The 72,089-nt window shown below is 40.9% G+C and overlaps 1 protein-coding gene across 1 annotated transcript; it reads left to right on the plus strand.

The window, feature by feature from the left end:
* The first annotated feature begins 10,032 nt into the window (after positions 1-10,032).
* Positions 10,033-55,246, plus strand: GPR37 (G protein-coupled receptor 37). Its single transcript, XM_044276933.1, has 2 exons — positions 10,033-11,727; positions 54,058-55,246. The coding sequence occupies exons 1-2, from the start codon at positions 10,735-10,737 to the stop codon at positions 54,874-54,876; spliced, it is 1,812 nt and encodes a 603-aa protein (XP_044132868.1). The 5' UTR covers positions 10,033-10,734; the 3' UTR covers positions 54,877-55,246.
* The last annotated feature ends 16,843 nt before the right edge of the window (positions 55,247-72,089 follow it).

The following is a 72,089-nucleotide window of genomic DNA, read 5'->3' on the forward strand; positions in this document are numbered from 1 at the left end:
CAGCGCATTCAACCTTATCCGCATTCGAAAGGGCGATGAGTGGAAGACTGCTTTCAACACTCGTGATGGACACTACGAGTATCTTGTCATGCCCTTCAGTCTGTGCAATGCTCCCCGTGGTATTCCAGGAGTTAGTAAATGATATCTTCCGGGACCTGGTCTATGTCATGCGTGATAGTGTAGCTGGATAATATACTGATCTATTTTCCTGTCACCACCAGATCTTTGAGAAGTTCTGTTAGACGTTCTTTAGTACCTTCTGCATGATCTTCTTTTGTTTTGCTTTCATTTTGACATCTTTCCTCCCTCTCCCAGCTGTCATATATTAGCAGTGATTGCCTCCCTATATATCTCCTCCCCATACTGCCTTACCTTGCGGTTTATACAACTTTCTGGAGTGTGCTGATGCTAGAAGCTGTTACTGCTGCATCCACAAGATAAGTCTGTTTCTTTATTCCTGTGGGCTTGATCCTAGGTGACCCTGACTCACTCCGTATTAGGTGTAGGGAGCCGGTGGTCGTGTCCCCTCACTATTATAGGGTGTTCAGGTGTCATACAGTCGAGGAACAAGGGTATGCAGTTTTCTACCATTGAGATTTTTGCATAGGCTGAGCAGTAAGGGAGAGATCTAGGGCTGTTACAGGGCTTACCCTTTTGTTCCTTAGTTTTGGATCAAGTCAGTCGGATCTTCATTTGTGTCTTCTAGTTTTCTGTAACACCATCCGTGACATTTCCAGATTTGACCACTCACCGGAAGCATGTACGTTTAGTTTTACAGCAGTTGAGAGAGAATCGACTTTATGCCAAACTCAAGAAATGCATCTTTAAAAAATCTACCGTACTGTTCCTGGGATACATAATCTCGGATGCCGGGTTGCAGAAGGATCCTGAAGAATTGAAAGCAGTATTGGACTGGCCTCTTCCACAGGGTCTACGTGCTATACAGTGCTTCCTTGGATTTGCTCATTTCTATCTTCAGTTCATCCCAAATTTTTCATCTCTTACATCTCTGATCTGCGCTCTTACTAAGAAAGGGGTGAATGCCAGAGTCTGGACTCCTGAGGAGGAAGCCGTCTTCGTCCAATTAAAGAGGTTCTTTGCTTCTGCACCTGTTCTGTGTCATCCTGATGTCTTCTGACAACTTCTTTTAGAAGTGGACTCCTCCTCCATAGGAGCCGGTGCTGTTTTACTACAGAAAGGTTCCAAGGGCAAGATGTTTACATGTGGATTTTTTTCCAAGTTCTTCTTCCCTGCTGAGAGGAATTTACTGTATAGGAGACAGAGAGCTTCTGGCCACAAAACTTGCCTTGGAGGAGTGGCTTTATCTATTGGACGGGGCCCAGCACCCAGTGATAATCTTCTCCGACCACAAGAACCTTATATATCTGCAGACCACCCAGCGTCTGAACCCTCGCCAAGCCAGATAAGCACTCTTCTTCTCCCGTTTTGATTTTGAGCTACACTTTTGCCCAGCCAAGAAGAACATCAAGGCGGGTGCTCTGTCTCGGTCATTTGACTTCTCCGACCAGCAGGAGGAGCCCTAGTACATTGTAGATCCTGCTTGCTTGATCACAGTGTCTCCTGTCGTGGTAAAAGACACTCCTCCCGAGAAGACATTCGTGCTGTCTGCCAAAAGAAAACGTATTCTAGCTTGGGGGCATAACTCTCAACTGGCTGGTCACCCAGGGATCCGCAAGACCACAGAACTTGTCTCACCACTACTGGTGGTCCACACTGTCTAAGGATGTGTGTGATTATGTGTCTGCCTGCACCGTCTGTGCTCAGAATAATGTCTCCAGGACCAAACCACAAGCCTGTTGTTACCTCTTCCTGTTGCTGAAACCCATGGCAACACATTGCCATGAACTTTGTTACAGATCTGCCCTCTTCTGACAGATGTACAGCTATCTTTGTGGTTGTGGACCGGTTCGCCAAGATGGCGCACTTCGTTCCCTTGTCTGGACTGCCATCGGCTGCTGAACTTGCTAAACTGTGAGACACATATTCCGCTTGCATGGTCTACCTTGGCATATTGTTTCCAAACGCGGAGTCCCGTTTACCTCTAAGCTCTGGAGAGCTCTTTGCCGGCTGCTCGAAATTGAGCTGGACTTCACTTCCGGTTATCATCCCCAGACCAACAAGCAAGTAGAGCGGGTCAATCAAATATTAGATAACTATCTCCGGCATTTTGTTTCATCCCAACACGACAACTGGGTACGATTGCTACCATGGGCTGAATTCTTCTATAACAACCACTAGTGAGTCTACTGGATCCTCTCCATTCTTTGTTGTTTATGAACAACACCCTCGTACTCCTCTCCCTGTTCCTACATCTTCTGGGGTACCAGCTGCGGATTTCTCTTTTAGAAAAAAAATTTAGATTTTGTGTGACACCAAGGACTGCATCAATAGAGCGGTGACTCACATGAAAATGAATGCAGACAAGAGAAGAAGAAAACTGCCTCAGTTCTCATCTGGAGAAAAGGTATGGCTCTCCTCTAAATACATCCCCTTAAGGGTTCCTGGTTTCAAGTTTGCTCCTAGGTTCCTTGGACCATTTGAAGTATTGAGGAGGATCATCGAAGTGACATATAAGTTACGTCTGCATTACTCTCTGCATATTTCTAATGCCTTCCATGTGTCCTTGCTAAAACCAGTAGTTCTTAATCGCTTCTCAATGGCTCCTTCTACTCCAACTCTGGTATCTGAAGATTCTGACGAGATATTTGAGGTCAAAGACATCCTGGACACCAAGATGCGTGGCAAGAAGACCTACTAATCTTGTGAACTGGAAGGGCTTTGGTCCTGAGGAGAGGTCTTGGGAACCAGAAGAGAACATTCATGCTCCAAACTTGATAAAAAGGTTTCTCTCTCGTTGTGTACTCAAAAAGAGGGGGCGTAAGGGGGGGGGGGATACTTTAACAGCGGCTGCTGTGCGCCGCTGTTCCCCTGCTCATTGCCTCTTTCCCGGGCGCTGTGTTCAGCGATGATCTGCTGCCAGTGCTTCCCATTCACTGCTGCAGTCCTGGGCTCTGTCTGTGTAGGTACTGTTGTTCTAGGATCCGCTCCACAGTTTCCTCTTAGCCCTGGCCACAGCATGCTTGCTGCTTGTTTCCTGCAGCACTTCCTTAACCCCTTAAGGACACATGACGTATCGGTACGGCATGTTTCCCGAGTCCTTAAGGACACATGACGTACCGGTACGTCATGGCTTTAAATAGCGATGCCGGCGCCGCGGGGGTTAATCGGAACGGGATGCCGGCTGAAATCATTCAGCCGGCATCCTGTAACAATGCAGGGGGGGGTCATTTGACCCCCCCGCATCGACGATCGCAGAAAACCGCAGGTCAATTCAGACCTGCGGTTTTCTGCGTTTCCGGTGCATTCGAGTGTCCTGTGACCCGATGAACCGGAAAAAGACTGCGATCGGTGGCGTAATTTTACACCACCAATCGCAGTCCGAGGATTTGCAGAGGCGGAGCTGGCCCTGGTGCTGAACACCGCTGTCCAGGGTGCTGATTGGTGCAGGGGAGAGAGGCGCGAGATTCAAACTTCCTGCGCTCCTCTCTCCCCTCCTCTTCCTGTCCAGCACCCTGACCGTGCAGCATCGTCCAGCACCAGCTCCTGTGTCCCCCTAATCGGCATCCATCACCCTCCTGCACCCATCGCCACCCAGGTGGGCTAGGGTCAGTGAGGGAGAGGCACCTTTAGGCAGGGATAGAAGGGAAAAGTTAGAAAAAAAAAAAAAAAAAAAAGCACATTTATTCCAAACTTTTTTTTTTCAGCTATCAGACCCCAGACCCCCCTGCCACTTGCCCCCCCCGCATGCCCCCCACCACCAGCCCCCCCCCCCCTCACCACCAGCCCCCCCCCCCCACCAGACCCTTCCCCCACCACTAGACCCTTCCCCCACCACCACTTTTTTTTTTTTCTGGGTGCGCTGACTGGCCGGCACTTTTTAGCGTCCGTCCACTGTTAGCGCATCGCCCGCCCCACCACCCCACCGACCGCTGATCAGCGTTGAACCGCTGATCAGCAAGTTTGAAACTTTTTTTATTTTTTTTTTCTAACACTTGCCCATTTTTTTTGCCTGGACTTTTTAGTACGTGAACACCCGTGCCCCCACACACACGCACATAGAATAAAGGTTTACACGCACGCACATACACACGCACACACACACACCCATGGCCCGCCGGGTGTTCTCGGCCGAGGAGGCATATGCCCAGATTGCCTCCGACTCTGAGAGCCCCAGTGAGGATGAGGATGACCCCACGTTCCTTTTGTCATCCGCATCCTCCTCATCATCATCGGATGACGATGAGCCACCAAGGCAGCGGAGACGCCGCCAGGCGGAGCCAGGGGCCACACATGCTAGGGATCCTGTGGCCCACCCTAGTACGAGCCGCCCTGGGGTTCGTACTGGTTTCCCGGGCCACCAAATAAGTTCACCGGAGCCCCCTGCCGATGAACTTAGCTGGTGTCCCCCAGTGGACTTTGAGCCTGAGATTCCGGATTTCGCTGGCAATCCTGGAATCCAGATTCCCACAGTGGGGTTTACTGAAATAGACTTTTTTAGTTTTTTTTTCAGTAACCCACTGGTGAATCTGATGGTGGAGCAGACGAATCTGTACGCCCAACAGTTCGTCGCTCAAAACCCGGGCTCATTTTTGGCTAGACCCGGTGGCTGGACGCCGGTCAGTGCAGCCGAGATGAGGACATTTTGGGGCCTCGTGCTGCATATGGGTCTAGTGCAAAAACCCAGTGTCAGGCTGTACTGGAGTGGGGACGTCCTATACCAGACCCCACTGTACAGTACGGCCATGACACGCTCCCGGTTTGAGGCCATCCGGAAATGTCTGCATTATTCCGATAATGCAGCATGTCCCCCCCCGAAGTGATCCTGCCTATGACCGGCTGTACAAGATACGGCCGGTCATCGATCACTTTGGGGCCACATTTCAGCAGGCCTACGTACCTGGAAGGGAGGTCGCGGTTGATGAGTCTCTCGTTGCGTTCAAGGGGAGACTCAGTTTCCGCCAATACATTCCCACAAAGCGGGCGAGGTATGGCGTGAAGCTATACAAAATTTGTGAGAGTACCTCAGGGTACACTTACAAATTTCGTGTGTACGAGGGGCGAGATTCCCGGATTCAACCACCAGAATGTCCCCCCACTCTGGGTGTTACCGGGAAACTCGTGTGGGACCTTATGTACCCACTGCTGGATAAGGGTTACCACTTGTACGTGGACAACTTTTATACCAGCATTCCCTTGTTCAGGTCCCTTGCCGCCAGATCCACGTTCGCTTGTGGGACCGTGCGGAAAAATCAACGCGGCCTCCCTGCCCACCCCCTCCAGGTACCTATCCCCAGGGGTGAGACCCGTGCCCTTACCAGTGGAAGCCTGTTGCTGGTCAGGTATAAGGACAAGAGGGATGTCCTTATGCTGTCCACAATCCACGGTAACAGCACCACCCCAGTCTCTGTGCGAGGTACCACGGCAACGGTCCTCAAGCCCGATTGTATCGTCGCCTACAATCGGTATATGGGAGGAGTTGATCTCTCTGATCAAGTCCTCAAGCCATATAATGCCATGCGCAAAACCCGGGCATGGTACAAAAAAGTTGCGGTCTACATGGTGCAGGTTGCCATGTACAACTCTTTTGTACTATCCCGAAGCGCTGGCAGCACAGGGACATTCCTCCAATTCTATGAGGCAGTCCTCAAAGACCTGATCTTTTCGGACCGGGAAAGAGCAGGCCGGAGTACCTCGGGAACTGGAGGTGCCCGGATCGTCCCTGGCCAACACTTTCCAGGTGTGGTCCCCCATACTGGAAAGAAGGGACGAACCCAAAAAAGATGCAGAGTGTGTCACAAGAGGGGGATACGGAAGGACACCACTACTCAGTGTGACACTTGCCCCGATCATCCGGGCCTCTGCGTTATCGATTGCTTCAGGGAGTATCACACTTCCATGGAGTACTAAATTTTTATAATCTCCAACAGTCCCCTAGAGAACATAAAACACTATGTCTCTCAGACTTTGGAGACACAGAAACAATTTTTTTTCCCAAAAAAATATTAGTTTTAGTGCAGGCATCCTCAAACTGCGGCCCTCCAGATGTTGTAAAACTATAACTCCCAGCATGCCCAGACAACCTACAGCCATCAGCAGGGCATGGTGGGAATTGTAGTTTTACAACATCTGGAGGGCCGCAGTTTTAGGATGCCTGCTTAGTGTCTCCAAAGTCTGAGAGCCATACATATTGGGCATCGTCGCGTGCGTAAAAGTCGTCGCTATAAAAATAACATTTGACCAAACCCCTCGGATGAACGGTGTTAAAAATATAAAATAAAAACGGTGCCAAAACACCCATTTTTGGGCAAAATTTCCATTTGAATCCTTTTTTTCCAGTAATAAAGCAAGGGTTAACAGCCAAAAAAAACTCAATATTTATGGCCCTGATTCTGTAGTTTGCAGAAACACCCCATATGTGGTCGTAAATGGCTATATAGCCGCACGGCAGGGCATAGAACGAAGGGAACTCCATATGGTTTCTGGAAGGCAGATTTTGATGGACAGTTTTTTTTTTTGACACCATGTCCCATTAGAAGCCCCCCCTGATGTAGCCTAGACTAGAAACTCCAAAAAAGTGACCCCATCTAAGAAACTACACCCCTCAAGGTATTCAAAAGTGTTACCTTGCCTCAAAAAAGTGTAATATAGAGCAACCAAAAATCATATTTACCCCTAAAATAGTACCAAAACAACAACCACCTTATCCCATAGTTTCCTAGATGGGGTCACTACTCTAGGGGTGCATCAGGGGGCTTGAAAGGGTACATGGTGTAAATAAACCAGTCCAGCAAAATCTGCCTTCCAAAACCCATATGGTGTTCCCCTCCTTCTATGTCCTCCCGTTCGGCCAAACAGTAGTTTACGACCACATATGGGGTGTTTTTGCAAACTACAGAATCAGGGCAACCCATTTTGAGTTTTGTTTGGCAGTTAACCCTTGTTTTACTCCTGGAAAAAATTGATTATATTGGAAAATTTTCCAAAAAATAGAAATTTCTAAATTGTTTCTCCATCTGCCAATAACTCTTGTGGAACACCTAAAGGGTTAACAAAGTTTGTAAACCCAGTTTTGAATACCTTGAGGGGTGTACTTTCTTAGATGGAGTCACTTTTTTGAAATTTCTATTCTAGGGGTGCAACAGGGGGCTTCAAATGGGACATGGTATAAACAAAACCAGTCCTGCAAAATCTGCCTTCCAAAACCCATATGGCGTTCCCCTCTTTCTACGTGCTCCCGTTTGGCCAAACAGTAGTTTACGACCACATATGGGGTGTTTCTGCAAACTACAGAATCAGGGCAACCCATTTTGAGTTTTGTTTGGCAGTTAACCCTTGTTTTTTTCCAGGAAAAAATTGATTATATTGGAAAATTTTCCAAAAAATCTAAATTCTAAAAATGTATGTCCATTTGCCATGAAGTGTTGTGGAAGACCTAAAGGGTTAACAAAGTTTGTAAAAACAGTTTTGAATACCTTGAGGGGTGTAGTTTCTAGAATGGGTGGTTTCTATTATGTAAGTCTCACAAAGTGACTTCAAACCTGAACTGGTCCATAAAAAGTGGGATTTTGAAGATTTCAGAAAATTTCAAAATTTGCTTCTAAACTTCTAAGCCTTGTAACATCCCCAAAAAATAAAATGTCATTCCCAAAATGCTACAAACATGAAGTAGACATATGGGGAATGTAAAGTCATCACAATTTTTGGGGGTATTACTATGTATTACAGAAGTAGAGAAACTGAAACTTTGAAATTTGCAAATTTTTCAAAATTTTTGGTAAATATGGTATTTTTTTTATGCAAAAAAATTAACTTTTTTGACCCAATTTTAGCAGTGTCATGAAGTACAATATGCGACGAAAAAACAATCTCAGAACGGCCTGGGTAAGTCAAAGCGTTTTAAAGTTATCAGCACTTAAAGTGACAGTGGTCAGATTTGCAAAAAATGGCCTGGTCCTTAAGGTGAAATAGGGCTGTGTCCTTAAGGGGTTAAGGGCCGGTGTGCGTCACTTCCTGTGCTTTATGGGTTAGGTCATGTGACCGCACTGACCTTGTGTCCTGCTAAGGATCCTGATATCTGCTTGTGTTCCTAATTCGTACTTGTATTCCTGGACTCCGCTACCTGTTTGATCCCTGCCTGAGGTCCGTGGCTGCTGCTCTTTAACTTTTTATTTTACCCATCCTGAGTATAAGTCATCAATATAAAAATCCTGGAAAACTCCTTTAAAGTTTGTCTTATGGGACCTAGTAGAATAGAATTCATGAATAAATTAATAAAAGATAGATACCCCAGGTACAGTTGCCAAAAAGCTAATATGAAATAGAATGTAACTTCAATCAATGCACTTGGTAACAATATATGAAAATGATTAATTTCCCATTTTCATCTTTTTGTTTCCTATTCTGTGAGTCTCCGTCTGTTATGACAGATGTTTTTAAGATCTTTGAGTAGACATTAAGATTAGTATTCAATTTTTGGTTATTGAATAGTATAATCTTCAAATATTCCATTCTATATGACAAGAGATATGCATATTATCTTTTATACCGGAGCAGTGAGGTAGGATGAAGGTCTGGGAGTTGGGTTATGTTTGAATATTCATGATTTAAATCTTAATAAATATCAGATTTAAAAAAATATTCTGTACAAGTATGGACATTCAGGAATTTCCTTGCAGAGTTACATGCGGACTACCTGGACATATGTAGCCAATGGGTGGTCCAAAAGTGGTTAAATTATTACATACGTTAGTTCCCCACAAATCTCAGTTTACATCAGCCATGCCATACAGACCTGAGGATGCAGTGTGTACGGCACATCATTGCTATAGCAATGTAAACTCGTAACGGCAGAGGAGCATGGGACTCTGGCTCTGGATTAGAGGAGGATCTAAAGTGGAGTATTGGCCTATTTGTTCTGACAAATATGATGGATTTTGTTGATGAGTCTGTTATGACTAGACTACCCAAATACCCCACCCCCTTCTGATTGACTGAAGATGGGTTCAGCAAGTTTCCATGGTATTACATTTCAGCCATTCTGTTAAAACACAAAGCATAGCCTAGCCTTCTGAGATTCTGTCTGTACAATATATTGTAATCTCTTTCTTTCTTTCTTTCTCTCTCCCTCTCTCTCTCTCTCTCTCTCTCTCTCTATATATATATTTCACTTGATTGCATGGCTGATTTTTTTTTTCCAGCTTAGTTTTTGACATTACACAGTGTATTTGACCTCCTTAGACTTGAGAAAGAAATGAATGTGTTTGTCCCCAGGCAATGTGAAGTTTGGATTTTAGCTCCTCCTGTAGTTATTGCTGTTGTTTTTCCATCTTGCGCTCGATAATGCTCTCCAGGAGCTAGATTTGTACAGAAACATTTTGGTTTTATTACAATTTTGCTAGTTGATATTTTATATTAACACACATGTCAAGGATGCAATATCCTCCATCCCAACTTACAATGCATATATGGAACAAATAAACAATTGTGAATGTGTGACGAGACGACCATAGTTTTACGTCATTAAAGGTATCACCATTTTGGCTTTTACTGCAGAATTCAGCCAGCTGCTTCTAGATCTTACTTGCAGCATTAACAGCTTCTGTTCATTCCCCCACTCCCCCTCCTGCGTTGCCTTTGTGTCAGCTTCAGAGCTAGGAGAACTAGCTATGCCCAGACAGAGAATGGCACCGCTGCCGCAAGTACTACTACAATGTACTGAGGTAAAGGATTATCTTTTCTTTGTTTGGAAAATCTAATCGGGCATGTGATACTGCCTCAAAATGCCATTCTTGCTTTTAGGCAGCCTCCCGTCTGATTTGAGATGCAAGCAGATACATGCGAGGGCACACAGCAAGGTGTGATAATTGTGTAGAGTGACATTAGATGGAGAGATAGCGTACAGAAGGGAGGAGAGAGGCTGTCTCGTTTAGAGCCACACACAGGCGCAGAGAATAGGCTTGTAAACCCTGCAGGCGGGGCTCTCGTCAGTGACAGCAGCAGAACAACCAGGGACAAGCTTTCAGAAACAGAGGTCCTTCTTCTGCACCTTGGCAACCAAGAGTGCTTCTTCACCTCATCTTCACCTACACTGCCCAGAAGTCAGACAAAGGAAAATTCAAGAAAATTGCCAAGTCTGGTCTCTCTTTCCGTCTGTGGAAGCCTGTTGTCTGTCTTTCTATGTCCAGCCTTTAATCTGATCTGATGACATCTCTGCAACCTGTTTACTCTGAGCCTGGGAGGGATTATTTTCATTTGTGATCATTAAGAGGAGTAAAAGCTGCCCCTCGATGTCTTTGCAATGAAGCACTGAAAGAAAATTTAAATGAGCAGCCAAGGGAAAGCGAACAGTTCGTACAAAGACAGTGGCACAAAAAGGGTGGAGCCCTGGTATTTGTATGAATGTACAGCATTGCCAACCTGAACTTTTTCTACTAACAGCTTGTGCAGTGATGCTGGAATGACTCCCACTCGTTGAACTGCAGTCATTTACACTATGTTTCAAAGGTGAAACTACTCCAGGGAGTGTGTAATTTATTTACACCATATTATTTCGCTGTCTGTTCTGACTGCTTTTGTCTGGCGCTCTGGAATCGAGTGACATGCACGGAACCAGCTATTTAATTCTCGCTTTTAACTGAATGTTTTCGATTAAACATGCAGTTACCATTTTACACAATATTTTTTGCATTTTTCGGAGCATCCATAGTGAGCAATCATAAATTGCAAGATGACTTAAACAAGGTGGAAGATAAAGATGGCACAACCTGGTGCCCTGATCAATCTCTTTTTCTGGACAGAGTGTATTCTAGAAGGTCAAGAAGTCAAACTGTTGACAAGAAGTCTATTCCAGATGGTGTTTTAAGGAACATTATTTGTACATTTTTACATCCAAGCTTAAGCAAACCTACAGACTCTACTTCAACTGAGCAGAATTCACTTCAGCAAGATGGCAAACAAGAACAGAGAACACCTGCACCAAATATGCAATCTGAAACCATTCCCCGGGAGCAGAGGAAGCTTAGCTACACCACCATGGAAACCAGGTATAAAGCTAAACCACCTGAGCAGCATCAGGAATATAATGCCATGGTAGACATCCGTGACAGAAATAAAAGGGAAACGTATGAACATCAGTGGAAGAAGTCAAATGACAGCTCAAACAAAACAAGCAGTGAGAAAAAATTCTTAGTGGATTTGAATGAAACTTTGCAGAGTTCAAATGTTGGAAAAGAGACAGAGCCTCACGCATTGTCCTTAAACGGATCAGTACCCTTTGCGACTAATGATTTGAAAGTGTTCTCTGATAGTATGGAAGTTAACCAAGCTTTAGTACCAAAGAACACAACAAATAAAAAGCTGCGCATAAAGAACCCATTTTACCCTTTAACAGAAGATTCGTATGGAGCATATGCAGTCATGTGCTTATCCATCATTATATTTGTTATTGGGATTATGGGTAATATGGCTGTAATGTGCATAGTTTGCCATAACTACTATATGAGAAGCATATCCAACTCACTTTTGGCAAATTTGGCCTTCTGGGATTTTTTGATTATTTTCTTCTGCCTTCCGTTGGTAATATTTCATGAACTAACAAAAAAGTGGTTGCTGGAGGATTTCTCGTGCAAAATCGTTCCTTATATTGAGGTAACTTTTATTATATGTGTTTAATGAGTATGTACTGTATGTTACTAGGAAAGTCTGTGAACAACTGGTATTAATGTACAACGTGCTGAGCATGTTAGATACCGTATTACCATAGCGGAATGTTTTGCCATAGAGTAAGGGCTTGTATATTTTATATTATTTAGAGTAATGTTCATAGAGTCTGTTACAACATTTCTCTTTACTAAACCTGCTGTATAATGCATGAATAGTATTGTTAGTGGATGTAAAACCTCCGAAAAACCCAAATGGGGGAGGAGGACCTCAGCAGCACCTTGTAAAGCAGTTAGGTGATCTCCGTTAGCCAATGGGCAGGAAGGAAGTGATGTTCTTCATACAGCATGTACTTCCTGTTGCATCCTTCTCCCATCAATCAAAGGGCAAGATGGCCATCATTGGCATTGCACAAGTAAACACGCCTATCCTGGTAGGGCATACCCTTTACGTTAATTGTGAGTAAAAGGGATAATGCTTACATGATCCTTATTTGACCTTTAAGACTGTTTAATCCCTCTTATGAACACTTGAAGGGGTTGGCCAGGACTTTTTAATAAAAGGATCTGTTTCTTTCCCAGAAACAGTGCCACATCTGACTATGAGCTGTGTTTGGTACCACCGTTCATCCCTATGCAAGTAAATGAGGTTGACTTACAATACTAGACACAGCCCATGAATAGATAGGGCATTATTTCTGAGCAAAACAAAACAGACAATCCTTCCTGTGTTTGACAGTCTTGTGTTTGATTAAATTTGTAACATTGAAAATTTATTTCTGCAGTTTATTTGCGATATGTGCTTTTTTTTTTAATGTGTAAAATAACATGTATCTGCTATTATACTTTCACTTAAGAAGTAAGAAATGGCACATTATCTAGCAGTAGATGAGCAGGAGACAGAGTATGCCAAGTTTCTGTCTCTGCTTTGGAACTAAATATGGACTCCTAAAGCTGTTTCGCCTGTCTCCAATTGCCATGCATATTTGTTCCTTATTTAAAAGTGACCAGCTTTACATCAGTGCCAGTTTTGTGCCATTCAGCCTGTAACTCTGCCAACCTCACAGCTAACTGGCTATACTCCACCATCACTCACATTACGCATGATTGGAAGACAAAAACATATCCGTGGATATTAAACATCCATTTAGCTGCCAGTATTTCATTTCTTTATTCAGAAGAGTATACATTGAAGATTTTTGTCATTTACGATAAGTACATAAAATATTTCTCTTCTGACTTTCTGCAGTGCTTTGGGGTGAACTATGGGAAGATGGAATGCACATTTTTATAACTTGCTTCAACTTGTTTGCCATTCTCAGTTAATGCTGTAGTCATACAGAATATATTCTGCTTTATATACATTACTAGATCATTAGTTTTTTTAATATATAAGTTTAGAAATAACAAAATCGTATTCCTGCAAAATGACCAACAACTGCAATTTATCAACATAAAATATATTTTCATAAATAATATTCATCTTCCTACATTTTGCTTTAAAAAAAATTCAGCATATGGTAAAGGCCAGCTTCACATATATTTGGTGATCCTGCCCAGTTCCTTACCAGCGTGGTGCAGAACATGCCATAGGGCAGTGATGGCTAACCTTGTCACTCCAGCTTTGGCACTCCAGCTGTAGTAAAACTACAACTCCCAAGATGCCCCCCTTGCTTGGCTGCTCTTAGAACGCTATAGAAATAAATGGAGCATGCTGGGAGTTGTAGTTTCACTACAGCTGGAGTACCAAGGTTAGCCATCACTGCCATAGGGGAACTGAAGCCAGAACTGATCCCCTAGTTTTTTTGTGGGATCGTTCATATTCATCCAGTACTAGACAGAAAAACGCTGCATACTGTATTTTCCTGTCGCTGTATAGACTCCGTATTTGTGCAGTACACATATATTAGTTGTGTCCAGCAACTGACCTTAAACATCTGGCCGGATACAACTGATATATAAGCAGTGTAAGGGTCTAGTCACACGTCCATAATTTTGTTCCGCATTTTGCGGACCCATTCATTCCGAATTGCGGACCCATTAATTTTTATGGGGGAAGCACGATGTGCTGCCCGGCTCCGGAATTGCGGATCCGCACTTCCGGTTCCGCAATTCCGTTCCCGAAAAAAATAGAACATGTCCTATTCTTGTCCGCAATTGTGGACAAAAATAGGCATTTTCTATTAAGTGCCGACGATGTGCGGTCCGCAAAATGCTGAACGCTCATCGCCGATGTCCATGTTTTGCGGATCCACGGATTCGCAAAACACACACAGACGTGTGAATGGACCCTTAAAAAATAATGCCAGACCTGATATTTTTTTGTTCATCTAGCCTCCCAAAAAGGAGAGAAAAAATAATTTGTACTCCGAAATGGTATCAATGAAACATCATCTTATTCCGCAAAAAAACTGCCCGCAACGTCATCATAGTGAACATGGCAACATGTCATTTATACTGTACAGTGAACTCTGTTAAAGCAACATTTTCAGTACTTTAGATGTAGTTCAAAATGGCACCCTTATAAAAAATCATCTTGCAAAAAACAATCCTTATACAGTATAACTACAAAGGTCATCAATATCCTGACTCCTAGGATCCCAGCCAATCCAATCAGCAATTTGAAAATGTTGCAGTGTCTTTCCAGCATGCCAATCACAGTTATGTACATTGTGTCTGTATGTATAGTGTCTGTGATCAGTATTGCAGCCCAGGCCCATTCACATGAATGGGATTAAACTACACATAGGCTATGTGATCAATGAACGTGATGTCACTGACCTCGGAAGAGGCCACAGCAGCCTCTTCAAACAGATGATCACTGGAGTGGCGGTTGATGGACGCCTACTGATCAGATATTGATGACCTATTCAGAGAATAAGCTATCAATATTTTACTCCTGGAAAACCCTTTTAATGTAGCTAAATAATGTCTATAGCATCTGATATATAGTTATCAGTAATGTTGACCAATATACAACAATATGCTGGGATTAAGGTTCACCTATGGTACTTGGACTCCTCTGCTATTAGGTTAAGAAATTGCTCTTGCATTCAGCAACACAATTTCTCCTATCTTTTGCCACCCAGAGACAGAATAGATTATTTATCACATGAATAGCAAGATATACAGTATAATACATAATATCAAGAATACAGCCATGCAGTCTGCGTAAAAAAGTATATGCAGAATGGGTTGTCTTAAAGGATTATTCCGGTTGATAAATGATATCCCCTATCCACAGGTTAGAGGATAACAATTACATGGTGAGGGTCCTACTGCCGGGAACCCTATGATCATGAGAAGGGGTACCCTATACCCCTCAGAGCCTGCTGAAATGGACAGAACAGCAGGTCGGGATGTTTATCTCTATGGGTGTTCTGGGAATAGCTAAGCTAGGTATTCAACTGTCTCTGGAACTCCCATAGAGATGAATGGAGTGGCAATGAGCATGCCCAACCTTGCTGCTCCATTCATTTTGGGGGGCTCTGAAGGATACCGATTCTCGTGATTGGTAGGTGCCCCTTCAGTAGGACTTCACCGATCTAATATTTATCCCCTATGCTATGGATAGGGGATAACTGTTAACAACCGGATTACCCCTTTACTGAGATCTGTTGAATTTCCAGTAGGTTAATGTATCCATATCTTCTTCTATTAGAGCTACCACATGCACATTTTATAGGTTGACTGCCTTACAAAAAAAACTTTATTCACTATGCTGATTGTGAAATGTTGCCCTGACTAATTGATGGTTAACTACAGGGACGTTTGATGGAAGAATTTGAGTTTGCTGGGTGCCAGGCAAACACTTCCTGACCAAATGCATATTGTTATATATAAAGTAATATCACTAAAGGCCCCTTAAGACATGTGGATAATTGTTCAAAAAATCATATTATTGAGCAAAAGTGGCCAGTTATTGAACAGTGTAAAACCATACCATGATCAAACGATGCTTCTTTTGTCATTCACATCTTATATGCTGACATAACAAACATTATTTGTTGGCATGAATTACACATTGTTTATAAAATCGATGAGTAAATGCACATACATGATGATCCATATAGTTGTTTGTTCTCCAAATGTTAAAGACTCGCTCAAGTACTCGCTGGTCGCATAGTTTCATCAATAATTCACACGTCTAAATGGGCCTTGAAGGGTGAATTCACATGGCATAAAATACATGTCAGAAACATTTGGCATGTATTTCCCACAAAATCTGTAGTGGGAATTTGAGGTAGACTCTTGGATTCCTGCCACTGATTTGTAGATTGTCATGCTGTGGATCCAGCTGCTAATCATTGGTCATTGAGCATGCATACGAAGTCTATTGGAGTATTGAAGATAGCAGAGAACAGAGTTTAAATCCTGCTAGGGTAGCTGACGATGCCCTTGATCACCTATAGAATATACTTCTGTATTGCCGTGTATTATGCCTCTTGGTGTACAACAGCAGGCCAAGTGTTTTTTCTTTTTTTTCCTTTGTTGCATTCCATGACTTAATTTTTCCATTAACGTAGTTGTGTGAGGACTTGTTTCTCACGGCATGAGCTGTATCCCTGTCTCTCACAGTGCAGCACTCAGTAGTTTTTGGGGTAATGTAGCTTCCAGTATGGGACCTGCATTTTCATCGAGCCATGTTTTCTTTATAAGTTAAATCATGGGATTCAATTAGGTCATGTATGATTGTTGTTTAGTTGCACATGCTCAGTTTCATCCTTCAACTGCCTCCTGAGCTCTGATAGGGAGAGATCTACAGCAGAATGGACACGTCCCCTGAGCTGTGATAGGGAGAGCATGGACACGCCCCCTGAGCTGCAGCAGATAAGACACTCCCTGGAGGTTTCCGATTGATATAAATCAAGCAGAGCAATGAATGGGGAGATGTCTGCATCCATGAGAGATACAGGGATGGTTCTAGATTTGTTAGAAACCGATTGTTATGTATTATATGATGTCTGATTTTCACTTTTTACATTAGTGATGGGATAACCCCTTTAAGTAAAACTTAGGAAGTTAAAGTATTTGCTGTAATTTGGTTTACAGTATTTTAGTCAAACATATTTGAAAGTATCTCAAAAACAGAACTTTCTTGAGATCTTAAAAAGGTACTTCCATCTAAGTCAGTGAGACCAGAATGTCAATTGGTGGTCTTGATCCTTAGGTTTCCAGTAAAGGAGAAAAAGGATGATCTGTCTAGCCCAGTATGAAGATTCTTCAGTATGTAAATGCTTCAGTGTCAAGTTTCAGCCAGCGTGTATGGTTCAGTTGTTCTGATGAGATGACAGTGTAGAAGTCATAATGGTGATATGAAATCCTGCTATAGTTTTTTGGATTGTGTAGATATCTAGGAAATTCTTGCTGTTACGTGGAGAGTTGTGGAGCAATGAAGTCAGTGGCTGCCATTTTAGCGTCCCTGTCCATATGACCTATTAGGCTCTCTCTGGCAATAACATCTTAACTCAGTAGTAACTAGATATGCAGCGAGATGGGACCCTATTGATACTGGGAACATTTTATTTCACAATTACTCTTAAGGCTACTTTCACACTAGCGTTTTAGTTTTCCGGTATTGAGATCCGTCATAGGTGCTCAATCCCAGAAAAAAAAACGCTTCAGTTTTGTCCCCATTCTTTGTCAATGGGGACAAAACTGAACAGAATGGAACGCTCCAAAATGCATTCTGTTACGTTTAGTTGTGTTCCCATACCGGAAAGCAAACCGCAACATGTTGTAGTTTGCTTTCCGTCCTGGGATGCGGAGCAAGACGGATCCAGCATGACCCCCAATGCAAGTCAATGGGGACGGATCCATATTCTCTGCCACAATAGAAAACTGATCCGTCCTCTATTGACTTTCAATGGAGTTTATGACTGATCGTCTTGGCAATGTTAAAGATGATACAATCGGATCGGTTCATAACGGATGCAGACGGTTGTATTATCAGTAACGGAAGTGTTTTTTGCTTAACCCTGCCGGATCCAGCAAAAACGCTAGTGTGAAAGTAAAAGGGGTTATCAGAAGCTGGAAATGGCGCACACACACTAATACTACTCATCTGGCTCCCTGCTCCACTCCTGGTCCCCGCATTGCTGCAGCTGCTTCTCCCCGTGCGCAGATGAAAATATCCTGTGTCATGGGGAAGATACCAATGGCAGGCGGTGACGGGGACCAGCCTCCCTAGCGTCACCCGCGATGCTAGGGAGTCTCATGCGGAAAAGCAGCTGCGGCAGTGCGGGTACCAGAAGCGGCGCAGGGAGCCAGGGAAGTAGAAACAGTGTGAGGGGCCCGGGTGTATGGGGGGCCATTTCCAGCCTCGGATGACCGCTTTACGTTTTTATGGCATGTTCACTGTGTGCACAATTATAGTAAATAGAGTGACAGTTTGACATGTCCTGGCCTCTGTGTTGTCCTATTCCATCACCCCTTCTGATTGTGGCTGTTTTCCTTAGCTTTGGTTTTTAGTGCCTATTCAGGTCAATGCACATATTATACATGTTAGCATTAAAAAATAAATGATGCTCTTACTCTGACATTTTGCATGAATAACTCATTATTACAGAAAGGGTTGTTTTCCAAGTCTAGTTAGTGATTACATTTCTCAATGTCATGCATGTTTACTACATTTTTCATAGCATAGGATCAGCCAATCAGTCTAATAAAGGGAGCTAAAATGGCAAACAAAATTCTGAATATTCTGGTCTTTTCCATATTGTGCTGCATTGTAATCAGCTTGCATATTCCATGTAAGCTGTAATGCAGTATAAAGCTAGAGAATTGTATCTGTATGTATAAATGCTAGTTATGAGGCTACAGTTCATTAAAATTCATGTGGAAAATACCACCATGGAATGCATTATTCTCTACTAGACCTGCTTATGCTTGGGCAGAAATGCTGTATAAAAATTAGTTTAACAAACTTCATAAATAATGCAGATTGAAGCATTTTGCTTGTGGTCAAGATGTGCATTTATTAATGAATTGTTCTAATGAATGGCACAACAAAAGCCCTCTGTTTCACTGTGCTATGTCAAGTTACAATGCGCTTTTTTACAGAACTGGTGGGAAAGTACACAAGCTTTGTCAAACCATTAATCTTTTAGAAACCATCCAAAAACTAATTGCATTACGGATGTTCTTTCTTTTTTCTCTCTATCTTGTCATACAGCACTTCTTGCAGAATCAGACTACCAGCATAAACAAATTTCAGAATGACATGTAGATGATACAGGTCAGATATAGAGGAAATCATTATAATACTAATATATTTAAACATGCTCAGAACACACTCCCATAGAAGTCAGTGAATCATCTCCAGGCCAGAGGTTCCTATGGTCCATGTGGCTGCTGTAAAGAATGTCTGAATGAGTGTCATTAGCGCTGGGTTTACACCTGAGCGTACTCTGTATGCACGATTTTATCGGGCGTTTTCATACTCGGCTCTGGAACAAGCAAACGCCCATTGTCGCGCGTTCCCGGAAGTCTATGGGCGGGAACGCGCGACATTACGCCCCAAAGAAGCTCCTGTACTTCTTGGGGCGTAGGGCGTTTTACAGCGCGTTCGTACGCGCTGTAAAACGCTCAGGTGAGGACCATGCCCTAAGGGAATCATTGGTTCTTGCCTGTTGAGCGTTTTACAGCGCGTAGGAACGCGCTGTAAAACGCTCAGGTGTGAACCCAGCTTAAAGGACCCACAGGTTCATATGTGCCTGCATTGCTGAGAAAAATGATGCTTTAATACAGGCAAATAAACCTCTAGGAGCAACGGAGCATTGCTGTTGCCCCTAGAGGCTCAACTTTCTCTGCAACTGCTGTGCTCTCTGCACTTTGACTTCAGGAGAAGACAGGGCCAGATGTGATCATGTTTACACTGTCTGTCCCTGCCAATCAAAGTGTAAAGGGCTCAGCATTTCCATAGAGAGCGGAGCCTCTAGGTGTAACAGCAACACCCCCGTTGCTCCTAGAGGCTCATTTGCATATATTAAAACTTTACATTTTTCTCAGCAATGCGGGCACTTATGAACCTGAGACCAATAAAGATACCTTAAACTGACAAACACACATGCAACAGGTCCGCCACTTTCTTAGGGTCAAATCTGCTGACAGATGCCCTATAAAGGGATTTTCCAGGATTTTCATATTGATGGCCTATCCTCAGGACATCAGCATGTGATTGGCAGGAAGTCAGACTCCTGGCACCCTCACCAGTCAGCTGTACGATGATGCTCTTTGAGCGCTTAAGCCTCTTTCTAGGCCATGTGGTGTCACATTCATCAGTCACATTGCCTAGGAGCAGCTCAGTCCCATTCAAGTGAATGGGGCTTAGCTGCGATATCAAGTACATCTGCTATCAAATCAATGGTGCAGTGCTTGGTTAGCTGCGAAGAGGCCGTGGGGCTCACCGTAGCTGTGGTGAGCACCTGTCACGGACGGTGTACGGGAAACAAGACAATGCAACATGCATATATGACTCACTGGATCCAAAGCCAAGGAACCAAGGGGAGACCCCTGCACAAGACCTAGCACTTTCCCTGGCTGCTCAGCCTATGCAAAGATCCCAGAGTTGGATGGTTGCATAGCCACGTACCTCGACTATATAACCCCTGAACACCCTACAATAGTGAGGGGACACGACCACCGGCTCCCTACACCAGACACGGAGGGAGTCAGGGTCATCTGGGATCCAGCAAACAGAAAATAACAGATAAATGTACAGCACTTAACTTTGTAGCAGACAGGAAAACAGGATAAGCATGCACACACACTCCAGGAAGAAGTATAAGCCGCCCAGTAATGCATTATGGGGCGGAATTTAAAGGGATGCAATCAGTCCAGCTACATGACAGCTGAGAGAGGCTAACGAGATGAGGAACTGAATACCACAACAAAGAGAACTCAAGGAGGAGGTTCTGAAAGGCTTCTATTAGAGCTTCTCAGCTGTCTGGTTGTGACAGCATCATGACTTCCTCAAACAACTGAATGAGGGGGGTTGCTGGGAGTTGGACCCCACCAACCTATTGATTGACTTATCCTGATGATAGGCCATCAATATGAAAATCCTGGAAAACCCCTTTAATGGAAACTCAGGCAAGATAGCTGCCCCTAATCATGTACAAAATATGGAATTAGAAAAAGATAATTTGAGTCTGGTTACAATTAGTAATAAAGATTATAGGTGATAAATTCCTTTTAAGAATTTTTTAACTACTAATTTTGAGTTTAAGGTGTATCCTGAAATGCCATCATTGCTTTCCTAGTGGTGTACATCGTGTCTCACCTGCACTATTGTATCTGTGCCCATGGCTACAAGAGATATGAAGTCATCATCATTGGGAAAGAGACAGCGTTGGACTAGTGGGACAAAGAGATTAATTCCCATTGTATTGGTGGAGTACATCTTTAAAACAAACTAGATTGAACCTTCATTGTCTCTGGCTTTCAAGTAAACTGTATAGCATGTGCAACAAACCACATTAAAAGTGTTGTCCAGCTTAATTGTAGTATGATAATATGTTATGTGGCATGTTTCATATCTTCACTATTTTCTAAATAAATACTTTTTTTTACTCAGAGGCTGAAACATATCCTGACTTTACTTTCCACATGGATGAGGGTTTGTTTCAGTGTGTATAAAGGCCCCTTTACAGGGGGCAATGATTGGGGCAGTTATCAATATGGAGTATTCCTAGGAAAGTTTGTTCCCGATAACTGCCTGTGTAAAGGTGCTGCCAATCACCTGAGGCACACCACTGTTACTGAACTATTTACCTAGAACATTATTGCCAGCCTATTGTTCTGTTGACAGACTTCAGAAAGATAAAGAGAAGAAGGCCTACAACTACAACCTTCATATGTGTTTATTGGGGAGGTTGTGTACTATGATCTACAGTACTTGGAACTGTGCCTTATTACTGTTGAATATACTACTACTCTTTGCAATGCACTCACCTGCCTTGCTGCGGCATGGCCGCCATAACTCAGTTGCTGCAGCAACCAGCCCACTGATAGACCATCAGAGAACAGAGATGCCAGGACATTGATACTCAACACTGGCGTCATGTGCTTCCTGCCAGAGGGCTATTTAAATACGCAACTGCTGGCCACAATTGCCTGTGATTGGCCTTCTTAGCCTCACTAGGATCCTTGGTATTCTGACTTTTGGATTGTCCCTCACCTTGAGCCTAACTGCCAATTGTTCCTCTGACATGATCTCCTGGCACTGACCCTGACTGTGTTTGTATCATGTGTTGGTTCTGACGTATCTCTGTGGTCTGGACTCTGGCTTGATTTTGACTTAGCTTTGCATTCTGATCTGGTCCTGGTTTGCCTGTTTGGTTATGACCTGTTTCTGTTTGATTATTCTTTTGTTACACTAGGATAAGGCTGCGCCACCTAGTTAAGTTAGGGAATGTCGCCAAGTTAGGAGCTGCCATTTACGGTGGATCGTTCAAGTTGGTATGGACAGTGGTGCGGGTGGAGCTCAGGCCTGCACTGTTTCCTACCCTATGTCATAATCCTATTCTGCACTTTAGCAAATAGAGACTTATCTAGTGATATTTTCTGGCCTGGTTACGACTCCTTCACCATCCGCCTATTCGACATAAAACATGGTTGCCGGTGCGGGCACTCACTCAACTACAGTCGACGGCCATTTCGCTTTGTTTGGCCTCCCATGTGATGGCGCCAGAGCGCACGTCCTTTTTATGCCCGGCTGGATGTCATCACTATGACAACGATATACATTCTTTAAAACCAGGCATTATTACATATCTTACTTAATGAATACTGCTAAATAGTTCTGATCATTGAAACCTAGAGGTCCCATTGTATTTTGTTTTATTATCCAAGAGGTTTCTTTTTGAAGTAGTGAGTGATGTCTATCTCCTCCATTTTTCAATACTCCTACTACTTCTATTCCTGCACATGTGAGAACATCACTATCCCCTCTGTGCACTTCTCTAACATGTTCTATCAATCTAGGTGACCTTATCCCTGTCTCAATGGATTTTTTTTGTTTTCTAAATCTCACATATAGATATCTTATGTTTTTTTCCTATATAAAACCTCCAACATGGGCAAAACACAACATAAACCAAATACTGTGCCTGGCCTGAAATAAACTGTCTCACTATATGCTTCACTCCCCCTATGTTCAAGTATTTTGATCTAATCATAAATCGAAAGGCTGAACACTGACCACATAAAAAATTCTCTTGTGAAATATTTTATGTAAGGCACAGTGTTTGGTTTATGTTATATTTTGCCCATGTGGGAGGTTTCATATAGGAAAAATCCATAAGATATATGAGATTTAGAGAACATAAAAAATCATTGAGACAGGGATAGGATCACCTAGATTGATAGCACATGTTAGGCTACTTTCACACTAGCATTTTGGCTTTCCTTTTGTGAGATCCGTTCAGGGCTCTCAAAAGCGGTCCAAAACTGATAAGTTTTGCCCTAATGCATTCTGAATGGAAAAGGATCCACTTAGAATGCATCAGTTTGCCTCCGTTCAGTCACCATTCCGCTCTGGAGGCGGACACCAAAACGCTGCCAGCTCTCCACCTGACAAAGCGGAGCCAAACGGATCTGTCCTGGCACACAATGTAAGTCAATAGGGACAGATCCGTTTTCTCTGACACAATCTGGCACAACAGAAAACGGATCTGTCCCCCATTGACTTTCAATGGTGTTCAAGACAAATCCTTTATGGCTATAGAAGACATAATACAACCGGATCCGTGATGTATGCGGTTGTATTATTGTAACGGAAGCGTTTTTGCAAATCCATGATGAATCCGCAAAAAAAGAGGGGATGTGCAGGAATAGAAATAGCAGGAGTATTAAAAAATGGAGGAGATAGATGTCATGCCCTACTTCAAAAAGAAGACTCTTGGATAATAAAAACAAATGCAATGGGACCTCTAGGTCTCAAAGATGAGAACAATTTAGAAGTATTCATTTAGTAAGATATGTAATAATGCCTGGTTTTAAAGAATGTTTGTATGTCATTGCCATAGTGATGACGTCAGGCAGGTCAATAGAGGACGTGCACGCAACCATGTTTTATGTCGAATAAACGAGCTGCAAAGGAATCTGGTGAGTGCTACAAGTTTATCTTCTTTTAACACTGCAAGTAAATAAGTTAATACCATGTAACAAATATCTGACAAACTGTACCGCTTTAGAGTTTTTTGGTACTGGATTGCACTATTCAACTTTCATGCACTTATGTGACATTAAACCAGATAATTGCTATAGGACTTCTGAAAAAAGCTGAGCACAAGTTCAACTATTTTCGGAGGTCCCACAGCAGACAATGGAGAGGATGTTATGCACAGTGTGCTGTTTAAAATACTGTGGTTGCTGTGCCATACCAAGCTCATCACATAAATACAGCACCTGAACCAAACTCATTACATAAATATATCACCAGGACCAAGGTCAGTATATCCAGTGCATTCCAAAAGTCTTCAGACCCTTTCACATTTTTCACATTTTATGTTGAGGCCTTCTGCCCTCAATTCCCCTTAATAAAAAAATATGAAAATAGAATTTTAGAAATGTTTGCAAATTTATTGAAAGGGAAAAACAAATTTTTTTGCATGAACATAAGCATTCAGACCCTTTGCTATGACTTGAAATTTTGCATTGAAGCCACCAATTTCTCTTGATCATCTTTGAGATGTTTCTACACCTTGGTTGAAGTCCGCCGGCGGTAAATTCAGTTGATTGGACATAATTTGAAAAGACACACCCCTGTCCACATACAGTAAGGTCCCACAGTTGACAATGCATATCAGGGAAGAAATCAAGCCATGAGGAGAAAAGAACTGGCTGTAGAGCTGGAGACGTGATTTTGTTGAGGCACATATCTGGAGAAGGGTGCAAAAAACATTTTTGCTGCACTGAAGTTCCCAAGACCACAGTCTTGGGAACTTCCATAATTCTTAAATGGCCTCTATAATTCTTAAAAAGAAAACGTTTGGAACAACCAGATCTCTTCCTACAGCTGTCTGCCCAACCAAACTAAGTAAAAGAGCCTTGGTGAGAGAGATGACCAAGAAACCATTGGTCACTGTGGCTGAGCTCCAAAGATTCTGTGTGCAGATGGGAGAAACTTTCAGAAGGTCGAAGAAGGCCCACCATTACTACAGCATTCCACCAATCTGGGTCAAAGTTGGGGAAGGTTAATAGAGCAAAGTACATGGATATTGGGCCGAAGGTTTACCTTCAAACAAGACAATAACCCTAAGCACACAGCCAAGACAATACAGGAGTGGCTTAGGGTCAACTCTGTCAATGCTCTTGAGTGACCGAGCTAGAGCCCTGGCTTGAATCCACTCGAACATATCTGGAGAGACCTGAAAATGGCTGCTTACACTACGGTCCCCATGCAACCTGACAGAGTTTGATAGGAATTGCAGAGAAGTATGGCAGAAAATCACCAAATCTTGATGTGCAAACCTTGTGGCATCATACCCAAGAAGACTGGAGGCTGTAATCATAATCACTGCCAACTGAAAATGCAATATTTTTGTTTTTCCATTTTAATAAATTAGCAAAGATTTTTAACATTCTGTGTTCACTTTGTCATTGTGGGGTATCGAGTACAGAATGATGGGGAAAATTTAGATTTTTTTTATTTTATTTTAACACAAGGGTTTAAGGACTTTCTGAATTCAGCATCAATACAGATACCATTTGCATAGTCAGGATAGCCCTTGCCATATAAGTTTCTACATTGTGAAATTATAACTCCCAGTATAGCCTGAAGAGTTGTAAAGATATGATAGGAATTGTTCCACAAAAGAGAATGTTACCACCCATCATAGCTCTTAGTAGCTCTTCTCTGAACTCTCTCCAAAGTATCAATATCCTTCTGGAGATATGGTCTCCAGTACTGCGCACAATACTCCAAATTAGGTCTCACTAGTGCTCTGTAGAGCGGCATGAGCACCTCCCTCTTTCCACTGGTAATGCCTCTCCCTATACACACAAGCATTCCTAAATCCCTTTCCTTAGATACTGAGGTTAGGACTGTATCACTGATTGTATATTCTGCTCTTGGGTTTTTACGCCCCAGGTGCATTATCTTGCACTTATCAACATTAAATTTTAGTTGCCAGATTTTTGACCATTCCTCTAGTTTTCCTAAATACTTTTCCATTTGGTGTATCCCTCCAGGAACATCAACCCTGTTACAAATCTTTGTGTCATCAGCAAAAAGACACACCTTACCATCGAGGCCTTCTGCAATTTTGCTGATAAATATATTAACCCCTTAAGGACACAGCCTTTTTACACCTTAGGAACAGGCCATTTTTTGCAAATCTGACCAGAGTCACTTTAAGTGCTGATAACTTTAAAACGCTTTGACTTATCCAGGCCGTTCTGAGATAGTTTTTTTGTCACATATTGTACTTCATGACACTGGTAAAATGAAGTAAAAAAAAATATTTTTTTTGCACCAAAAAATACCTAATTTAACAAAAATTTGGAAAAATTTGTAAATTTCAAAGTTTCAGTTTCTCTACTTCTGTAATACATAGTAATACCCCTAAAAATTGTGATGCCTTTACATTCCCCATATGTCTACTTCATGTTTGAATTATTTTGGGAATGATATTTTATTTTTTGGGGATGTTACAAGGCTTAGAAGTTTAGAAGCAAATCTTGAAATTTTTCAGAAATTTACAAAAACCAAATTTTTAGGGACCACTACAGCTCTGAAGTCACTTTGCGAGGCTTACATAATAGAAACCACCCAAAAATGACCCCATTCTATAAACTACACCCCTCAAGGTATTCAAAACTGATTTTACAAACTTCGTTAACCCTTTAGGTGTAGCACAAGAGTTATTGGCAAATGGGGATGAAATTTGAGAATTTCATTTTTTTGGCTAACTTTCCATTTTAACCCATTTTTTCCACTAACAAAGCAAGGGTTAACAGCCAAACAAGACTGTATCTTTATTGCCCTGACTCTGCAGTTTACAGAAACACCCCATATGTGGCCGTAAACTACTGTACGGCCACACAGCGGGGCGTAGAGTGAAAGGTGCGCCGTATGGTTTTTGGAAGGCAGGTTTTGCTGGACAGTTTTTTTGACACCATGTCCCATTTGAAGCCCCCCTGATGCAACCCTAGAGTAGAAACTCCATAAAAGTGACCCCCATCTAAGAAACTACACCCCTCAAGGTATTCAAAACTGATTTTACAAAGTTTGTTAACCCTTTAGGTGTTGCACAAGATTTAATGGAAAATAGAGATACAATTTCAAAATTTCACTTTTTTGGCAGATTTTCCATTTTAATATTTTTTTTCCAGTTACAAAGCAAGGGTTAACAGCAAAACAAAACTCATTATTTATGGCCCTGATTCTGTAGTTTACAGAAACACCCCATATGTGGTCGTAAACTGCTGTACGGGCACACGGCAGGGCGCAGAAGGAAAAGAAATGCCATACGGTTTTTGGAAGGCAGATTTTGCTGGACTGTTTTTTTTACACCATGTCCCATTTGAAGCCCCCTGATGCAACCCTAGAGTAGAAACTCCATAAAAGTGACCCCATCTAAGAAACTACACCCCTCAAGGTATTCAAAACTGATTTTACAAAGTTTGTTAACCCTTTAGGTGTTGCACAAGATTTAATGGAAAATAGAGATACAATTTCAAAATTTCACTTTTTTGGCAGATTTTCCATTTTAATATTTTTTTTCCAGTTACAAAGCAAGGGTTAACAGCAAAACAAAACTCATTATTTATGGCCCTGATTCTGTAGTTTACAGAAACACCCCATATGTGGTCGTAAACTGCTGTACGGGCACACGGCAGGGCGCAGAAGGAAAGGAATGCCATATGTTTTTTGGAAGGCAGATTTTGCTGGACTGGTTTTATTGACACCATGTCCCATTTGAAGCCCCCCTGATGCACCCCTAGAGTAGAAACTCCAAAAAAGTGACCCCATTTTAGAAACTACGGGATAAGGTGGCAGTTTTGTTGGTACTAGTTTAGGGTACATATGATTTTTGGTTGCTCTATATTACACTTTTTGTGCGGCAAGGTAACAAGAAATAGCTTTTTTGGCACCGTTTTTTTTTTTTTTGTTATTTACAACATTCATCTGACCGGTTAGATCATGTGGTAATTTTATAGAGCAGGTTGTCACGGACGCGGCGATACCTAATATGTATACAATTTTTTTTATTTATGTAAGTTTTACACAATGAATTAATTTTTAAAACAAAAAAAAGTTTTAGTGTCTCCATAGTCTAAGAGCCATAGTTTTTTCAGTTTTTGGGCGATTATCTCAAGTAGGGTCTCATTTTTTGCGGGATGAGATTACGGTTTTATTGGCACTATTTTGGGGTGCATATGACTTTTTGATCGCTTGCTGTTACACTTTTTGTGAAGTAAGATGACAAAAAATTGCTTTTTTTACACCGTTTTTTTAAAAAAAAATTTACGGTGGTAACCTGAGGGGTTAGGTCATGTGATATTTTTATAGAGCCGGTCGATACGGACGCGGCGATACCTAATATGTATACTTTTTTTTATTTATGTAAGTTTTACACAATGATTTCATTTTTGAAACAAAAAAAATCATGTTTTAGTGTTTCCATAGTCTAAGAGCCATAGTTTTTTCAGTTTTGGGGCGATTATCTTGGGTAGGGTATGATTTTTGCGGGATGAGATGACGGTTTGATTGTTACAATTTTGGAGTACATACAACTTTTTTGATCACTTTTATTAACTTTTTTGGGAAGTAAGGTGGGCAAAATTTCAATTTCATCATAGTTTTTAATTTTTTATTTTTATGGCGTTCACCGTTTGGGTAAAGTAACATGACCGTTTTATAGATCAGGTCGTTACGGACGCGGCGATACCAAACATGTGTAGGGAATTTAATTTTTTTTATTTTTAATCAGTGATAAATTTGTTTTTTTCATTTTTACTTTACTTTTTTTCACTTTCTTTTTGACCCAGACCCACTTGGTTCTTGAAGATCCAGTGGGTCTGATGTCTGTATAATACAGTACAGTACAATATATAGTACTTTACTGTATTTTACACTTTGTCTGAACAGATCTATGCCTTTCAGCACAGATCTGTTCAGCACCATGGACAGCAGGACGCCTGAGAGGCGTCCTGTTGCCATGGGAACCTTCCCCGTCTGCTCAGTTATGGTCAGAACTGCTCAGACGGGGAAGGGTAAGGACGGGGCTCTGGGGGGGCTGCCTGGGAGCTCTCTCCCTCTCCATTCGGGGGGCTGCAAAGGCACAGCAGCCCCCCGATGGGAGAGGGAGGGAGCTCCCTGCGCTGTTAACCTTTTCCATACAGCGGTCCGTACGGACCGCGGTATGGAAAGGGTTAAACGGCTGACATCGCAGCACAGATGTCAGCCGTTTACACATTGTCAGCATTTAGTCTAGGTGCCTGCTCAATGATTTGAGCAGGCACCGGGTTCCGATCACTGCCAGCCGCACGGCAGTGATCAGAAATACACAGGGCGTACATGTACGCCCTGTGTCCTTAAGTACCCGGGCACAAGGGCGTACCTGTACGCCCTATGTCCTTAAGAGGTTAAACAATATGGGTCCCAGAACAGATCCCTGAGGTACCCCACTGGTAACAAGACCATGGTCTGAATATACTTCATTGACTACAACCCTCTGTTGTCTGTCCCTCAGCCACTGCCTAATCCATTCAACAATATGGGAGTCCAAGCCCAAAGACTGTAATTTATTGATAAGCCTTCTATGTGGGACAGTATCAAAAGCCTTACTAAAGTCTAGATAAGCGATGTCTACTGCACCTCTGCCAGCTATTATTTTAGTCACCCAATCAAAAAAATCTATAAAATTAGCTTGGCATGATCTCCCTGAAGTAAACCCATGCTGTTTTTCATCTTTCAATCCATGGGATTTTAGATGTTCCACAATCCTCTCCTTAAGTATGGTTTCCATTAATTTCCCCACTATTGATGTCAGGCTTACTGGCCTATAGTTGCCTGATTCCTCCCTACTACCTTTCTTGTGAATGGGCACAACATTTGCTAATTTCCAATCTTCTGGGACGACTCCTGTTACCAGTGATTGGTTAAATACATCTGTTAATGATTTTGCTAGTTCACCGCTGAGCTCTTTTAATAGCTTTGGGTGTATCCCATCAGGCCCCTGTGAATTATTTGTACAAGTTCAGGAAAACATTCCTCTGCGCAAGGAACCAGCCAGAAGATCCAGATTGATGTAGGTTGTCAGTAGTTTATTAAGCAGAAAGATACAATATGTTTCAGGGAGTTATCTCCCCCTTATCAGGTAAAAACTGCACATCGATAAAATACACATTGAGACATTGGTGCTTCAAATGGTCAAACATAAGAATTATTTATACTATACAAAAAATCAGTATTAAAAAAATCGCTGAGAAGGGTCACATAATCATCAAGCCGGGATCACGTGACCGCAGTAGGGTGTCACGTGACGTCTGGTCTCCTTGGTTGCCAGATGCATAGTATGCAGGCTAGGCTGGACAGGTACAATGTACTATCTGATCTGAGGACCTGGGAGGATCCAGGAGAAGTATATAGTGGGCTCAACATGCATGTTGGTACTTGCATCCCTGGATCCGATGAAAGCTGTAATGGCACCGGACGGGGTTAAAAGCAGAGTGTGCTTGGCGTGCATGCTGTACCTACACTCCCTGGACTTTGTGTGGCTGTCATGGCCCATAACAGGTAGGAACTAGTGTTAGGGACCACTCATGAAGGCGACCTTGACGTGGTGAGTGGCTTATTACACTTTGGCCAAAATGTACACCAATGCCTTATTCAACATCCAGCATAAAGGCAGGGCAGAGTGCGATTACATTTGTGTTTTTGAACTTGAGTATAGAGTCGCTGATGAGAAGCTTTCTTCACCCACCTTGTGAAAAAACTACTCACCAGAAGCAGTAGCAGCTAGACCTGGAGCAAAATCTGAACCAGCAGGTGGTGGCATACTTGGACATCACCCTGCCACCCCACATTGAAGATCCGCTGGACTACTGGACAGCCAAACTGGATTTTTGGCCACAACTGGCAGAGTTTGCCCTGGAAAAGTTGTCCTGCCCGGCCAGTAGTATGGCATCAGAGCGGGTGTTTAGTGCGGCGGGGGCCATAGTTACCACAAAAAGAACTCACTTGTCCACCCAAAATGTGGAGAGACTGACCTTTGTCAAGATGAATCAGACATGGATCAGCCAGGATTTCCTCCCACCAATGCTTGATGCAACAGACTAGATCATCCATGGTGCCACACCAACAGTTTGACAAAAGAGACCGGTTTGTTCTGGCTACCTGCCTCAGCTAATATTCTGATGCTGCCACCCGCCTGATGCCACACATCTAATGCCAAGTGCTCCTTCTTTCACCCACTATCTTCAGCTGGTACAAGTAGTGCCACCCACCTCCCCACTCTGTCACCTGGTCACTCTGTGGTCTCCTGATGCTGCTGCCACCTCCACGCTATGTCACCTCGCCACTCTGTAGTCTCCTGATGCTGCTGCCACCTCCACACTATGTCACCTGGCCACTCTGCACTCCTAATGCTGCTGCCAACTCCACACTATGTCACCTTGCCACTCTATGGCCTCCTGATGCTGCTGCTACCTCAACACTATGTCACATTGCCACTCTGTGGCCTCATGATGCTGCTGCTGCCGCCTCCACACTGTCATTGTGCCACCCTGTGGCCTCCTCCTGATACTGCTGCCGCCACCTCCACACTCTGTCATTGTGCCACTCTGTGGTCTCCTCATTCTGCTGCTGCCATCTCCACACTGTCTTTATGCCACCCTGTGGCCTCCTCCTGATGCTGCTGCTGCCGCCTCCTCCACACTCTGTCATTGTGGCACTCTGTGGCCTTCTGATGCTGCAGCTGCCACCTCCACACTGTCATTGTGCCACACTGTGGCCTCTTCCTGATGCTGCTGCTGCCACCGCCTCCACACTCTGTCATTGTGCCACTCTGTGGTCTCATCATTCTGCTGCTGCCACCTCCACACTGTCATTGTGCTACCCTGTGGCCTTCTGATGCTGCCACTGCCTCAACATTGTCATTGTGCCACTCTGTGGCCTCCTCATGCTGCTGCGGCTGCCACCTCCACACTCTGTCATAAGGCCACTCTGTGGTCTCCTCATTCTGCTTCCACCTCACCACTATGTCATAGGGCCACTCTGTGGACTTCTCATGCTGTCCCCACCCTCCCCACTCTATGACTGGTCCACTATTTTGCCTTCCTGCATTTATTTGACCCTTCTTCTGATCTGTCAGAAGGAAGGAAAAATGAGATGCACAACGGATCCTGTCTATGTAACAGCTGTAAGACTGAGGGTATACAAGGGTTTTTGTTAGGCAGAGTCTCCCCTTCCTCGGTTTACCGGTGACTCCCCCTACACCTACTGTCCACATTCCCCTTCCTTCCCTGTGATAGTGGATTTGTTTGTGTTTGATATTTTGTCTTTGTGCATCTATATCTTGTGATACCTTTTTATCTGAATAGAAATAAAGTATTGTGTTTTAAGGGTCCATTCTTTGCAGTGTGTGATTTATATTTATATTAGGACACCACTTCTCTTTTGTATCAATATATATTTCCCCCTTTTCTTTTGTTATTACTTTTGATTATGGCAAGTTTTCTTAGTAGTACTGTTTTTACAGAGGCTTTGCTCAAGGAGGCACAGGATATTTTTTCTGAAAAAGAGATCCCTGGACTTACATCATCTGTACTTGTTAATTGGCATTCAAAGAGTTGTACATAGGGTTTAAAGAAAATATCAAGTTGTGGTGGGAGATTAAATCTCTGGAGAGCTTGTAGCACAAAATTGTTCCTAAGGCCTCCGGATCCTCATCACCCCGGCCACACGGATCACCTCTTCCTCCCTGACCAAACTATGGAGCTGACCCGTAAATTGGTCACATTGAAAGAATCGGTGTTGAAGTTCAACACCGACCCAGAATATAAGAAAATAGAGGCCTCCCTACAAACATCTGTGGAAAGGTTCCAAAATCTGATTAAAGAAAGAAAGCATAGACAATTTATCAAAGACCTTACCGATCTCAGGGAAAATAAGGCATATAATTTTGAAAAGAAGGGGATAGTACCGTCGACCTTGAAGGTTTCTTCGTCAGATCTCGATCTTTCTGGCATAGAGACCCCTTGGAATCGTGAACGGGGTGGTCTCAATAAGAGGGGTTCTGACTCCAGGAAACAGGGAAGAAAATGGCAAAGATGGGGAGGAGAAACAGGCAACCCACAGGTGAATATTCATCAGGGGGCTCTCCCTCCTCTTCATCTTCCTCTGCATTATCCTCGGCCAATACAAGTGTTACTTTTTTAGCGCAGGGACAAACTTAATATCAATTTCGCGACAGGAACAAAGTGAACGGACAACGGACATAAATGACAATTCTCAGGTGATCAACCTCTCCTCACGGGACCTTAGCGAGATAGAGCTGGAGGTTCTAAGGAGGGGCTTATCATTTGTTCCCACCACAGACTTTAGTCGGGTGCTGGATCTTCACCTATTTTGCAGAAAGCTAAAGTGGAGGAAGTTCCTTAATAGTAACAACAATCAAACATATGAAAAACTAGATATCAAAGAACGTGACTTACCTGATGTGCCCCTATTTATGGAACTGTATGAAGAAGGATCGTGTAGCCCTGGTGAGGGCCCTCTCATAAGCTCTGCCCTTAGAGCACTAAGGACCCCCCCCCCTCCCGTTTAACTATGAGCATATTGATATTTTTTTGTAACTGGTAACTGCGGAATTGGAATAACTAGAGATCCGACAATTGTGTCATATGAATATGTCTGGGGAATAATTAAGAGCTCTGAGAACACTAGAGAAGGACAAAACCATAATTGTGAAACCTTCTGACAAGGGAGGGAATTTGGTTGTTATGGACCATGATAAATACTGTAAGATGTGTATGGACTTATTGAAAGATATTGGGTTTTATCTAGTGACCCCTCGACTGTTTTCCTTGCCAAACTTAAATCCATCCTTGATTTTGGGCTGAGAGATAGAGTGATCAGTGAGGCAGAATTTAATTTCATGTTACCAGAGACTCCACAGATCGCCACATTTTATGGTCTTCCCAAGGTCCATAAAGGGGCTAACATATTGAAGGGTCGACCTATCGTATCAGAGGTGAATTACATCAAAGCTCTGAGGTGAAGTTGGCTGTATATTTTTAATACCTCAAATGGCATCTGTCAGCAGATTTGTACCTATGAAACTGGCTGACCTGTTGTATGTGCTCTTGGCGGCTGAAGGCATCTTTGTTGGTTCCATGTTCATATGTGCCCACATTGCTGAGAAAAATAATGTTTTAATATATTCAAGTGAGCCTCTAGGAGTTGCTGTTACTCCTAGAGGCTTTGCTTTCTCACAACTGCCACTCCCACTCTTCTTTGATTGACAGGTCCAGGCACATATGAACATGGGACCAACACAGATGCCTTCAACTGCCAAGAGCACATACAACAGGTCAGCCAGTTTCATAGATACAAATCTGCTGACAGAAGCCATTTAAGATATTAAACATTTACAGCCAACTTCACCTCAGAGCTTTTGTCTGGCAGTTTATTTTACTAATGAATTATAATTAATATGCTGAGCAAAGCCTCTCATCCCCTAGGTTTATAATTATTTCCACAAACCACTGGTTCAGTCCTCTTAGGGAATGGAAGTGCACATGTAACAGGTCAACCAGTTTCATAGGTACAAGTCTGCTGATGCACTTTAATGCATTCCACCTATAGTAAGAAAATATGCAGGAAAACACTATATTACTAATGGCACAGAATGCCTTTTTTTTTATGTTTTTTTTATCCATTGTGAACATCAGGACATGATGAATGAGAAAATAGCACAGGATTGAGACCCACCAGCACACTACACAACCCAGGCCTTAGTCCAAAACAACAAAAGGTGCACAGCAAACACAGCAGATTGCAAAACCCTCAGCAGTAGGAAACACAATTTGTGGATAAAACTCAATTCTCTGTAAATATGCCATAAATGTAATGAAGGAATACAGTTCAAAATATGGCAGAAAGCTACATAAACTTTTAATGTTCTACGTCAGCAAGGTCAAATGTCCCACAGTGTCCCAAAAGGGTACAATAATTAACTCATAGGAAGGCCTATTTTTGAGACTCATTGCTGCCATCTTAATGCAAGACCATTCTTTCTCTGAATGTGACTTCACATATTCATATCTGTTTTGTGAATGCAAAAATTACAACCGTGTTGCATCTGAGTTTGTGTTCACAAAGGTTTGAGCTCACAATGTGTGAACAGGTTTTTCCACTGTGGTTAATACATTTTTTTGCACCAGAAAAAAAGCTGAAACCTTTTTCTATAAAATGGATCAATAAAAAATGGGCAGAAAGTGTACAGAGTGTCTGTAATTTTCACAGATTCAGACTAAAGAAGTGCATGTCTCCATTCTTTTCCATTGAGCCATGGTCATTGGCAAAAAAGGAGGTATGAAAAATGCTAATTAATGGATATGTGTGTCAGTGGAGAACACAGATGTGTGAATAAGCATTAGATGAAGTTAGAGTGACCTTCAGAGGAAGGGAAATTTGATGGAAACTTAAAGAAGAACTCCAGCAAAAAATGTATTCTCTGACCTGCTATAAAGGTACATGATGTAATCTGACCAGTGGCTGTAGTTGTGAGCTTTCCCCTCCCTCTGCTTCTCAGCTGTCTGATGTGACCAGCAATCAGACTCTCCAACTGACACAGCATCTTCCGTGTGGACAGGAAGTCAGTTTCTCTATGTATTCCTCAATGTCTCATAGGAATGAATGGAGAAGTACTGTAAGTGACTTCCTGTCCTGTGTCAGCTGGAGATCAGAGAGTTGATCACATGACAGAGCTACAATTAGAAGAGAGGGGAAAGCTCACAAATATAGTCACTGATGAGAAGATTACATTCACTACAGATTACATCAGGTAACTTTCTAATAGGTCAGAGAATAAAAATTGTTGCAGGAGTTTTTCTTTAAGGTGGATTTACACGTAGAGTGCCTTGACTTTTTTGGTATTTTGTTACATTACAGCCTTAAAGTCAATGTTTTGTTAATCTGAATTTTGTGTGATGGATCGGAACACAATAGTCTAAGTTGGTGAAGTGAAATTAGAAAAACATATAAATAAAACTATTGTTTAGAAATAGAAAACAGAAAATTGGCATGTGCGTATGTATTCACCCCCTTTGTTAGGAAGCCCATAAAAAGCTCTGGTGCAACCAATTACCTTCAGAAGTCAGATAATTTGTGAACTGATGTCCGCCTGTGTGCAATCTAAGTGTCACATGATCTGTCATTACATATACACACCTTTTTTTAAAGGCCCCGAAGACTGCGACACCTAAGCAAGAGGCATCACTAACCAAACACTGCCATGAAGACCAAGAAACTCTCCAAAACAAGTAAGGGACAATGTTGTTGAGAAGTACAAGTCAGGGTTAGGTTCTAAAAAAAATCTAATCTTTGATGATCCTTAGGAGCACCATCAAATCTATCATAACCAAATGGAAAGAACATGGCACAGCAACAAACCTGCCAAGAGACTGTCGCCCATCAAAACTCACAGACCGGGCAAGGAGGGCATTAATCAGAGAGGCATAGAGACCTAAGGTAACCCTGGAGGAGCTGCAGAGTTCCACAGCATAGACTGGAGTATCTGTACATAGGACAACAATAAGCCGTAAGCTCCATAGAGTTGGGGTTTATGGCAGAGCGGGCAGAAGAAAGCCATTACTTTCAGCTAAAAACAAAAAGGCACGTGGTAGACTCCCAAAATATATGGAGGAAGGTGCTCTGGTCTGATGAGACTAAAATTGGACTTTTCAGCCATCAAAGAAAACGCTATGTCTGGCGCAAACCCAACACATCATATCACCCAAATAACACCATCCCCACAGTGAAACATGGTGGTGGCAGCATCATGCTGGGGATGTTTTTCAGCAGCTGGGACTGGGAAACTGGTCAGAGTTGAGGGAAAGATGGATGGTGCTAAATACAGGGATATTCTTGAGCAAAACCTGTACCACTCTGCGTGATCTGAGGCTAGGACGGAGGTTCACCTTCCAGCAGAACAATGACCCCAAACACACTGCTAAAGCAACACTTAAGTGTTTGAAGGCAAAACATGTAAATGTGTTGGAATGGCCTAGTCAAAGCCCAGATCTCAATCCAATAGAAAATCTGTGGTCAGACTTAAAGATTGGTATTCACAAGCGCAAACCAGGAATGGGCAAAAATCCCAGTGGTAAGCTGTGGCAAGCTCCTAGAGACTTATCCAAAGTGATTTGAAGCTGTGATTGCCGCAAAAGGTGGCTCTACAGTCGTGGCCAAAAGTTTTGAGAATTACATAAATATTGGAAATTGGAAAAGTTACTGCTTAAGTTTTTATAATAGCAATTTGCATATACTCCAGAATGTTATGAAGAGTGATCAGATGAATTGCATAGTTCTTCTTTGCCATAAAAATTAACTTAATCCCCAAAAAACCTTTCCACTGCATTTCATTGCTGTCATTAAAGGACCTACTGAGATCATTTCAGTAATCGTCTTGTTAACTCAGGTGAGAATGTTGACGAGCACAAGGCTGGAGATCATTATGTCAGGCTGATTGGGTTAAAATGGCAGACTTGACCTGTTAAAAGGAGGGTGATGCTTGAAATCATTGTTCTTCCATTGTTAACCATGGTGACCTGCAAAGAAATGCGTGCAGCCATTATTGCGTTGCATAAAAATGGCTTCACAGGCAAGGATATTGTGGCTACTAAGATTGCACCTCAATTAACAATTTTTAGGATCATCAAGAACTTCAAGGAAAGAGGTTCAATTCTTGTTAAGAAGGCTTCAGGGCGTCCAAGAAAGTCCAGCAAGCGCCAGGATCGTCTCCTAAAGAGGATTCAGCTGCGGGATCGGAGTGCCACCAGTGCAGAGCTTGCTCAGGAATGGCAGCAGGCAGGTGTGAGCGCATCTGCACGCACAGTGGGGCGAAGACTTTTGGAAGATGGCCTGGTGTCAGGAAGGGCAGCAAAGAAAAGCATCCTGAGACCATTCATGTGTGGGGTTGCTTCTCATCCAAGGGAGTGGGCTCACTCACAATTTTGCCCCAAAACACAGCCATGAATAAAGAATGGTACCAAAACACCCCCCAACAGCAACTTCTTCCAACAATCCAACAACAGTTTGGTGAAGAACAATGCATTTTCCAGCACGATGGAGCACCTGTGCATCCTGCAGAATGGTAGACACATAGAACACATCATGTAATGCACTTTAGGAAATGTTTAACTCCTAAAGAGTGAATGAAGTGTCAAAATTGACACTTCCAGTGGATTTTTAAGTAAATTGTAGCCAGAAATAATATCAGCCCCTTCCCATTGGAAAAAACTTGAGCTAAATTCAATATGGCAGATTTTAAAATGGTTGTAAACTATGTATATTATGGGAATGGCTAATGAATCTATATGTCTTGGGACAAATGGGCTCAGGGCACCAGACATGTATTAGAGGACTTTCTCTCCAAAAGCAATGATTACATGTTAAAGAGTTATGTCATGATTGATGTGGCAATGGCACCACTTCTGACCCAGGGGTGTTCTGGGATTTGCAACCCAGCCCTATTCACTTGACTGGAATGGATCCACAGGATTTACTTTATGCTGTTAAAAACAAAGCAGGGCGCACCATAGGGTAATACCGTTGGTAGACAGATAAAATAAATGGTTCCAGTACAGGGCTCACCTTTTGTGGTTGTGCTATTTGTAGGCACAACTCTAGTAAAAGCTTGTCAATGACTGCGATGGAGTCACGGTTCACTGGTGGATCTGCAGCCGCGGAGGGATGACTTCTTGTCGGAGATCCCTGAAGTCTCCAAGAAGTGGTAGGATACAGATATAAATAGATAAAATATCCCAGGGCGCAAGAATCCAGTCCAGATAGTAATAGTAAATAGACACGTATTTATTGCAGAAGTACAACGCGTTTCGGGGAGTAGTTCCCCTTCATCAGGTACATAACACTGCATATGAAATCACATAAACACACAGCATTTAAATACACTCAAAAAAACGCCAAAATGGATAACAATGCAGAGGCACCAACAATGCTGGTGAAGCCAGAAACGTGGGGGTGTAGTGCTCCGATCAGTTTATCTGCCTCTGATCCAGGAGGGCTCGTATTGAAGGGGGAGGTCTACATGATTGGAACCCGGTCACGTGATCGTGGCTTGCTGGCAGCAGATAGTATCCTGGTTGCTGGGTAACCAGGACGCTTAGTGGCCACACTGATGTATTGTGGACACGAGCGCAGCGAGGATGACAGGGGAGGGAGGTGGAGTCGGTGTTGCAGGGAGGGCGGACCTGTGGTGTGAAATCTATTGATAGCAAGGGGAGGCTCTGTCATATTATCCGGATATGGGGCTGAAGGGAGTAGGAATATGAGACGCTCAAAACATTCCCTATTTCAAACAGCCGAGGTCCCCCAAGGTTGTATAATGTAGTACTTTACATGCATATCCCACCGCCACCGTTTTTCTGCACATATGCAAGCATGACGCTCCATATATCGAGCCAACATTTTTATTATTTACATATATATTTTTCATATTTTATATTCATTTAATTTATTTTATTTCATTTATTCTATATCATGGATTTGTTCATTCATATATTTTTTTTTTTTTACATACATACATACATATATATATATTTATATATATATTCCTTATTTATTATTGATTAATATATAATAAATCCCCTTTCCATTTATCATTTATTATTCATCATTTATTCATCATCTATATATATATTTTTTTGATCCATTAATATACCCATTATCATCAATTGCTGTAATCAACAACATGTACATGCATCATTATGGAGTAATACCTTCCTATTCATTTATCACCTCCCTCCTCACCATCCCATCTCTCTCCAATCATTAGCCCCCAATTAATTATTGGTTGATAATTATTCTATCAGTTGGTTCTTCTACTACTAATTATGCATCACTAATTAGTTACCCTATAATGGAAAAATTATCATTATTATTATTATTTGTATTATTATTATATATATATATATATATATATATATTTTTTTTTTTTTTTCTTTTTTTTTTAATGCCATTATATCATTATTAGAAGTGATTAATCCTTTTAGCACCAAGTATCATCAATTTATCTGTTTTGAGCGTCTCATATTCCTACTCCCTTCAGCCCCTGATCCGGATAATATGACAGAGCCTCCCCTTGCTATCAATAGATTTCACACCACAGGTCCGCCCTCCCTGCAACACCGACTCCACCTCCCTCCCCTGTCATCCTCGCTGCGCTCGTGTCCGCAATACATCAGTGTGGCCACTAAGCGTCCTGGTTACCCAGCAACCAGGATACTATCTGCTGCCAGCAAGCCACGATCACGTGACCGGGTTCCAATCATGTAGACCTCCCCCTTCAATACGAGCCCTCCTGGATCAGAGGCAGATAAACTGATCGGAGCACTACACCCCCACGTTTCTGGCTTCACCAGCATTGTTGGTGCCTCTGCATTGTTATCATTATATATATTTTATATCAGCAACTATTGAACTTTTTTATCTATGCACATCGGCTGGGGACTCCTCCCCATAAGCCCCGCCCCCTTTTCCATTTTGGCGTGTTTTTTTTGAGTGTATTTAAATGCTGTGTGTTTATGTGATTTCATATGCAGTGTTATGTACCTGATGAAGGGGAACTACTCCCCGAAACGCGTTGTACTTCTGCAATAAATACGTGTCTATTTACTATTACTATCTGGACTGGATTCTTGCGCCCTGGGATATTTTATCTATTTATATCTCTATTCACTTGACTGTCACTGATATTTCATCCGAGAAAATTGTGAAAAGTATTGTTTTCCATTATTTTATTTATTATTCTTACAACTTGGGCAGCCCCAGAAGATTTAATTGTGGAAATGGGACTATGTTTAATCCTTTATTAATCTTAGATACTGTATAAATGTCTATATGTGCATTCAATACTAAAATATGTTGGTTTCAAAATGACCTCATTGTGCAAAAAAAAAAATATATATAATAATCTGACAGTGGCGTACTCACTCGAGTAAAACCCTTCGTGACTGAAGGATCCATTTTTTTTCGACAACTGTTTGGAAATGATAATTTCTTCCTCAGTAAGAGACAGGCTAAGCTAAAAGCTTTCAGAATTCTAACAAACAGTGTTCTACTTGGGGGATTAATCTGATCAGATCCATTTGTTGTGGTCAGGAAAGAGTTTAAGCACCATAAAATTGTATTTGCAGTTGCCTCACTTGGGGCTTCTTTTTTTTTTATTGTCTAGACATAAAAAGAGTGAAGGTTGTTTTCTTTTGTCTTTCAGTCTAATGTTGATGTATTCAGTGTCAGCATTTTAGCTGACACCAGTCACATCTTTTTAGTCATTTATGATGTATTACAGTGTTCTACATTCAACAGTTGAGCTGATCAATTGCAGCTCAGGAATATATCATCATGTTATGATCCTTAAGAATTTTCAGATAGCGGCAATTACTTTTCTACACTCACCAGTCTCATGTGTCTTATGATATTTGGTAAATTTTCTTTGCTTTCTTAGTTTTTTGTGCAGCATCTAGTAGTCCTTCAGTATCTTCTCCACCATCTACATGTTAGGAAACAAACCTACAAGGCATAGTGATCAGGCCTGAAGATTATTTCTTAATATTATATGTGTGTTCCTAAAAGTAAAGGTTTTGCTACTGTGTATACAGATACATTGCCAGAAACATACAATCTTGTCACATGGCTTTTTGGTAGACCAGGGGTCAGAAACCTCTGGCTCTCCAGCTGTTTTGAAACTACAAATCCCAGCGTGCTCAATTCATGTGTATGGGAGTTCTGAGAAGTGTGCATGCTGAGGTTGCTGACCCCTGTGGTAGATGGGTCATATGCCTACTGTCCTAGTGTCTGAATATACACAGCAACTTAGTTATGTACAGGTAAAAATGTAACACACCCAGTATTGTAAACTACACATCCATACTTGTTCTCACTTACATATTCCATATGTTTGCAGACAGAATTAGGCCGCTTTCACATGTTAGTGTTTGCTCAGTGATTTACATCAGAGATTGTGAGCTAGAACCAGAAGCGGGTCCTACAAATAGATTAGGTAATGAAAAGATTTGTACCTGTTCTGTGTTTTTCACCCGCACTTGGTTTTGTCTCAAAATGACTAATAGAAAACACAGACCAAAACATTGATGTGTGAATCAGGCCTTACCATAGTAAATGAACAACAAACAGAGACTTTGAGGTTTAGGCCTCATGAACATGACAGTATCCATAGTGCGGTCCACAAACCATGGATCCACAAAATATTGATATCATCCATGGGCATTCCGCAATTCACGTCCATCAATAGAAATGGCTATTCTTGTCTGTAAAACAGACAAGAATAGGACATGTTCTATCATTTGCGGAACAGATGCACAGATGACATCTGTGTACCACTTTTCTTTTTGCCTACCTCATAGAAATGAATGAGAAGAGCACCCGACCTGCAAAGAATGCGGATCGGACATGGATCCCAATTGTGGTCGTGTGCATGAGACCTTATTCAGTGTAAGCGATTGTTGTTACTAGGTATATATCGTAGAAAACAGCGGCTACACCCACAGATCGGTATTGGATATGAGGTGCTCACCTCTAAAAGGCCTCACCTCAGACCTAGGTAGACAGAGTATGTAGATAGAATTAAGAGGGGCACTCTCTACAAAGGGGATCACACATGAACCGTGAAATTGATACTTAATTTTGATACTTAATTTAATATCTTCACTGCAAATAACAACAACAATAATGGGCAATCCCTAAAATGTTAAAATGTTTGCACACACAATAAAACCACATCAATCAATGTCAGAATATATTCCTAAAATCAACTATTCTGTGAAAGGAAAAAAATGTAAATTGTCCACCATGTATGTATATATATCTCCTTCTCAGGGATGGTTTGTCCTTGGTTACAGATACAGCACTATATCTTCAAAGATGGTGTTTGATATCTTAATTCCATTAAAGTGCACTAGTGCCGTTCATTATTTGAAATATATAGTCTGAGCAGCCCAGTATATCGTTACCCGATTATATTTCAATGCTATAGGTCAATTCAGCCTCAATTTTCCCTGGGTCCGTTGCTCTGTTGCGCTATGTGTATCAGCCAGCCGGCTGTGAAGTGCGCTAGTTTTATCCAGAGCTAGATATAAGTTTTGCTTACCGGACTCTCAGGTGTACCCCTCGCCCGCCTCCTGGTGATCGGCGTCTCTTACTGGCTTCCCGCTCCATGGCGTCCTCCGCTGCCCTGCTTCTCACTCTTCACGCAGCGTCCCACGTGGTGACGAAGCTGGCGTCGGCGCGGCGTGTCACATGACGGAGCTCTCCCAGCTGGTCAGCTGGTTTTGCTTGCCGGAGGTTTTAATCGGGCTTGGGTTATTTCCTAGACAGGCCTGTCGTATTTTAGATAGAATGTTCTTTATATATACATCGATTCTTTGCGCTCACTTCCTGGGACCATACGCGTTTCGGGGACAACCCCTTCCATATCCATATCCTTTTAATGTGCATTACTGAAATAAATGGACTTTTGCACAATATTCTAATTGTTCGAGTTTCACCTGTTCATAGTATATTTCAGAATATTCATAAATAAAAGTCCAGCGCACATACTTGAGTCAGAAATCAAGACCACAGCAAGGATCAACAGCATGCTCATGCCCAGGTAATCCAGGAATAGAAGAAATAGGATCCAGTGACTAAATAAATTCCAAAAACGTATTGAAGTAAATGCATTACTGCACCACCTACCAATGCTCTACGAATATGAGAAACACATATTCAATTTTTATTACATCAGGAATGCAAAGTAGCCTATGGGTAATTAAATTTCACCCAGCTCCCTACGACCTACAGGTCCTTCTAAAAAAATTAGCATATTGTGATAAAGTTCATTATTTTCTGTAATGTACTGATAAACATTAGACTTTCATATATTTTAGATTCATTACTCACCAACTGAAGTAGTTCAAGCCATTTATTGTTTTAATATTGATGATTTTGGCATACAGCTCATGAAAACCCAAATTTCCTATCTAAAAAAATTAGCATATTTCATCCGACCAGTAAAAGAAAAGTGTTTTTAATACAAAAAAAGTCAACCTTCAAATAATTATGTTCAGTTATGCACTCAATACTTGGTCGGGAATCCTTTTGCAGAAATGACTGCTTCAATACGGCGTGGCATGGAGGCAATCAGCCTGTGGCACTGCTGAGGTGTTATGGAGGCCCAGGATGCTTCGATAGCGGCCTTAAGCTCATCCAGAGTGTTGGGTCTTGCGTCTCTCAACTTTCTCTTCCCAATATCCCACAGATTCTCTATGGGGTTTAGGTCAGGAGAGCTGGCAGGCCAATTGAGCACAGTAATACCATGGTCAGTAAACCATTTACCAGTGGTTTTGTCACTGTGAGCAGGTGCCAGGTCGTGCTGAAAAATGAAATCTTCATCTCCATAAAGCTTTTCAGCAGATGGAAGCATGAAGTACTCCAAAATCTCCTGATAGCTAGCTGCATTGACCCTGCCTTTGATAAAACACAGTGGACCAACACCAGCAGCTGACATGGCACCCCAGACCATCACTGACTGTGGGTACTTGACACTGGACTGCAGGCATTTTGGCATTTCCCTCTCCCCAATCTTCCTCCAGACTCTGGCACCTTGATTTCCGAATGACATGCAAAATTTGCTTTCATCCGAAAAAAGCACTTTGGACCACTGAGCAACAGTCCAGTGCTGCTTCTCTGTAGCCCAGGTCAGGCGCTTCTGCCGCTGTTTCTGGTTCAAAAGTGGCTTGACCTGGGGAATGCGGCACCTGTAGCCCATTTCCTGCACACGCCTGTACACGGTGGCTCTGGATGTTTCTACTCCAGACTCAGTCCACTGCTTCCGCAGGTCCCCCAAGGTCTGGAATCGGTCCTTCTCCACAATCTTCCCCAGGGTCCGGTCACCTCTTCTCGTTGTGCAGCGTTTTCTGCCACACTTTTTCCTTCCCACAGACTTCCCACTGAGGTGCCTTGATACAGCACTCTGGGAACAGCCTATTCGTTCAGAAATTTCTTTCTGTGTCTTACCCTCTTGCTTGAGGGTGTCAATGATGGCCTTCTGGACAGCAGTCAGGTCGGCAGTCTTACCCATGATTGCGGTTTTGAGTAATGAACCAGGCTGGGAGTTTTTAAAAGCCTCAGGAATCTTTTGCAGGTGTTTAGAGTTAATTAGTTGATTCAGATGATTAGGTTAATAGCTCGTTTAGAGAACCTTTTCATGATATGCAAATTGTTTTAGGAATTTTGGGTTTTCATGAGCTGTATGCCAAAATCATCAATATTAAAACAATAAAAGGCTTGAACTACTTCAGTTGTGTGTAATGAATCTAAAATATATGAAAGTCTAATGTTTATCAGTACATTACAGAAAATAATGAACTTTATCACAATATGCTAATTTTTTTAGAAGGACCTGTATACAATCTAACAAAAGGTGGCTGCACTGTCGTGGTTTTTATAGATATGGCTCATATCTGTGCAGAACTTATATGTACGCCAATCCTATAAAAATATCATACAATCACATTTTGCATTAAGAATTACATTAAGTATAATACAGAATCAGTTGTTTATCTAATTTTATGCACATTATGCTGCAAATCATATGTGAGTAGTATGCCTAGACAATGTGGTTCCTGGCATCTTAATGGTATCTCTGGGAATGATAATCATAATATTTCTGGGGCCTACAGGCATTTCAAAGAGTGCCATAGAGGAAAACTGGACTCTTGCAGAATAAATGCTATTAAGTTATTAAAACCACCCCCAGAGGAGGAAATATTAAATATCACCTCATTAACATATATTAATAATATATATACAAAATATAGTTTAGTGGAAAAAGGTACATGTCTACAGTATATGCAATATATTGGGGTTATGGTAATATGCTCAATGTTGTAATCTGTGTCTCTAGTTTCATTGTTTTACCAATCCACTACATGACCCTTCAGCCTAGTGAGGTATTCACACACATTATTAGATTATTTAGATGGATTGGTCATGTGGTCAGCCTTTAAAAATATGGGCCTTCCCTTGGTGTTTGTATGCTACGATTAAGACCACTAAAGTTGGTTGAAACATGTCTGCGATGTAGAGGAGGGGATATGTTTTTTAAAGGATTTACCTGAATACATTTTTGGATTGTATTTACATGCAGGATCCTGTTTCTTCTATTTCTAGCTGTGAGAATGTCTGTCTCGTATTGATCTAAATTCGACTGTCAAACATACAAACCAACTGTCTATATGAGCGGAACAAGCTTACTGAATCTCTTTTGCAGTAATGTACAAAAAGCATAAAATAGTGCACCACTTCTCTGTAGTATTATACAATATTGCAAATTGCAATTTGGCATATGTACACTTTATGGATCAAAGATTACAGATTGCAATAGTCGGAAGGCAGTTTGTATATTTTAACCATAAGCATGTTCTTTATTTCTCTTTTTTGATCAAGAAATGCTTGACCAGCTTGCGTCACCAGCTCATGATAGAATATGCTTGACATAAGTAAACATCAGAGATCAGACATTTTGATTGGTGGGAGCCCAGCTGATGAGACAAAAGGGCAGAAGCTCCTTTGGCTGTGATCGGATAAAATCCAATCAGCTAACACTCAACTGAAAGCTTCTGCCCATTCGTTATAGCATTTGGTGGAGAACTCAGCACCAAAACTTCTGACATTTCAATATGACATGTCAAAGTTGTATGAAATTTCATATTTTAAAGAAAATGTTTGTTTTATGTATAAAAGAATTGCATTTATAATGTGAGAATGTACAGTGCTACCCGTAAGTTACAATATTAATTTGCTCCGGGACAACCATTCTAACTTAAAGAAGCACTCCCACAAAAATGAAATGACCAATATAAACAAGAACAGGTCAGCACTGCCATGTGTACCACAAAAACAATGCACTGGAGCCAGTACAGTCTGGTGGTGCTCAGTCAAGTAGTCCCAAAGCAAATGTCTAGTATAATGAGGGAGAGAATAAACAGCGGCACTTACCAAATTCCAAAATCCAGCACATTAAAAGCCAAACAAGCAGCCTAGGACATGGGTAAGGCCTGACAAAGAGCAGGCCATTGCTGTTATCCACATTCTAGTTAGCTTGTTTGGCTTTTAAAGTAAGAATAAAGAGCTGGATTTTGGAATTTGGTGAGTGTCTCAGTTTTTTCTTTCTCTCCTCATACTACCACAAAAAATGTTTATTCTCTAGTCCATTAGAAATGTTCTTGATGGCTGTAGTTGGTCTAGGTCTGTTGTTCAGCTGTGTCATGTGACTGGTACTCTGACTCTCCAACTGTTTTATTTGTGGACAATAAAGTAAAGAAAAGAGAAAAAAATCACCAAGTGGCGTCTAGCTGCGACCAAATTATGTATATAAGAAATATGCACTTAGTATAAAATATATATAAGGTAATATAAAATATGTAAAAGATAAATACAATAAGGTAGGGGGCTGTGTACACTTATTGATAAGAACTGGAAGTAAATGAGTACCCCTACCAATAAAAAGTAGAACCATTAGTATTCAATATCCATATGATTAGACCATCTGACATCTGGTGCAGACTTCCGGTAGATAGTATCATAAGGAGAAACACTAAAAGGTATTCAAAAATATGTATAAAAAGGGTGATATACACCACACTCACTTCACCAGGGAGGGGTGTGATGGGATACAGCTCAAGACACCCAAAACAACCACCTCCCTCGCCTGGCTCTCTTGTAGAATTGCTGGAAGATACGGCAGTCCAACACTTTGTACTTCTGGTATATTCTGGTATATTCCTGGTATATACTGCCATGTATTTATTTGTGGACAGGAAGTCAGATTCTCTAGTCATTGAGACTAAACCAAGGGTTTCCTAGCAGTGAATAGAGAAACTCACATCCTGTCCACACATAAGTTGCTGTGTCAGTTGGAGAATGACTATGTCAGTCACATGACACAGCGGTGCACTAGAAGGATGTGGATCTAACAACTACAAGCATTGGTAAAAATATTCTCTCCACTACAATTTACATCTTTACCTTTCTAACGGACCTGAGAATAAACATTTTTATGGGAGTACGTATTTAATAAAAAAAAATACTGTAACTGGAGACCATAACAATTTAGGGAACTTGGTTCAGAAACACCAAAATACCAGCCAAAAGTAAAAAAAAAAAAATCTCCACCAAAGACTAAAGAAAAATAAGCAGATAACTGATATAGATAAAGCAAGCTCTTACGATGTCCATACACAATAGATAGAGGTTGGTTGATGATTGAACAGCAGTTGAACAAACAATCATCTGGTTAATGGTAATTTCGCAGACAAGGCCATACACATTTTAAGCTAGCCATACACATTAAATAGCTGTCGGTTCTAAGATCACTTGGCTGATGTATCTCCCGACTCCGTACTGAATCCCACATGCACATTTGCTTAAGCCAAGCATGCATGCTTTGTCAATGGGAGGAGTGGACAAAGCCGCTGGCAGACAATTCCGGTGGCTTATTTCCTGGGAAAACAAGAGAATCAAGCAAAAGTACTCACTTTGCCTGATCCTTCTCTCCCCCAACATCATCTATTGAGGGAAAGTCGAGAGTTCCCCATACACATTAGACTGTCTGCCGAACCTATCATTCTTGGCGGGTTCAGCAATCAATACACTAATGTGTACAAGATCCTGTTAGTCCATACCGGACATTGCAGTTGTTTGCATATAATAATCTGTAAAGTGCTGCGGAATATGTTGGTGTCATATAAGCAAGTAAAATAAATATTTTATAGAGAAAGTAGCAGGCACAGTCGTATTTTGGATTGGATAAAAATGTTTAATCTAAATATTTGTATAAAAACTTGCATATAGAGTTACAAGTATGTAGGTAGAGGTGTGACAGAGAGTGAAGATAAAATTGTAAGTAAGTTTCTGAGACCACCGGACACTAGATGTGTTCCGGATGGGTAGATAAAGAAATGTGGTGTGTAATATATAGCAGCTGGTACCAGACCTGGTAAAAAAGCTTACATGGTCAATTCCATGGTGATAGAGATTCATGTAGAATTAAAAATGATTAAAAATAGAAATAGAAAAATGGGTAAAATAGAAAAAATAATATTGATGAATATGGCTGCATTAGCCATATATCTTGTAGTACATCTATATGATGTCTATTATATTACACTTTCCTAAAAGATGCGGTGGAGTGGTCACCTTTCCCAGGTGAGTCAAACCAGCAGATAAGCACCTCTACCATTCAATTGAACAGTTGAGCCGCTTTATATATTCATCTCTACAAAGTAAAAATAAATGAATGTGAGTTAGAAATAGCTACTGTAAATTCCTTTCTATATTAAACATCTTCAGTGAACTGTACAAAAGTGGAGCAGTACAGTAAATGTAGCACAGGTAGAGAGAAGTATAGTACATGTAGTACTGCACTGTAGAGAAGCACCACTAGACATTCCACCAGTGCATAAACTTGAGAATTTCAGCTCACACTAATTGGCTCCTCTTGCCCCAATGTGATGCATACAGAGGTGTTTTAACAGTGAGATGCCTGCTAGGATTGCATGGATCTACCCTATATGTGGCATAGTAAGTTAGATGTGGCAAAACTTGCAGGTTTAAGATATAGACATAGAAATTGAAGCAGCTGCTTCTTGATAATAAGCTATGACCAAAATTTCTCCCATTACTAACAATGCTAGTGTAAAAAATGTCTTGCCCCTATCAGCCAGTTACCCATACTACAGGTGTGAGAATTGTGTTCTGCTGCTACCATGGTTTGACTTATTTACAGCACCCATTCCTTAATTACTCCGGCACATATAGCAGCTGGGCCTTTATTATGGAAAAAGTATGTACAGTATGTGCAATTTTCTAATAATGACACCTTATACAACCCTAATTCCCCAAAAGTTGGGACTCTGTGGGAAATGTAAATAAAAACATAATGCAGATTTTTTAGACCCATATTTTATTTACAATAAATCATAGAATGTGTGTCAGATGCTAAAAGTGAAACATTTTACTATTTTATGGGAAAAAAATAACTCCTTTAGATCTTGACTGCAGGAACGCATCTCAAAAAAGTTGGACCATGGTCATGTCTACCATCGTGTAGCATCCTCTCTTTTAAGAACAGTTTGTGAACTTCTGGGATATTGTTAGAAGACCAATTGCTGGAGTTTTAGAGGGGAACAAGTTCTGGGCCTTCTTTGCCAGAATTTGTCATTACATGATGCAGCAAATGTTTTCTATTGGTGAAAGTGTCGTGATGGCTGCAGTATGTGGTTTAGCATTATTTTATTGAAATATGCAAGACCTTCCCTGAAAGAGACATCCGGATGGGAGCATATGTTGTTCTAAAACCTATATCTACTGTTCAGCATTGATAGTGCCTTTCCAGATATGTAAGCCACCCATGCCATAAGCACTAATGCAACACCATACCATCAGAGATGCAAGCTTTTGAACTGTGTGCAGATAACGAGCTGGATTGTCCCTCTCCTTGAATCTCAAGGACATGTCCATGGTTTCCAAAAATAATTTCAAATTTTTATTTATCTATCAGAACAGTTTTCCATTTTGACGCATTCAAATTTAAATAAGCTTTGGCCCAGAGAAGACGGTGGTATTTCTGGATCATGTTGACATGGCTTTTTTTTTTTTTGCATGATACAGCTTTAATGTGTATTTGTGGATTGCATCGCAAACTGTGTTCACAGACAATGATGTTCCTGAGCCGATGGTGATTTCCAGTACAAAATCATGGCTGTATTTAATGCATTTCTGTCTGAGGGCCTGTAGATCACAAGCATCCAATAATAACCATCAGCCTTGTCTCTTGGGCACATGGATTTCTTCAGATTCTCGGAATCTTTTGATGATATTATGTATTGTAGATGCTAGGATATTCATAGTCATGGCAATTTTACGTGGAGGAACATTTTTCTGAAATTGTTCCACAAATTTCAGGCACTTTTTTTTTGCAGATTGGTGAACATCTGCTTATCTTTGCTTATGAGAGACTTTACTTTTTTATACTCAGTCATATGACTTCGTAGCAATTTGCTCCACCAGCAGTTTTTTTATTAGTACCATTTACTTTTCCAGCATTTTGTCGCCCTGTCCCAACTTCCTTGATATTTGTTGCTGCCATCAAGTTCTAAGCGAGTAAATTTTTTTCATGAAAGGGTAAAATGTTTGAACATCTGATGTGTGTCCTGCCCTCTATTGTGAATAAAATAGGAGTCTTTGAGATTTGAGAAATTGGGGTAGTATATTCCATATACAGGTGAAACTCAAAGAATTTGAATTTCGTGCAAAAGTCCATTTATTTCAGTAATGAAAATTAAAAGAAATTGCATTAATGCAGCTTAAAATGAGAATTTTGTCAAAGGGTTCAATATTCTAGGCTCAAAGTGTCACACTCTAGTCAGCTAATTAATCCATACCCCCTGAGCAAAGGGTACCTCAAAATTTAGACTTTGGGGTTTCATAAACTATAAGCCATAATCATCCAAATTATAACAAATAAAGGCTTGAAATATCTCGCTTTGCATGTAATGAGTCTATTTCATATATTAGTTTCACCTTTTAAGTTGTATTACTGAAATAAAGTAACTTTGTACGAAATTCTAATTTTTCGAGTTTCACCTGTACTGTATGGTCCTTAACAATCATGCTCAATGAATATAAATTCTGGATGTACCGTAGCCCCTCTTCTATACTTTACACATCGTACATAAAGCTGCTAGAACTGGTGGCACAAAACACAAACTCACCGTCTCACACGATAGTAGCAGAATAATTTACAGTGCATTCATTATCTTGCTAATATTTACAGTGTTAGTTGGTTATAAACATTAATTAGGACAGGAATTGTGATGCCAGACAAAGTGTGGAAGGAAGGAAAGCTTGTCTCCATGGAAGCTTTCCCATTTGAACAATGGCGGTTGATTATATGGTGCATAAAGCAGTGATGTTACAATGGGATGTATTGCCCTCTTCATTTCTGCTTTTTAGAATATTTGATTGTTTGGCATTTTTCCTAAAAGGGAGCTTTCAGAATATACTAGGTAATTGCCTAAACTGCAGTTCCCTGATCTAATGTTATGTAATACTAATTATTATATTCAGGAGAGTTACAAAATTATTCTATGATGGTTCATCGGTCCTACTATACCCATGTTAGAATATCTACGATGACTAATCCGAATATTGCTCTAATTTAGTAATGGATCCCTTGAATCCAAATTTTGTATCCTAAACCTGTTGGTGTCCACAAACCTCTGAGGCTCACATTCCTCTGACATAGGTTTCATCAACCTTATATCCATTAAAAAGGTATTCGGGTTATGTAACGTTATCCTTTATTCACAGGATAGGGAATAACTGTTAAAACCACTTGGGTCCTACCACGTGGACCCACACTGCTCACTAAAATGGGGCCTCTGTACTTTGTGAAGGCCCCCTTAAATGAAAGGAGCAGCAAAGATGTACTTGGCTATCTCAGGAACTCCCACATAAATAAATGGAGACGGGTGATATCTTTACATAACCTTAATACCCCTTTAATTTTAATTGTTTCTGATGTAGTGTTACCACTTATCAATTGCATCAGCTTATACCATCTTCAGTATGTAGGAAACACTTAAGCTGGCCATATATATTAGATAGCTGCTGGCTCAAAGCTATCTCACCTGACCCAGTAGTAGACATGCACAGTCAGCAATGGATGTATCCCTAACAGGGAAAGGAGAGAATGCTACGGCCTGATTCCTCTGACCCAGCTTATTAACCCCTGAGAACTAAAATATCTAGTAATTGAAATATAGTTGCTCCATTCTTATCTCTGCCAAAATCTTCAGGGCAGAGTCAGGTTCAGCCAGAATTACTCGGTTCAGCTGACATTTATCAGATTCATATGCCCAGCTTTTGCCTGCTCAGCTTATTTTATATTCTGTATGGCACAACCTCTGTCATTAAATGTATCTGTCAACTCACCCCCCCCAAAACAAGACTCTAGCTATGTAATTTGTATATTCATATTAGCATTCTGATGCTATACTCTTGCAAAACAGCAGCAAATGCATTGAGAAGATTCCCAAAAGCATGCACATAACGAACAGAGTTCCAAAAGGATCCCTCTCTATGCATTTTACTGCCAGGGTGTGGGAGCACAGGATCAAAATACAATTGACTATGATGATCAAAATTACATAATTAGACTCCATGTTACATACACCATACCAAGCTTACTATGTCAGTGATGCATGCAGTAGAATGCTTTGATAGTACCTCCCTCATTGAATGTTTCTTTATACATTTTTTTAAATATATTCTTTTAGCGCGTTTCCTTTCCTCATTGTTACAGACTAATGTAATTTTCCAGTTGAATTTTTCTTAGGCTGTGCTTATAGATAGTAACATTTTAGAAGAATACTTTGATTCACTGACGAAAAATATGAACTTGAACTGAATCCATTGTGTAGGGTAATAACACTATAACTGTTACTTCTTACCCATATTACTACTCTTTATTCTATCTCTTTTTCGGAGCCTTACCCACGTAGTGATCCTACAGTACATCTTTCTGCCTCCATCTTTTTATACATTGGCTTCAGCAAAGTCAAATCCATTGATACATGATAAAATTCTAACCTCACAAAACATCCAGATCGGCTGTAGAGCTCCTCAGCGACAAATCATATAGACATATTTTTGGATTGCCTTTCATTGACTGTGCTGTAGTAAATTACAGAATGTTTTCTACCTTAATTTTTTTTTACATTATGCATTTGTAATTACCTTTGCCATTATGTGTATACGAGACCTATATTACTATATACTTTATTTATATATACTATATTACTATACTACATTTTAGCAATTAAGCTTTACCGTTTTTTTCTTTTAATGTCAAAATCAGCCACAATCAAGCATATAGGTATATGGTGATTGAGCATGAAACCTTTGTCATTTCTTATAGCCCTTACATCTCTTTGGATATACAAAAAAAAGTCCCCTCTGTTGATTGTACTGTATGTTGACACTTATTTACTTGTTTTTCAGGTGGCCTCACTTGGAGTATCTACATTTACACTGTGTGCCCTTTGCATTGACCGCTTCCGTGCTGCCACTAACGTACAGATGTATTATGAAATGATTGAGAATTGCACATCAACAACTGCCAAGCTAGCTGTTATATGGGTGGGCGCTCTTCTTTTAGCATTGCCTGAAGTTGTCCTACGGCAATTAACCAATGATGAGTCAGCACTGGGTGTCAACACATTCAGTGAGCGCTGTGTTGTCAAGATTTCCACAGATCTCCCTGATACCATCTATGTTTTAGCCCTTACCTATGATGGCGCTAGACTATGGTGGTACTTTGGTTGCTATTTTTGTTTACCTACTCTTTTCACAATAACATGTTCTTTGGTGACAGCAAGAAAAATCAGAAGAGCGGAGAAAGCCTGTACAAGAGGTAACAAACGCCAGATTCAACTTGAGAGCCAAATGAACTGTACTGTAGTAGCCCTTACAATTTTGTATGGTTTTTGCATAATCCCTGAAAATATCTGTAACATTGTAACAGCTTATATGTCCACTAGTGTCTCCAGGCAGACCTTGGATCTTCTGCATCTGATCAGTCAATTTCTTTTGTTCTTTAAATCATGTGTTACCCCTATCCTACTTTTTTGCCTTTGCAAGCCATTTAGCCGAGCTTTCATGGAATGCTGTTGTTGTTGTTGTGATGAATGCATTCAGAAGTCCTCAACTGCAACCAGCGATGATAATGACAATGAATATACGACCGAGCTAGAACTTTCCCCTTTCAGTACTATACGTCGTGAAATGTCCACATTTGCTTCAGTTGGAACTCACTGCTGAATATATATAGTCAGTTTTCACTTTCTTTGTGAATACTCTGTGATATACATTTTAAATGATTTTTAGTTCAGGATTTTTTAAATGAAACACTCGACTTGTCTAAGAACAATTTTGGTATCTTCTGTATATTTATTATGTTCTAGTTCTCCTAACAGGGTATGTTTCCACGAAACTATTAACATGTTTCTGCACCTTAATTAGGTAGTCATTAGCTTTTTTGATAATCACAACTGGTAACTTTTTAAAATATTATATATAAAACTAGGTACAATTATTATACTCCAAGGTGGTTTGCACTGAAATGAAATATTGTAATGTTTTGTTTAACATTTCCAAAATTAGCTGTTGAATAAATTTTATTTTGTTTTTATGAAATGTACTTGTGTATTTTATTTTGTTAAACTTATTACCATAGGATAAGCTACTGTCCAGGCGATGTATCAATATTGTACAACACCTGTGCTTTAACACCAGGGTTCCTGAATCTTCACTTATTTAGATTCAAGTCATGGAACAATGAACAGTGATATCTGTAGGGGAGCTCTAGGCTGTCACACAAGGTTATTCTGCTGGATCACTTTACCACATACAGTCATGTGAAAAAATTAGGACACCCTTTGAAAGCATGTGGTTTTTTGTAACATTTTTAATAAAAGGTTATTTCATCTCCGTTTCAACAATACAGAGAGATTAAAGTAATCCAACTAAACAAAGAAAACTGAAGAAAAGTCTTTTCAAGATCTTCTGTAAATGTCATTCTACAAAAATGCCTATTCTAACTGAGGAAAAAGATAGGACACCCTCACATGTATTCCCTCTTAAATTGGCTCAGATCTCACACAGGTATATCACACCAGGTGCACATAATTAGTAGATCGTTACTCTGCATGTTGAATGAGGCTTGCCCTATTTAAACCTCAGACATTTAGTTTGGTGTGCTCCTGACTGTTGAAGTGAGAGTGAGCACCATGGTGAGAGCAAAAGAGCTGTCAGAGGACTTCAGAAAAAAGATTGTAGCAGCCTATGAGTCTGGGAAGGGATTTAAAAAGATCTCAAAAGATTTTGAAATCAGCCATTCCACTGTCCGGAAGATAGTCTACAAGTGGAGGGCTTTCAAAACAACTGCCAACATGCCCAGGACTGGTCGCCCCAGCAAGTTCACCCCAAGAGCAGACCGCAAGATGCTAAAAGAGGTCTCCAAAAACCCTAAAGTGTCATCTCGAGAACTACAGCAGGCTCTGGCTACTGTTGATGTAGAAGTACATGCCTCTACAATCAGAAAGAGACTGTACAAGTTTAACTTGCATGGGAGGTGTGCAAGGAGGAAACCTTTGCTTTCCAAGAGAAACATCGAGGCCAGACTGACATTTGCCAGAGATAAAGTTGACAAAGACCAGGACTTCTGGAATAATGTTCTTTGGACAGATGAGTCCAAAATTGAATTATTTGGACACAACAGCAGAGGACATGTTTGGCGTAAACCAAACACAGCATTCCAAGAAAAGAACCTCATACCAACTGTGAAGCATGGAGGTGGAAGTGTCATGGTTTGGGGCTGCTTTGCTGCAGCAGGACCTGGTCAGCTCACCATCATAGAATCCACGATGAATTCTACTGTGTATCAGAAGGTGCTTGAAGAACATGTGAGACCATCAGTTAGAAAATTAAAGCTGAAGCGGAACTGGACCATGCAACATGACAATGACCCAAAACATACTAGTAAATCAACCAAAGATTGGCTGAAAAAGAAGAAATGGAGAGTCCTGGAATGGCCAAGTCAAAGTCCAGATTTGAATCCCATTGAGATGCTGTGGGGTGACTTGAAAAGGGCTGTACGTGCAAGAAACCCCTCAAACATCTCACAGCTGAAAAAGTTCTGCATTGAGGAGTGGGGTAAAATTTCCTCAGACCGATGTCGAAGACTGGTAGATGGCTACAAGAACCGTCTCACTGCAGTTATTTCAGCCAAAGGAGGTAACACTCGCTATTAGGGGCAAGGGTGTCCTATCTTTTTCCTCAGTTAGAATAGGCATTTTTGTAGAATGACATTTACAGAAGATCTTGAAAAGACTTTTCTTCAGTTTTCTTTGTTTAGTCGGATTACTTTAATCTCTCTGTATTGTTGAAACGGAGATGAAATAACCTTTTATTAAAAATGTTACAAAAAACCACATGCTTTCAAAGGGTGTCCTAATTTTTTCACATGACTGTATACTGATCAGTCATGAATTGTCCACAGCATCACATTGCATCTGCTGTCTTACCTCCTTCCTATAATATAACTAGCTATTTGCCAGAGACACATACACACCCAAACGTCTACATAATGACCAGGCCTTCCATTGCCATAGTCCAGTTCTAATGTTCATGTAGACATTTTCAGCTATGCAGTCCCATACACTGTGTATTTTGACACCTTTCTAACATAGCATTATTTATGCTACAATAGCTCTTCTTTGAGATCTTAAAGGCTACGCACCTTCCACTCACCATGCACATCAATGAGCCTTTAGTGCCCTGTCACTAGTTGTCCTTTCCTTGACCACTTTTGGTAGATACTTACCACTACATATCAGGAACGACCCACAAGCCTTGCTGTTTTTGAGATGCTGGACTCACTAGCCAATACAATTTGGTTGTTGTTCAGATCTTTATGCTTTCCCATTCTTCCAGCCTTCATCACATTGACTTCAAGAACTGAATTTTTACTTCCTTTCAGTAGTTTTTAAATGGAAGCAGATGTGTTAAACAAGAGTCCAAGAAGCTCCTTATAAAATATTAAAAACGATATGGTACATCTCGCCACTCAACAATGTTAAAAGTAGAAAGTTCTCATTGTCTCCTTTTCCAGGAAGTGCTGTCCAGTATTACACTCAGTAGAAACTGGCTTCTTGTTTCTATGCATGTTGTGATGTTGCTGTGCCTTGTAGTGCCAAAAGTTGGTACAGGTTCCTCCAGGGAGCTCCACTTTTCAAGCACACTAAATACAAACATAAATAGTGTAACTCTGCCATCTCTCATAGGGATCAGGGCCTGAGACTGGGAATGCCACCCGATTTTATTTCATTTTGATGATGCATTTGTAAATGTTTTTTATCCTGTGAGTACAATAAAATAGTGAGGATCCCTTTAAGAGTCTGATTAAATTTGTATTGTGTTCTTGAAAATAATATTCTCCAGAGCTAACACCTTTGGATGTGATTACAAGGCACAGCAACCTCATGAAACATATAGAAACAAGCAGCCAGCTGATATCTACTTCATGTAATACTGGACAAACACCTTCTTAAATATGGGATAAAACATTTTTGGGTACTCCACCGAGTATGGAGATGTGTCATATAGTTCTCTTACATACATGTAGGCACAGGTGAGCATGAATGTGTATATGGGAATAATTCGCTGCTAAACACCTAGAAAATGCAACATGCCTGATCCTTCTTTCCCATTACATTTGTTGTAGGGGAGAATTATTGACTTTCCTACAAATTAGATAGTTGGTTGATCCTGCCAAAATCAGAAGGCTCGCCCGACATATACTTAAAGGGGTTGTCCCTTGAAAAATATTCTAAAATTTTCAAACCAGCACCTTGATCTTAATACTTTTGTAATTGCATGTAATTAAAAATGTATGTTTGGACTTTTTCTAATTACTCTGTCCTGCTCACTGAGACTGAAACAAGTGCTAATTTCCATCCTTCAACGGCCACCAGATGCAGTAGAACGGACACGTCCCCTAAGCTGACACCTTGAAATTAATATAGCAGATTAATTGGAGAAATAAATGGGGAGATCTCTGGATCCATGTGGGATACAGGTCTGGTTCTAACTGTGTTAGAAATATGTTGTCATGACTAGATTATGTATGATTTTGTTTTTTTACACTGTTCATGGGATAACCACATTTAACCCATTAGGGACTTAGAACGTACCGGTACACCACGTTTGGCGACTCCTTCAGGACTCAGGACGTACCAGGACATCCTAAGTTTAAAAGTAGATTGTGGCACGGCGGGGATTAATTGTGACAGGATGCCCGCTGAAATAATTCAGCGGGCATCCTGTCACAACGCTGGGCGTCAATTCAGACCTGCGGTTTGCGACTTTTACCTGGTGCGGCGGCGGTGGGCGGCGGTGCCATCGGGTCCCCATGCGGCTGTGGGGGGGACCCGATGGCATGGAAGGCAGCGCGATGTCCAAAGAAGGCATCGCACTGCCTTTCCGGTGACGAGCCTGTGTAAGCCTCACAGGCTGGAAGCTGTATGAGTAATACACGCTGTATTACTCATACAGTCAATGCATTCCAATACAGAAGCATTGGAATGCATTGTAAAGGATTAGACCCCCAAAAGTTCAAGTCCCAAAGTGAGACAAAAAAATGAAGTTAAAAAAAGTTAAAAAAATAAAGTTTTCCCCCCAAAAAATTAAAAGTTTCAAGTAAAAATAAACAAAAACATAATTTTCCCCAAATAAAGTAAAAAAAAATTTGTAAAAAATAGGGGGGGGGGGGGGAAAGTATACATATTAGAAATCTCTGCGTCCGTATGACCTAACCCCTCAGGGAGCAACTATATTTCAATTACTAGATATTTTAGTTCTCAGGGGGTAATAAGCTGGGTCAGAGGTATCAGGCCGTAGCATTATCTCCTTTCCCTGTTAGGGATACATCCATTTCTGACTGTGCATGTATATTACTGGGTCAGGTGAGTTAGCTTTGGGCCAGCAGCTTTATATGGCCAGCCTAAGTGTTTCCTACATACTCAAGATGGTATAAGCTGATGCAATTGATAAGTGGTAACACTACATCAGAACCAAATAAAAACTGTGCTAAATAAACAATTTTTTTTGTCACCTTACATCATAAAAAGTACAACAGCAAGCGATCAAAATGGCGTTTGCCCACCAAAATAGTACCAATCTAACCGTCACCTCATCCCGCAAAAAATGAGCCCCTAACTGAGACAATCACCTGAAAAATAAAAAAAACTATAGCTCAGAATATGGAGACACTAAAACATAATTTTTTTTGGTTTCAAAAATGATATTATTGTGTAAAACTTACATAAATAAAAAAAAGTATATATATTAGGTATCGCCGCGTCTGTATCGACCGGCTCTATAAAAATATCACATGACCTAACCCCTCAGATAAACACCGTAAAAAAATAAAAAAAATAATTCCATCACAAAAAGTGTAATAGCAAGCGATCAAAAAGTAACATGCACCCCAAAATAGTGCCAATAAAACCGTCATCTCATCCCGCAAAAATCATACCCTACCCAAGGTAATCGCCCAAAAACTGAAAAAATTATGTCTCTCAGACTATGGAAACACTAAAACATGATTTTGTTTGCTTCAAAAATGAAATCATTGTGTAAAACTTACATAAATAAAAAAAAGTACACATATTAGGTATTGCCGCATCCTTGACAACCTGGTCTATAAAAATATCACATGATCTAACCTGTCAGATGAATGTTGTAAATAACAAAAAATAAAAACTGTGTCAAAACAGCTATTTCTTGTTATCTTGCCTCACAAAAAGTGTAATATAGAGCAACCAAAAATCATATGTACCCTAAACTAGAACCAACAATACTGCCACCCTATCCAATAGTTTCTAAAATGGGGCCGCTTTTTTGGAGTTTCTACTCTAGGGGTGCATCAGGGGGGCTTCAAATGGGACATGGTGTCCAAAAAAACTGTCCTTCCAAAAACCGTATGGCATTCCTTTCCTTCTGCGCCCTGCTGTGTGCCGGTACAGCTGTTTTTACGACCACATATCGGGTGTTTCTGTAAACTACAGAATCAGGGCCATAGATATTGAGTTTGGTTTGGCTGTTAATCCTTGCTTTGTAACTGGAAAAAAATTATTAAAATGGAAAATCTGCCAAAAAAGTTAAATTTTGAAATTGTGTATCTCTATTTTCCATTAAATCTTGTGGAACACCTAAAGGGTTAACAAAGTTTGTAAAATCTGTTTTGAATACCTTGAGGGTGTCGTTTCTTAGATGGGGTCACTTTTATGGAATTTCTACTCTAGGGGTGCATCAGGGGGGCTTCAAATGAGACATGGTGTAAAAAAGAAACAGTCCAGCAAAATCTGCCTTCCAAAAACTGTATGGCATTCCTTTCCTTCTGCGCCCTGCCGTGTGCCCGTACAGCAGTTTACGACCACATATGGGGTGTTTCTGTAAACTACAGAATCAGGGCCATAAATATTGAGTTTGGTTTGGTTGTTAACCCTTGCTTTGTAACTGGAAAAAAATTATTAAAATGGAAAATCTGCCAAGAAATTTTGAAATTGTATCTCTATTTTCCATTAATTCTTGTGGAACACCTAAAGGGTTAACAAAGTTTGTAAAATCAGTTTTGAATACCTTGAGGGGTGTAGTTTCTAGAATAGGGTCATTATGTCACAGCGGACGTGCACTCAGACTCACAGATAACCTACCAATCAGGCTCTGGGCGAGAGACAGGGGAAGGGTCACCTCATAGCTAATCCCTGACCTCTTTCCCTGCATGGCTCAGCCCACATGCAGACCTTAATGGTTGGTATGATGTGTCCCCGTGCCTGGGCTGAATTCAACCTAAATTCCCTGGGATGGTGAAGAGGGGAAATAGGAGCAGCCTGCTCGCACAGAACCTGGATGGGAGAGATAAGACAAAACAACCAAACTAGAAATCACACTTATCTTTCAGAGCTGGAACAGACTATCTTCGTTCCTAGCTTCCAAGACCACAATGATTCCTATAATCTGCTCAGAGCACTGGGCTGGTGTGCTATTTAAACTAATGACCCCACCCAGTGCACCTGATGAGAGGCGGATCCAGCACGGCTCCAAAACCAATACTAAACTCGTGCTGCTATCCTGGCCAACCTCTGCACATCGTCAGAGGGGGGCATGACACATTATGTATTATTATTATTATGTAAGCCTCGCAAATTGGTCCCTAAAAATTGGGTTTTTGAAAATTTCTGAAAAATTTCAAGATTTGCTTCTAAACTTCTAAGTCTTGTAACATCCCCAAAAAATAAAATATCATTCCCAAAATGATCCAAACATGAAGTAGACATATGGGGAATGTAAAGTAATAACTATTTTGGAGGCATTACTATGAATTATAGAAGTAGAGAAATTGAAACTTGGAAATTTGCAATTTTTTGCAAATTTTGGGTAAATTTGGTATTTTTTTATAAATAAAAATGGTTTTTTTTTTACTTCATTTTACCAGTGTCATGAACTGCAATATGTGATGAAAAAACAATCTCAGAATGGCCTGGATAAGTCAAAGTGTTTTAATGTTATCAGCACTTTAAGTGACACTGGTCAGATTTGCAAAAAATGGCCAAGTCTGTAAGGTGAAATAGGGCCTTTAAGGGGTTAATGTGTATGCTGATAGTGATACCAGTAGGGATCCAACTCATAGACTCCTATGTTTCTTCTACATTATAGATGATCCTAAAAATAAACTTTTGCCTAATGTGTCCTAATGTGCCTAACAAGTCCTAATATGTAAAACAAATACACTATACAGAATAGCATAATATGGTACATTAACAATTTTTGGTCTTGTCTAACAATGGGAGCCAGGCAACAGCAAAAGAAAGCACTATATACAGTATAGAAACCAACCAGTGTGACTTAGGCTAGTTTCACACTAAATAACAAAAATTCGGATACTAATATCTGATGAACAGAGGTATTTTAAATGCTAAATCACGATAACCGATATCAAATAAACACAACCTCCGTATTGAAAATAGTAAAATGTCTTTATTAAATATGACAAAAACACATAAAAGAAACAGTGAAAATTAGCAGCAAATGGAAACCCCCAAAGAGAGGACAAATGAAGAGGGCGCTGCAGAGTCAGCGAGCAACACCAGTAGCAGCAAAGGTAATATAGTATACATAAACTGTCACCAGTTAATTAAAGTATTTCCAGGTTAAAAAAATTTTTAATATGAGCACTGGAAAGACAGAAAGACCAAGAATAAATACCAGAAAGTTTGCTGTACTACCGTGTGTGGCGCGTCGACCTCTCAATATTAAAAATTAAAGAATGGGCTGGGCACTCTCTATATCTGGAATCAATGGTACTTTATTTAATACTTAAAATATCAATATTAGTCACAAGTTCAATTAAATTATAATATACACGAATAATACAAAATAATACAGAGGTCTGGCCAGACTAAAAAAGTACCTATGAACAAGTACAACCACTCAGTTCCTAAACACAATGGTTTTCCTGTAAACTAATCCTCGAATTATATGTGAATCTCCACTTAGAGTTCGGATTTCCACATAAAATTTGAATATATTCGCATTAAAAATTCGCATGAAAACTTCACATGGAAAATTCAATAAAAAATTTGCATGGATTTTCAAATATATAATCACAAGAATTCAATTATCGCAAAAATTTCGGATATATAGTCACAATAATCTTGAATATTCGATCCAAAGAATCTAATCCAATGTCCAACACCTTTTCAATATATGTTAGTCCAATTTTCGCTGTAGATTTAATTTGTCTCTTTAGTCACTGATACCTCTGTCGGTTATATATTGATTATATTTTCATCGCTAAGTGCTTATTTTGTCTACTCACATACGAGGTGCACGTAGGCGGCTCCGATCAACAGTCCGCGGCGTCCTGCGTGGCAATCAGAAAGATGTCTTCTGCTAATGCTTGTACGTGTGAGTATCAACTTATATTAGAGCAAGCACAATAACGCAATGTGTCCAAAGATTTTCGACAGATTATCCTTTGTTCTGACCCTATGGGTTCTTACTGGCGCCAGTGATTTCCTTCTAATCCACAGCTGTGCAGTCTTAATAGATTTCCTCCAAATATATTCAAAGCTTCAAAGATTGAAAGGTTGATGTTCCTTATGTTGAATCGGGGGGGGGGGGGGGGGGGTCCAGTACCAGACGCGTTTCGGGGCTCTTAGTGGCCCCTTTCTCAGTCGACCTCTCAGCCTCCTCCATCTGGGGATGCATGATGTCAGTGATACTTCTTCTTTTATTGCTACATTAATGAGAATGAATAAAATCACCTGACAGGCTGTTTGTTCAGAGCCAATCCTGGCCCTATATTAGTACTCAATTTATTAAAACCAGACTGGGTGGGTGATATTGAATGACACACCATCATGTGACCTGTGTAAGGTCTGAGAACTTATACCTGGGACTCATGGCCACTGGTGCGCTCATCTCAACAATAGTGCGCTACCATATACTCCACAGACCCTTAGTCCTATATTAGTAACCAATGCAGAGAGGGCAATACTAAATACGAATAATAGAGATATCCTAATATAATGCAAGTAGCACCTCATCCTATGACTTCTATGACCTGTGCCTAGATCACATGACCAATGATGCGTGCACCACCTAAATGACGCATCACCATGTGATCAATCCGGTCGCGTGATCCATAGCCAAGGTCACATGACTGATGACATACGCATCCCTGGACCTTCATGGTAAGGGAAAAGAAAGAGAGAGAAAAAATGTGGCCATGCGTCTCAAAATGGGACGCACCAGCCAAATTTGAATTGATTAAGATATGCATCAGCAAAAAACAAGCCAGCCCTACATGAGACACCTCAAAGGGCAAATTTAAATACCGATCAATCAGGCAATTTACACCAACAAGATAAAACCTCCGTAATGCTCATCAATCAAAAGTAATGGTATAGTGTTGCATTATAAAAATTCAAGATATCGGTGAATAAATATATAAAATGCAATAAAATACACACTATTCATATAAAATTGATAACAAATGTGCGTCAAATATACAGATGCATATTACACCTTAAACGCAAATGACAAAACTGTGTGAGTGAAGGGAAGTAAAAGTGACAGGACAAGCATGCTGTGCAACCCAGTTTGAAAGTAAACAAATATGGTGAAAAAAGAAATTTTCTATCTAATTCCATATATATTACAATACAGAGTACATAATTATCCATAGTGCTAATGAGCATTATACGAAATAGATTAAATAATATCTAATAATATAGAAGTCAGAGTATAAAGCAATAGTTGGATAAAATGCAAAAAAAAAATATATATGTATATTATTATTTTTTATATTAACGGACGGACGAGGGAAATACTCCCAGGAACACAGGAGACCTGTAAAAATCAACATAAGAAGAGCATATATAGTTAAGGTGGATTTGTGAACTCGATTGTGTGGCACCAGGTGGCCTTAATTAAGATATGTCGTTTTCACCATTTTTGTAATGGAGCTGCATAGATGGGCAGACCAGTCAGACTTGCTATGCTGACTCCATCTCCAAAAGTGCCTACAATGTGCATGTCAACCATAAAACAATGAAAGAAGGTCAACCAGTCTGATGAACTCTTCTTATGTTAATTTTTACATGTCTCCTGTGTTCTTGGGAGTAGTTTTATTCCCGCCGTACTTTTATTCCTGCCGCCTCTCATCATGTTTGCGTGCTGCTGCCAGAACTCCGGCCCACCCCCATTATAGTCATTGGGGCCAGAGCGGTTGTCCGGGGGCATGTGTGCACTTGCGGCAGCACAGATCCGACAGGCTTTTCACCCGCTGGAACAGCCTGCTGGAGTTCCTTGCCACTAGTGGGAAACTAGTCTTATTTACATTGTGGAAACGGGTCAGGAGAGTCGAAACTGAAAAAAGGCATGGTGACGATGTACATGAGGTGATTAACTACTTTTTAACATATCTGTTAAAAACCATGGTAATGCTGGAAAACTCCTTTAAAGCATGCTTTTGTCAACATTATTTCCCCAATAATCAAAACTACACGTTTTGATTATAGACCTTGTAGATCCTAGTGCCAACCTGAAGACTCTCTGTAATTGGTCAGAAATATACCAAACCATATTGTAGGGCAAGGTACCTGCAGCTACTCAGTGTTTTAGTGAAACAGAATGAGGGAAAGGGTCAGCAGGAGAAACATCTGATTGAATTAGATCTCACCACACCAACAATACATCAGGAAGAGCTCACCTACTCGGCGTGCATGGAGAAAGAAAATGTACCAACAGAGTGGAGAAGAAACATACAAAATTTGTAGCTTACACACAACATTTTTACAGCTGTCTAAGAAGGATTTAGATTTTTGTTTTGTGAGAATATACATACTTTAAAGATCAATTCTACTAAGAACTGAAAAGTTTCCTGTGTGCTCAAGAATCTATTCTTTTCATAGAGTATATAATTATATAAGGTAATGCTGGTATATGAAAGATAATCAGCCTTTCAGAGCCTGAAACATGAGCAGAGTGGTTTATTTCCCACACTTCTTGGCAGGTCATCCAAAGTACATTGTAAGCTTGGTGAAGACAATGAGCATTGGAGAAAAAGCCTCTGGGGGGTAATATAATTCTAATTCTGTAGACCATCTTGAATCAGTGCAAGAAAGATAATCTTATTGTTAACAATTTATCTAGTTACATTGATTGTTTAAGGAGATCATATATGTATAAATGACAAAAAAGAGCACATGTAGTATGCAAATTCATAATCTACTGATTATAAGTTGTGGCTGCTTTATTCATTTACATCAATTATACTATTTCACTAGTCAATGGGGTCATGAGTGCTTAAGGCTCACTGATGTGTGTGAGGAACGAAGGCTAGCACATCTTTTCCAATCTCACAGATGATTCACAAATTGCTTAAATTGTTAAAAAAAAAGGTAATGCCGGCTATGACAGAAACCTAGTGCATCACAGCTTGCTATGTATGGAGCTGCATAGATGGGCAGACCAGTCAGACTTTCTATGCTGACTCCATCTCCAAAAGTGCCTACAAAGTGCATGTCAACCATAAAGCAATGGAAGAAGGTAAACCAGTCTGATGAATGGCATTTTATTTTGCATCCTGTGAATGGCCAGTGTACATGTGTGTCCCTCAAAGAAAAGTATAATGTACCTGGTAACACTATCCGTGGCCTCTTTCAGCAGGATAATGTGCCTTTGCACTCTTCTAAAAAGTTCAGGAATCATTTGACAAAGACAAAGGGCATATTTATTAAGACCGGTGTTTTAGAAGTCATTCTTAATAAAGCCCTTCACTGGTAGTGGATCCGGCACACTTATTTAGAGGCGCCGTCCTCTACATCACTTCATCGGATCCACTGCCACTACTAAATGTAAGACAGCCCACACCATGCCCACTTTTTTTAGACCTGGCGGAGAAAAGAACCTTTGCGCCGCAATCTGCACCAGAAATACACCTAATTTAGGCTTATTTCTGTTTCATAAATGACCCCCAAAGAGTTCTCGTATTTTATTGGCCTCCAGATTCCCCATAGTTCAATTTGATTTTGTACATGTGTGGGATGGAGGATGATGGAAAATAGTCTGATCCATATAGATAACACCACACATTACGGTACATCAAGGATCTGCTGGTTCCACCTTGGTGTCAGATACCATAGTACGACTTCAGATTTTAGAAGTTAATGCCTTGAGGGGTAAGAGCTGTTTTGCTGGCAAGGGTGCTACACAGTATTAGACACAAGGATTTAATGTTTTCACTGATTGGTGTATGTCGCCAACGTTTTGCTCTTTTCTCCACTCTTGGTGTCACAATGTGTTTTTTTTTTCTTACTGCAGAAAACATACTGCTTTACATAAACTCAATGAGCTATAGCTGCACATTCCTATATGGTATATACACACCTGCATCACGCATTAAAAACGTAATCAAACCTGCACTGTATGAAAAAGGCCTATGCTGTTTAGTCCTCATCAACTAGAATCATTCTCTGAGACTATTCTGGATTGTACTTGCAAAATGCAGTCTGTAGGTTGTCTTTGTGGATTTCCATTAGCGTAGATAGTAGCTGCAGTCAGCAATTCACATCATTAACATTTAGGTAATGAAAAGCCTTTAGCTAGCTGGGAGCTCATTTCTATGTAAGATCAAGATTAAACTACTGGGTTTCATTTAAAGCTTTTAGTTTTAATTCTGAAGCTACTATGCTATCCCTTTGTAAACCATAGATTTACCAACTTGGACCAGTCATGTTTAAGATTACATGTATTTGAGGGTGTAAATTAAAACACAGATGAATTACATAGAAGCACTGTATTCCAGAAAAGAAAGGTTGGAAGATAAACTGACTTGTCTAAAAAATTTCTTATCTGGGCTTAGCAATATCCTGAGGTTGGAAGCAATAATCGAAATACATTTAGTAATACCAGTTATTGAAAAATGATGAGTCAAGGCAATTTCGATGATTCATTATGAAGGTCATGTGATATTTTTATAGAGCAGGTTATTACGGACGTGGTGATACCTAATATGTATAATTTTTTTATTTATGTAAGTTTTATACAATGATTTCACTTTTAAAACAAAAAAAATCATGTTTTAGTGTCTCCATAGTCTGAGAGCCATAGTTTTTTCAGTTTTGGGGCGATTATCTTGGGTAGGGTATGATTTTTGCGGGATAAGATGACGGTTTGATTGACATTATTTTGGGGTGCGTATGACTTTTTGATTGCTTGCTATTACACTTTTTGCAATGTAAGGTGACAAAAAATTGCTTTTTTTACACCGTTTTTATTTTTTATTTTTTTACGGTGTTTGCTTGAGGGGTTAGGTCATGTGATTTTTTATAGAGCATGTTATTACGGGCGCGGCGATACCTAATATGTATACTTTTTTTTATTTACTTAAGTTTTACACAATAACAGCTTTTTTTTTTTTTAAATGATGTTTTAGTGTCTCCATTTTCTGTGCCATATTTTTTTAATTTTTTGGGCAATTGTCTTAGGTAGGGGCTCATTTTTTGCCGGATTAGGTGATGGTTAGATTGGTACTATTTTGGTGGGCATACGCCCTTTTGATCGCTTGCTGGTGTACTTTTAGTGATGTAAGGTGACGGTAATGGTTTATTTAGCACAGTTTTTATTTTTTATTTTTTATGGCGTATGGCGTAGTCTGCGCCCGTGCGTACTACTGGCATCGGCTTCGACGAGTCAACTGCGCATGCGCTGTTTCCCTCTGTGCGAGGTTACGGCATTGAGAAGAACTGACGTCAGGGATAGTGGAGTGAATAAATTAAGTGGTAGGCTGTGCTGGGCTCCAGATCGATGGGCGCGTCTGGGCTTCAACATATCGTGGGACAACCCCATGGGCTCCTGACAGAGGTGATTTACATATCAATAAGATCGTTTTTTATAAGAATCTAACACACACAGAGAATAAACAGTGGGATCATTTTAAACGCTGCATGGAGACTAATGGGCACATATAAATATCGCTATATTGTTAATCCTGGTGACAGAATCCCTTTAAGGGTAGGTAAAATAATACTTATAAGAATTTTAATGATAGGTAAAATATTTATAATAAAAGTTTATTAATGATAGATAAAATAAAAATGTGTGAATATTCTAATTATTCTTGAACCATTTCAGTTGTGTTTCCATAAAATTCAGACTTTTTCCTGTGAACTAGACGCCCTCCCCTCTTCAGAGCAGGGGGTGCCTCCTTTTAAGCTTGGGTTCTCCTATTGACTTCCAATGTGCTCTGGTGCTCTGTAGAGCACCCGAGCATCCCAAAGTGTTCTAATCTAGCAAACGAGCACTTTGGTGCTTGATCAACACTACTCAGAGGGCATATGACACTAGCACAGTGCCTGATTGGTCCAGCATCCTGGCTCTCTGATAGGTAGAGCACCTCCACTGTTAGCAGGGCTAATTGCTATACCAATAGAGTGATGCCGCCATATTGTGGCTGGACTCACCGCAGGAGCACAGACATGTAGTGATGGATGAACATCGGCTGGGACGGTTTGCGAACACAATCAAATGTTCACAAAGTTTGCGGTGTGCCCCATTCACTTTAATGGCAGGCGAACCTGAAAAACCTTCAGCTCATATTTGCAGCCACCAAATACTTAGTAGAAGTGTACAAATAGTCCCACAACTTGGACAGTGACATGTATCTTAATCAGGGGACATTGTAATGCATCTTAAAGGGAAATTCTCTGAAATGTGCCCTGTTTGAGCCTACAATTTTTTTTATTTTAGGCCACAGGAGTACAGGCCTTAAAAATTTGGCATTCACCTGACATAAAAGAAATTCTGATTATGTGGCTCAAGGAGGTACATTATGCAGTCAATGGATAAAATTTTACTGTAGGCCACTGGACTACAGGCCCCAAACATTAGGTATTCACATGACAGAAAAGATCAAGTGATTATGTGGCCAGAGGTATATTACACGGTCAATGGATATAAATTTTACTCCAGGCAAGTACAAATACAGGTCAAAAACATATGTTTAAAAGAACAAAAAACATAAAATTGGATTAAAAACATGGCTAACGAAATCCCCCCTCTTGAAAAAACCCCTAATGATAATAGTTGAAATTTGATAACACATGGTCGTCACTGGTGTTGAATTTCTCCGAGGCTGCAACAATTATTCATTTAGCGTACATAAAAGAACAAGTAAGTATGTGGCTGGAGGTAGATTACACGGTCATTGGATATCAATTTTACAGCAGGCCAGTGTACTAAAGGTCCCAAAAAGGATGCATTGAGCGTACATAAAAGAACAAGTAAGTATGTGGCTGGAGCTACATTACACGGTCATTGGATATGAATTTTCCAGCAGGCCAGTGTACTACAGGCCCCAAAAATTATGCATTCAGCTTACATAAAAGAACAAGTAAGTAAGTGGCTGAAGGTAGATTACACAGTCATTTGATATCAATTTTCCAGCAGGCCAGTGTACTACAGGCCCCCAAAATTTTGCATTCAGCGTACATAAAAGAACAAGTGAGTATGTGGCTGGAGGTCTATTAGATGGTCAAAGGATATCAATTTTAATGAAGGCCAATACAAATACAGGTCAAATACATATGTTTAAAAGAACTAAAAATATAAAATTGGATTAAAAGCATGGCTAACGAAATCCCCCTCTTGAAAAAAAAAACAATGATAATAGTTGAAACACGTGGTCGTCACAGGTGTTGAATTGCTCCGAGGCCCAAAACATTAGACATTCAACGGACAGAAAAGGCCTTTTATGCTGCTGTATTTAACTAAGACAGAGACCATTAATGTTCTGGGTAGTGGCGGATATTTGTAGGCTGGCATGAGGAAATTCAATTAAACGTGGTTGTCACAGATATTGAATTCCTCCGAGATCCACGCCTCATTAATTTTTAGAAATGTGAGGTAGTCCACACTGTCGTGAGCTAGGCGAGTGCTTTTATTGGTCACGATCCTCCCTGCTGCACTGAACATCCTTTTGGACAGGACACTGGATGAGGGGCAAGCCAAGAGTTCCATGGCAAATTGTGCCAGCTCTGGCCACAAGTCAAGCCTGAACACCCAGTAGTCAAGGTTTCCTCACTTCTCAGAGCGTCCACAACAACCGTTAACCCAATGTAGTCAGACACCTGTCGGTCTAGGCGTTCCCTGAAGCTGGATCCGATGGGCGGCTGTCGGGTTGGCTGCAAGAATGATCTCATATCCGAAGTGACCAACACATCTTCAAACTGCCCTCTTCTTGCATGCGCTGTTGGATTGGTACCCGCAACTGTTTCTCTGTGAGTGGAAATTCCTCTACCAGCACCCACAAAAGCAGAATGCTTTTTTTTCTCGAAGCAAGGCCTGGAAGTGCTGCATTCTGACAGCCCTCTGTGATGCAGGTAACATGTCCGCCATTTTGTGTTTGTACCGGGGGTCTAAGTATGTTGCCACCCAGTACTGGTCCTTGCCCTTTATGCTTTTTATATGGGGGTCCCTCTTTAAACACTGGAACATGAAGGCCCCCATTTTCACTAAACTGGAAGCGGTGGACTGGCCTGGCTCCTGCTCATCGTCCAGGATAATGTCGTCCTCGGTCTTCTCCCCCAGCCACGGATAACACCAGGGATCCCAGAAAAGTTTAAAGCATGCACTTTTTGCTCCTCCTTCTCCTCCACCCCGGAACCATCCTCCTCTGACTCCTCTTCAGACTCCTGTTGACTTGTCTCAGATGGAGTAGCTCCCCCTGGGAATTCATCCAGCATTGCGACTTCCTGATCTTCCTGCTCCTCAATGGCTTGATCAATGATACAACGTGCAATGCACGCTCCAGAAAGAAGGCGTAAGGTATGATGTCACTGATGGCGCCCTGGCAGTGACTGACCAGTTTAGTGATCTCATGAAATGGCCGCAGACATCTACATGCG

Source organism: Bufo gargarizans, chromosome 2, assembly GCF_014858855.1.
Source record: "Bufo gargarizans isolate SCDJY-AF-19 chromosome 2, ASM1485885v1, whole genome shotgun sequence".
NCBI classification, from domain to species: Eukaryota; Metazoa; Chordata; class Amphibia; order Anura; family Bufonidae; genus Bufo; species Bufo gargarizans.

Excerpts from the sequence above, each read along its gene's own strand:
- GPR37 (XM_044276933.1), top strand. The coding sequence starts at position 10,735 with ATGCAGTTACCATTTTACACAATATTTTTTGCATTTTTCGGAGCATCC. Across the intron at positions 11,728-54,057 it reads AAATCGTTCCTTATATTGAG|GTGGCCTCACTTGGAGTATC; the intron begins GTAACTTTTATT and ends CTTGTTTTTCAG.